Source organism: Emydura macquarii, unplaced genomic scaffold (assembly GCF_026122565.2).
Source record: "Emydura macquarii macquarii isolate MOO-44397 ecotype Brisbane River unplaced genomic scaffold, CSIRO-AGI_Emac_v2 contig_719, whole genome shotgun sequence".
NCBI classification, from domain to species: domain Eukaryota; kingdom Metazoa; phylum Chordata; order Testudines; family Chelidae; genus Emydura; species Emydura macquarii.
This window is the reverse complement of record NW_027130856.1, coordinates 16269777-16328335: the sequence shown is the minus strand read 5'-3', so window position 1 is coordinate 16328335 and position 58559 is coordinate 16269777. Positions and strand designations below refer to the sequence as shown.

The 58559-nt window shown below is 40.7% G+C and overlaps 2 protein-coding genes across 2 annotated transcripts; both read left to right on the top strand.

The window, feature by feature from the left end:
• The first annotated feature begins 9113 nt into the window (after positions 1–9113).
• CUNH9orf152 (chromosome unknown C9orf152 homolog) lies at positions 9114–20476 on the top strand. Its single transcript, XM_067542804.1, has 2 exons — positions 9114–9366; positions 19279–20476. Exons 1-2 carry the CDS (start codon positions 9138–9140, stop codon positions 19854–19856), a joined length of 807 nt encoding a protein of 268 aa, XP_067398905.1. The 5' UTR covers positions 9114–9137; the 3' UTR covers positions 19857–20476.
• Positions 20477–28395: 7919 nt separating this feature from the next.
• NUB1 (negative regulator of ubiquitin like proteins 1) lies at positions 28396–58065 on the top strand. Its single transcript, XM_067542760.1, has 15 exons — positions 28396–28770; positions 34815–34932; positions 35047–35214; positions 37838–37896; positions 39353–39423; positions 40896–41090; positions 43638–43726; positions 47201–47307; positions 48149–48335; positions 49841–49948; positions 50160–50312; positions 51342–51488; positions 53981–54079; positions 54715–54907; positions 57347–58065. The coding sequence occupies exons 2-15, from the start codon at positions 34816–34818 to the stop codon at positions 57508–57510; spliced, it is 1857 nt and encodes a 618-aa protein (XP_067398861.1). The 5' UTR covers positions 28396–28770; position 34815; the 3' UTR covers positions 57511–58065.
• The last annotated feature ends 494 nt before the right edge of the window (positions 58066–58559 follow it).

Genomic DNA, 58559 nt, shown 5'->3' with positions numbered 1-58559 from the left:
TCTATCAAGGTTGCATAGCTTGCTGAATCCAGCCGAGGCTTATCTCCTTCTGCATTCCTAAGAACTTTCCATGATCTGTGCACAGAGTGGAACGGCCTGGCCTTATAAACAAAGAAGATGCAAAAATGGAGTAACTATAGTCAAGCAACTAAAAATCAGCTTACACATCACAGCAAACAGACCTGTAGGAGAGGTGGGCTGCCCATTTGGCACACAAAAATGGGCCCTAGAGATGACCCCAAAGCTTTCTTCGTCACCTTTGACTGGGTGGCCACCATGGCACATTGGCCACCAGAACATTGGGGCACCCTGATAGCCCCATACTTTACTGGCCCTGCACAAGTGGCCTATTAGAGCTTGGATCCTGATGAAGCACTAGACTACACCATGATAAAACAGCCATACTTGATATCAACCCTGCCAGAGTTTTCTCAAAGAAAGTACCTGCCTGGAGCCCAGCCTTGGGTGATGGCCCAATAGTTGAAAGACCAGTGTTGGTGCTGGTTAGACCCAGAAAAACAGACCAGAACACAGGTGGCAGAAATTATCATGCTAGAACAATTTACCCAGATTCTCCCAACAAGGGCAAAGGAGTGGGTGAAGCGCCATTGGCCATCGACCCTAGCAGAGGCCATGACCCTAATGGAGAACTATGTGTCCGCTGAGGGTCCAGCTTCACTAACGCCAAGGGCCGCGGCTCCTGGAAGAAAGTCTCTGACCCCTAGTGGGGACCAGGCAAGGAGGGAAGGTTGAGGACAGCTAAACTGGCTGTCACCCTCAAGAGTGCTCCTAGCCGCAGGGAGCAACCTAACCACAGAGGAGTGGAGGGCAGATCAGGGCCTCTGAAGAGGGGGATATACCCCACTAGGAGGATCCACTGCCCCAGAGGTGGGCCGGACAACAGTGACCCAAAGGCAGTTGTTTTGAGTGTGGACAAGAGGGGCATTTCAGGCAGGAGTGCCCCTTCCTGAACTGCAGTTATGGACAGACATGGACGTCAGGCACCCGAGCCCAGAAATGGGACCTGACTAAGATGCTGCTGCCAGTTTACATGTCAATGGCACCAAAGTGACAGGCCTGCTGGACTCTGGATTTAGCCAGACCATCGTCCGCACAAGCCAAATGGAGTTCTCTGACACGGTGGGGGGCCCTACCTAACTCCAGCACATCCACAGGGACATGTAGTCCTGCCCTATGACAAAAGTGCAATTTGAAGTACGGGACCACACTGAGAATTGCAGAGTTGGCTTAGTGACCACCCTGCCCTTCCCAGTAATATTGGCATGAGACTGGAGATGGTTTGGAAAACATCTGCAGGAGTGAAACAAAGACCCCATAGCAGAAGTCAACCCAAACCCAAGAATTAAGTGGCTTATAGGACAAGACAAGGTGGAAGGTCCTGGCAGGGGCCCCATGGGCCAGCTAGGAACACTGACCCAACAGCCTACCAGTCAGGGGTTACTCAAGGATGTAACCCACAATTGGCTACCTCTTGAGGAAAACTTCATGCAGGAACAAAGGGAGAACCAAACTCTGAGCTGTGCTTTAGAGCAGATAGTTGTCCTCAAGAGGAAAGAGGGTGAAACCCAATGGGCAAAGTAGTGGTCCCACTTCGAGCTCCGCAACAAACAGATATACTGAGTGAGGAGAGACCCCAAATCCAGAAACATGGCACCAACTGCTGGTACCAAAAAAGTTCTGCTGGAAGCTACTACACCTAGCCCACTTGGTGCTCTGTGCCGGACACTTGGGGAAAGAAAAGACTCTGGAGAGGGTAACCCGTAGGTTCTTCTGGCCAGGCATCCACCAAGTGCGTGATTTCTGTGCAGAACACAAAAGGATGTCTAAGGCCTCCCTGATTCCACTTCTGGTGGTGAGTGTACCCTTCAAATGGTTAGGGATGGATTTATTGGGATCCTTGGAGAAGAATTCATTGGGATGCCATTATACACTGGAGATATTAGACTATTCCACACACTACCCCGAAGCCATCCTGCTACACATGCTGTAGCAAACGAACTCATGAAGGTCTTTGTGAGGGTCGGGATACCAAAGGAAATACTAATGGACAGAGAGTCTAACTTCTTGTCCAAGTTGATGCAGGAGTTGTGTAAATTGCTAAGGCTCAAAGCACTCAAGACTTCTATCTGCTACCCACAGATGGGTAGGCTGGTGGAGCAGTTCAATGGGAACCTGAAGTCCATGCTGAAGAAATTCATTGACAGCAATCCATTGCATTGGGACCAGCTACTACCCTCATTGTTATTTGCCATACGCAAGGTCTCCCAAGCCTTTATAGTGTTCTCTCCTTTTGAGCACCTGTACAGTAGACAGTGTAGGGGGATTTTGGACCTCCTTCAGGAGTCCTGGGAAAAACAAGAGTCCCAAGTCATGGGCTCAATGCAGTATGTGCACCAACTGCAAGAAGGACTAAAAGGTGGGCGGTGGGGAGAGAATCGCTAAAAAAAACCTTCTGAAAGCCCAGCAGACACAGGAACACATTTACAATCAGGGGGTACGGCTGCAAACATCTGTACTGAGTGACAGAGTATTACCCTGAAAAATAAATTTTGGGATGCTGCTATAATAACCTGCCTATTGCCCCCTTAGTCTCTTCTTCTGGAGGTAAAAGTTTCTGGGGTTATTAAAGGAAACACTAAAGGACACAGATATAACCTTCCAATACAGTAATAGACACAGGCAGTATTCTTTCCAAAACAAAGTATCTTTTATTGATGTAATCAATAATCCCTACTACAATATGACCTACAAGTCCTAAACAAGGCACAAAGTACCTGAGACACAAATCCCTTATTGCAAGTTAAAGAGTCCTTAAACTACCATAGCATATAGTTTAATGATTCTAAGTGAAGCAGTTTGTTGCAAGTGGCCAGTTTGCTGCAAATTGCTGACAGCAGATAGATCATAAAGTGCTTTAAAGTTTACATAGATATGTGGCAATTAATAACAGAATGTTATGCATTCTTATCAACACACACACACTCTAACTCTATATACTATCCTATACTATATTTATACTGAACTATAATTAAAAGAATATTAAGCTTACTTTATAAGTCCATTGATGTTTCCTTTTAAAAATCACTCCTGCTAGTGTTCAATTCCTGGTCAGTCAGTCAGCTCTACTCCGCTCCAATTTTCTTCTCTCTCTCTGCAGCAGTTTTTCTTTGGCCTGGTCTACACTAGAGAGTTTTATCGACAAAACAATCCTGGTGTACACACTGTAATGACCCTTTTGTCGACAAAATTTCCCTGTTTTGTCAACAAAATAAAACCACCTAGACAAGAGGCGTAGAGCCTTTTTTGGCAAAGTTTTTGAGAAAAAGCATGTATGTAGACACTGCCATTAGGTTATAGGAAAATAGTCTCCTGATTATCCCAGCATGTCATTGTGAGTGCCACTTTGGTAAGTAGTTTGAGTTTGGCTGCCCTGGAGCAGCCATCCGCCTCCATACCTCCCCTTTCAAAGCCCCAGGAAGATTTCAAGTTAACTCACTGTGGAGAGCTCACTCCACATTGCAGCAAACAGCAGTCCTGCCTGCCTGCCCTAAAATACAGGAAAGGAGTGTAATTCCTGATGTGCCGTGCAGAGCCAGGGAGGAAGGTGTGGGCTGTGTCCCTCTCCCTGCCCCCTCGGGTGTACTGGACCCATCTCTGCCGAGGAGGATGGGGGAACAGGGGATGCCAGCTATGAGCTGTCTGTGTAGCAGCCTCTGCTTGGGATTGGTTGCCTGCAGCTGCTACTGTCTGAACTTAAAGAGACAGGATGAGTGCAGGCACACTCACTGTCCCCCAACACATGCTGTCTGTCTGTCTCTCATTGTGTGGGTGTCTCTCTCTCACACATACACACACTCACTCTTTCACTCACTCTCTCCCATCTCCCTGCTTCTGTGGCTGTTCAGCAGCGTCAGCTTGGCTGACAGGGCAGTTTAAAAGCGGCTGTCAAACTAGTAGGATGCCCATGGAACAATGGGATTCAAAAACCTTCATCATGTGATGCAGTGCCTGTCCCGTAAGGCATTGCAAACCCTTCTCAAAGCACCCTGCGTGCAGTTGCACAGTGGGATAACTACTCACAGTGCACTGCTCACTTTGTCGACAAAAGAGCTGATAGTGTGAATGCACTCCACTGACAGGAGACAGTGAAGACGTGCAACAGCAATTTAATTACAGCAGTGGCTGTATGCCAGCAAAACTTTTGTTGACAAAACTTTCTAGTGTAGACAAGGTCTTTGTCGTCTCTTGATGGCCTCCTGGCTCTTTACAAACACCTCTCCCTTTCTCAGACACAGACTCTGGATTGTTCCTGGCATTTGACCTTTTGCTTTTATGCTACATTGTAGCTCTCTTTATATACTTTGCTAGACTTAAAAGCAATTATCTCACTCGCACATGCTCAGTCTTAACCATTACCTCTGAATTCTGATGGACAGCTCTGACCTTTAAAACAAATTGTGACTGGTATGAATGGGTTCTGACCAGCTAGCCGCTCAGCTAACTCACCTTCTGTCACCCCTTACTGCAAATGCGCAGTAGCCAGCAATCTTGCACATACTCAGTTGTCATGTACCTCAAAGCCGTGACTCTGCCGATCCATACACACATAATTGGTTCTTTGCCAGGGCACCATTTTAAGAATGCTAAGTTTTTACTGAGCATGTTCAGGGTCCACAGCATCCATCTCAGGGTGGAGTGATTTTTGTTTATTCAGAATAGAGATCAGAAATACAAAGTAGAAACTGGAGAATTTTTCTAGCAATAAGTGTTTTTGCTGCTCCCAACTTCTGAGTCAAAGCTATTGGTCCAGTGGCAGGGCACACATGAGGTGGTCAGAAGGGTAGGCCTGGTTGAGCATAAGATCCGACAACCCAGGAGGCAGAAGGAGACACAAATCTGTCATGTTAACCTTCTGAAGGCCTGGAAGGCTCAGGAGTGCTTTCTGATAGCCCCGTACTCCTCAGAACCAGAACTGGGGCCTAAAGCATTGACAGCCCCAGACTTGACCCCTGTGCTGATGGGATCAGAGCTTACTCTGAGACAACAGTCCCAAATACTATGGCTGACTTGGACCTTCCCCATGATGTTTTTGGCTCTCCCAGGGAGGACACACTTAGCCTATCACCACATCGCTACAATGCCCAGGCAGAAAATACGAGACAATCATCAATCCTTGCCAAAGAAAATGTGGGAGGTGGTCCATGAGGAGCTCCAGGCTTTGCAGGCCCTGAAGGCCATCAAAGCCTCCAACAGTGAAGGGAGGAATCTATCATATTGGTGCCAAAGCCCAGTGAATCAGTGAGGTTTTGTCTAGTTTTTAGAAAGGTCAACATGATATCATGATTTGATGCTTACCCAATGCCCCAGGGTAGACAAGTTATTAGATTGGGAAGTGCCAAGTATATCTCCACATTGGACCTAACCAAAGGGTATTGGCAAATCCCCTTTCCATGCCAAACAATGATGGATGAAACATGGCAAAATCTCAGAGCACATGCAGGTGCTCACCATGCATTAGCATGATTCCAGGCGTGGCCTAATACCAGCAGCATGGCAAGATCCTCCAACATGTTGTATTCCATGCTGGCAACTGTGCTCATGTGGAACCCTCCAACAGGATTAACAGAGTATGTAGGAGTGGAGCCTGACTCAGTCAGCATTCTTTTCTACTGCAAATTCTAGCATAATTTCTTCCAGTTGGTCAAAGGAACATGCAACATACAATCACCATTCCCAAAATTTGCCCTTCTTGCTGACCATACCATTTAGATCATAGTGCTCTTCAGTTCAATATTTGATGCAGAGACACTAGTGGTAGATGTCTGACTGCATGGCATAAACTGCCTACTTGCGTTCCATCCTAACACACCACCTTCCTAGTCCCAACTGATGAGACCATATGGGTCTATACTATTTGTAACCTGGGAAGTGGGCAGGCGCAAGTTCATGCCTCCAGAGCATTTATAGATAATTGAATTTAATGGAGGACTGTGAATAACCTAATGAGTGATAAAATTAAAAACTTAGCTAGTTAAGCAAACATGAATTACATTGTAACCCTACACTGCATTGATACTCACATTCTAAGATGAAATGGTTCATTTAGGGGTGATCAGTCCCCAAATGAGGAAAATGGGTGTAATACTTTCTTTAATAGTACCTTGATGGTAGATGGGTCCACCTACTCTAAAATTAGCATGCAATAATTCTTATAATCAATTATAATAATACCCCTTAATTAATTAACATTAAATCCACCTTTTTTTACCATAATTAAATATTTTTTACTTTCTCATTGGCTATTCAACATTAAACATCATCTTAATTAGCATCTGTGAAAATACCATATCCAATAACTATCAATATAGATAGCATTTTCCAAAACATTAACAATTTGTCTAAAACACTTATAACAACCACTTAGGACCAAAACATGTTTACAGCATGACCTGAGGTTATGTCCTAACTTAACTTCAACTTGCCTCTGAATTGCCTACTTCATGTCACTCATATTTTATCAGGCCTCGCTTGACTATTGTCAAGCCTATTTTTTAAAAATAGATTTTTGGACCTACTCACATTTCAACATTTCTATATAAACCTCATCTCTTAAACTACATTAATGCCACCTCTCAAAATACATATATAACAAAGAAGACATAACTTACTCTAAGTCTCACAACAGAAATCATAGAATCATAGAAATGTAAGATTGGAAGGGACCTCGGGAAGTCATCAAGTCCAGACCCCTGTGCTGAGGTAGGACCAAGTAAACCTAGACCATCCCTGACTGGTGTTTATCCAACTCAAACTTAAAAACCTCCATGATGGGGATTTCACAACTTCTCTTGGAAGCTTATCCCAGAGCTTAACTACCCTTATAGTTAGAAATATCTAACCTAAATATATCTTCTTGAAGATTAAGCCCATTACTTCTTGACCTATGTTCAGTGGACATAGAGAGCAATTAATCACAGTCCTCTTTATAACAGCCCTTAACATATTTGAAGACTATTATCAGGTCCCCACTCAGTCTTGTTTTCTGAAGACTAAACATGGCCAGTTTTTTTAACCTTTCCTCATAGGTCAGGTTTTCAAAACCTTTTATTATTTTTATTGGTCTTCTCTGGCCTCTCTCCAGTTTGTCCACATCTTTCCTAAAGTGTGTTGCCCAGAACTGGACATAGTACTCCAGCTGAGGCCTAACCAGTGCTGAATAGAGTGGGACAGTTACCTCCCGTATCTTACATACAACACTTCTGTTAATACATTCCAGAATGACATTAGGTTTTTTGCAACTGCATCACATTGCTGTCTCATGTTCAATTTGTAATCCACTATAAACGCTACATACTTTTCAGCAGTACTACCACTCATCAATTTTTCCCCATTTTGTAGTTGTGCATTTGATTTGTCCTTCTTAAGTGAAGCACTTTGCACGTATCTTTATTCAATTTCATTTGTTGTATTCAGACCAATTCTCCAATGTGTCAAGGTCATTTTGAATTTTATCCTGTCCTACAAAGTGCTTGCAACCCCTCCCAACTTGGTGCTATTCACATATTTTATAAGGATCCTCTCCATTCCATTATCCAAGTCATTAATGAAAACAGTACCAGCTCTAGGTATAGTACCAGCCCTAGGAAGGACCCGTGCAGGACCCCACTAGATATATCCTCCCCATTTGACAGCGAACCATTGATAACTACACTTTCAGTATGGTCTTTCAACCAATGTGCATTCACCTAATAGTAATTTCATCTAGATCACATTTCCTAATTTGCTTATAAGAATGTCACATGGGAACCATGTCAAAAGCCTTACTAATACTTCTTCATAGTTCTAACACATTTCATCAATTGACTCATACACTTTAAGGTCAGAAGACACCATCACGATCATCTAGTCGCAGGCAACAGAACCCCACCCACCCACTCCTGTAATGGACCCTTAACCTCTGGCTGAGTTACTGAAGTCCTCAAATCATGATTTAAAGACTTCAAGTTACAGAGAATCCATCATTTACACTAGTTTAAACCTGCAAGTGACCCAGGCCCCATGCTGCAGAGGAAGGTGAAAACCCCCCAGGGTCTCTGCCAATCTGATCCAGGGAAAATTCCTTTCTGATTCCAAATAAGATGATCAGTCAGACCCGGAGTATGTGGGCAAGACCCACCAGCCAGACACGTAGGAAAAAATTCCCTGTAGTAATTCAGAGCCCTCGCCATCTAGAGTCCCAACACCAGCCACTGGAGATATTTGCTTCTAGCAGTTGCAGATCAGCTACATGCCTTTATAGGCAGTGTCATCATACCATCCCCTCCATAAACTTATCAAGCTCAATCTTGAAGCCAGTTAGGTTTTTTGCCCCTACTGCTCCCTTTGGAAGGCTGTTCCATAGATCTCAGCATTTTACAAATGACAGCAGGTAAAATTTCCCACATTTTACACACACTGAAACAGAAAGGAAGGAAATTTAAATGAGGCAGAGGCAGGATTAGATCCCAGAATTTCCATCTGATTCCCAAGCCTATGCCTTATCTACTGGAGCATGCAGCCTTGAGGGTTCATAGTTTAAAAACCCAGTTGCGCACACACCGAAAGAAGAGTGATATACACAGGTTTTTTCATTGTGAATCTTACCCACTTTTAAAAGATATTTGGAGAAGTAGCAGCAATTAGATTGGGAGGGCTGAGTAGAAAATGCATGGAAATAATCCTGAATGTAAGGTCTTGTAGATGGAATTTCACTGTGATGATAATTCAACATGATGGTGTTCCTTTAAAATTTAATTTACTTCATAAACCAATATCATACAGCCCTTTGTGCACCTGGCTGTTTTGTTCAACAATGTTTTGTACTTCACTGTGTTCTTTGGCAAAGATTCATAGGCTCAACCTTAAGTAAACATTAAATTCAATTGAACAGTTCTTGTCATTAAATACGTTTTCTGAAGTTCAGTACACACTGAATGTATCTTAAAACAAGCTGACTGAAATCTACAACTCTGAATGCACCAAGCAGTGAAAGTGGCTGCTATACATATAAAACAGTTATTGCTTCGCTTAGGACCATTTCAGATGTTACAAACTTGATTTTCTTCTTTGCAAACATAATGAAGGAAATGTATTGCTGCTGCCTAACTTCATCTTCCTTGTGGAAACAGATGGTGCAGGCTTACAAATATATCTGTGGTATTTTCTTAGTGACTCATACAGCAGAGCAACAGGCTTCAGACTGTGACAGGCAGCGAACCAAAATGGACGTAAGCCTACTTGAGGAGCAGTATGATTCTATAAAACAGAAGCAAAAGCTGCAAACATGCATTATTGTGTTTAAAACAGGTATGCTTCAGATTCATAGACCAAACCTTACAAATGTAGAGGAGTAAATGGAACTGCTATAAAAGTCTTCATTAACTTATGATACTTTTGTATGCTTATGCACAGCTTGCAAGTTAAGTACAAAGTGTACTGTTTTCATGTTGCTGATGTCTTTGTTTCTTTGTTCTTTCCACTGAAAAGTGGTCTAATGGTTAATAAATACATTAGAAGAGGAGGCAGTAAAACACTTTTTAATGTTTGTTTGAGGTGGTTTCATGTATTTTAAGATAGTGTTATGTAATTTACATGCAATTCTTGATAGCTCAAATGTTCATTTTCATAGGTACCGTTACTTAGTGTTAATTGATTAATGTTTGCAGCATAGAGCTCTTGTCAGATTTCTGCTTCCCTTAATGCTTCCATATGGTTAACCTAACAATATAGTCTTGAACATTTTGTTCTTCCTGTTTTAACCTGTACCATGAAGCATATCCTAAAGACTAACTAAGGCAGCAGCAAAAAAATCAAATGCCTAGAAGAAGTTAGGCTTTAGTTTAAAATGAGCTAAATTATATTGGGAACCAGAGGGGTAACTTTAATGTGCTAGCTTTAGACAGAGAGGTGCTCGGTGGAAGTGGTTTCACAATATTATTTTGAATATGTGCCCACAAGAAAACAAATGGCATGTGACACAGCTGCCACATCAGACTGGTTTTGGTATAACCAATATTAGCACATTTTAAAAAGTTTTTATTAGAATGCTGTTTACAAATATTATGTTGCTTTGCTTGTCTTTTCTTTCTAAGCTGATCTGAAGAGCCATGAAAATAAACAAAGTAATTTTAAGCTTCTTTAGTTAAATAATTGCAACATGAATAGAATTATTGTGTTTTAGAATAGAATTAACAGAGCTTGGTGTTTATTTTAGAGGTGAGTGAGACAAGTCTGATAAATTAAGAACCCCCAAACCTGTGTCCAAACCAAATTTGGTGTGGGGTCAAAATAATGTAGCCTATTTCTTGCTTTACATTTTCATGTGCATTTTTCTGCAGTTCTGGATTCTGGCTGGATGTAGAAGTGCTGAAAAAATAATGTAATTAAATAATAATATGTACTAGATGCAGTTCTATATCTTCTTTCATCTAAAGACCTTGAAACACAAATATTAATTAACTCCATAAAGAGGAAAAGTATATACATACAGATTAACCAGTTTATCCAATACTGAAATGCAGCTACATCTGCTGTGAAATATGTCATGTGTTTAATAGAACACAGCAACAATACAAACAGTTTAGGAGAGGAAGTAAAGTGCACAGTATCCAGATGAAATTCCAGAGAGACTACAGATAAATTGAATGTAATTATGAGTTGAAACTTGTCCAGCACACCAAAACACAATCTTTCAGACATATGAAACTGTTGATGGAATAACTTTTGGGAGGCCAGTAAGTTTATATTACGAGGATGGCTACACAGGTGGCTCTGTTCCTTTTTCTCTGAGAGATCTCAGAGGGTAACACTGGCTAACGTCTGTCAGAAGGCAAGGGATGCATTCTTCTAGGGATGGGGGTTCCACGACCACCATTCCGAAGAGGAAGAGAAGGGTGATGGTGGTCGGGGACTCCCTCCTAAGAGGGACGGAGTCATCCATCTGCCGTCCGGACCGGGAAACTAGAGAAGTGTGCTGCTTGCCTGGAGCTAGGATTACGGATGTGACGGAGAGACTGCCAAAAACTTATCAAGTCCTCAGACCGCTACCCCTTCCTGCTTCTCCACGTGGGCACCAATGACACTGCCAAGAATGATCTCGAGCGGATCACTGCGGACTATGTGGCTCTGGGAAAAGAGATAAAGGAGTTTGAAGCGCAAGTGGTGTTCTCATCCATCCTCCCTGTTCAGGGAAAAGGCCCAGGTAGGGACCGTCGCATTGCGGAAGTAAATGCGTGGTTACGCAGGTGGTGTCGAAGAGAGGGCTTTGGAGTCTTCGATCATGGAATGCTGTTCCAGGAAGAAGGATTACTAGGAAGAGACGGGATTCATCTAACGAAGACAGGGAAGAGTATCTTCGCAGACAGGCTGGCTAACCTAGTGAGGAGGGCTTTAAACTAGTTTCGACGGGGGACGGGGACCTAAGCCCAAAGGTTAGTGGGGAAGAGGGACACCACAAGGAAGCAGAAGGAGGAGGGTGCAGCAGGGGAGGCCTCCCGATTCATACTGCGAAAATAGGCCAGTCGGCTACTTATCTCAAGTGCCTGTACACAAATGCAAGAAGCCTGGGAAACAAGCAGGAAGAACTGGAAGTCCTGGCACAGTCAAGAAACTACGACATGATTGGAATAACTGAGACTTGGTGGAATAACTCTCACGATTGGAGCGCTGTCATGGATGGGTATAAACTGTTCAGGAAGGACAGGCAGGGGCGAAAGGGGGAGGAGTTGCACTGTATGTAAGAGAGCACTATGACTGCTCTGAGCTCCAGTATGAAACTGGAGATAAGCCAGTTGAGAGTCTCTGGGTTAAGCTTAGAAGCAAGAACAATAAGCGTGATGTCGTGGTGGGTGTCTGTCACATACCACCAGACCAGGAGGATGAGGTAGATGAGGCTTTCTTTACTCAACTAGGGAAAGTTTCCAGTTCACAGGACCTGATTCTCATGGGAGACTTCAATCACCCTGATATCTGCTGGAAGAACAATACAGCAGAGCACAAACAATCCAGGAAGTTTTTGGAGAGTGTCGCTGACAATTTCCTGGTGCAAGTGCTGGAGCAACCAACTAGGGGCCGAGCTTCTCTTGATCTCCTGCTCACAAACAGGGAAGATTTGGTAGGGGAAGTAGAAGTGGGTGGCAACCTAGGCAGCAGTGACCATGAGATGGTCGAGTTCAGGATCCTGACGAAAGGAAGAAAGGAGAACAGCAGGATATGGACCATGGACTTCAGAAAAGCGGACTTTGACTCCCTCAGGGAACTGATGGGCAGGATTCCCTGGGAGGCTAATATGAGGGGGAAAGGAACCCAAGAGAGCTGGCTGTATTTTAAAGAGACCTTATTGAGGGCACAAGAGCAAACCATCCCGATGTGCAGAAAGAATAGCAAATGTGGTAGGCGTCCAGCTTGGCTTAACAAAGATGTCCTTGGCGAACTTAAAAGCAAAAAAGAAGCTTACAAGAAGTGGAAACTTGGTCAGATGACTAGGGAGGAGTATATAAACATTGCTCGAACATGCAGGAATGAAATCAGGAAGGCCAAAGCGCAATTGGAGTTGCAGCTAGCAAGCGAAGTGAAGGGGAACAAGAAGGGTTTCTACAGGCATGTTGCCAACAAGAGGAGGTTCGGGAAAGTGTGGGCCCCTTAGAGAATGAGGGAGGCGACCTAGTGACGGAGGATGTGGAGAAAGCTGAGGTACTCAATGCCTTTTTTGCCTCTGTCTTCACAGACAAGATCAGCTCCCAGACTGCCGTACTGGGTGGCACAGAATGGGAAGGAGGCGAACATCCCGCAGTGCTGAAGGAACGGGTTCAAGACTATTTAGAAGGATTGGACATTCACAAGTCCATGGGGCCGGATGCAATGCACCCGAGGGTGCTGAGGGAGTTGGCTGAGGTGATTTCAGAGCCATTGGCTATTATCTTTGAAAGCTTGTGGCAACAGGGGGAGGTCCCTGAGGACTGGAAAAAAGCAAATATAGTGCCCATCTTCAAAAAGGGAGGAAAGAGGATCCAGGGAACTACAGACCGGTCAGCCTCACCTCAATCCCTGGAAAAATCATGGAGCAGGTCCTTAAGGAATCCATTTTAAGGCACTTGGAAGAGAGGAAGGTGATCAGGAACAGTCAACACGGATTCACCAAGGGAAAGTCATGCCTGACCAACCTGATTGCTTTCTATGATGAGGTGACTGGCTCTGTGGATGTAGGGAAGGCGGTGGACGTGATATACCTTGACTTTAGCAAAGCTTTTGATACGGTCTCTCACGGTATTCTTATCGGCAAGTTAAAGAAGTATGGGTTGGATGAATGGACTATAAAATGGATAGAGAACTGGCTAGGGCATAGGACTCAACGAGTAGTGATCAATGGCTCCATGTCTAGCTGGCAACCGGTCACAAGCAGAGTTCCCCAGGAGTCGGTCCTGGGGCCGGTTTTGTTCAACATCTTTATTAATGATCTGGAGGATGGGGTAGATTGCACCCTCAGCAAGTTTGCGGATGACACTAAGCTGGAGGGAGTGGTAGATACCCTGCAAGGTAGGGATAGGATACAGAGTGACCTAAACAAACTGGAGGATTGGTCCAAAAGAAATCTAATGAGGTTCAACAAAGATAAGTGCAGAGTCCTCCACTTAGGAAGGAAGAATCCCATGCACAGCTATAGACTGGGGACCGACAAACTGGGCAGCAGCTCTGCAGAAAGGGACCTCGGGGTAATGGTGGATAAAAAGCTGGATATGAGTCAGCAGTGTGCCCTGGTTGTCAAGAAGGCTAATGGCATATTGGGCTGCATTAGGAGGGGCATTGCCAGCAGGTCACGGGAAGTGATTATTCCCCTCTATTCGGCATTGGTGAGGCCGCATTTAGAATATTGTGTCCTGTTTTGGGCCCCCCACTACAAAAAGGATGTGGACAAGTTGGAGAGAGTGCAGCGGAGGGCAACAAAAATGATTAGGGGGCTGGAACACAGGACTTATGAGGAGAGGCTGAGGGAACTGGGCTTGTTTAGTCTGCAAAAGAGAAGAGTGAGGGGGGATTTGATAGCGGCCTTTAACTACCTGAAAGGGGGTTCCAGGGAGGATGGGGCTAGGCTGTTCTAGGTGGTGGCAGATGACAGAACAAGGAGCAATGGTCTCAAGTTGCAGGGCGGGAGGTCTAGGTTGGACATTAGGAAAAAGTTTTTTACTAGGAGGGTGGTGAAGCACTGGAATAGGTTACCTAGGGAGGTGGTGGAATCTCCATCCTTAGAGGTTTTTAAGCTGAGGCTTGACAAAGCCCTGGTTGGGATGATATAGCTGAGGTTAGTCCTGCTTTGAGCAGGGGGTTGGACTAGATGACCTCCTGAGGTCCCTTCCAACTCTAATATTCTATGATTCTATGATTCTAAAAGCACTGTCCACCAGGGTACTGCACTTTTATTTAATATTTTATATTACAGTAGTTCCCAGATGTCACAATCAGGTAGTAGACACTGTACAGAGGTACGTGCCCTCACTATGTTTCTTGTTTGACATATATATGGGGCCATTAGGAGGGTTAGTGTTACTGCTTGAAGCATCTTTAAGTCCCTTTTGCTGCATGGATTTTGGCAGTGCTGAGGATCTGGTTCCATGTTCCTAAGGTTTACAAATGGGGGAATTTATTGAATACCCAACTGCTTCTGAGTACTCAGGTAGCAGCAATTTCCATCCATGCATTGAAAGATGGCTGCATTCTTTTTTCAAATGTGGACCTTTCCAGATATCCACACCTTTGCCACCTTGAGAATGGGTTCTGCTACTTTCCATAAGATCACATGTTCTAACCATTCAAAACACTGCTGCTAGAGCAAAAGGAGGCAACCCACTTATCAAACAGTGTTTTCACTGACAGCAAATTATTCCTACAGGCAGTGATCTTCATGGCTATCAGATGATTTCCAAGTGAAGTTTAAGGCTGAGATTTTCAAAGGAGCATATAGGAGTTAGGCTCTCAATTCTCATTGTAATTCAGTGGAAGTTGGGAACTTAACTCCCTTCTGACACATTGAAAATCCCAGCCTAAGGTCTTTATGCTGACCAATAAATCCATAAATTGTCTGGATCCTGACTATTTGTCCCACATGACACACTCAAGAAAATTAGGGAAATGTCTAGCTGAGATTACTATCATGTGAGTGTACAACTGGTTGAAAAACCAAACTCAGAGAATAGTTACCAATAGTTTGCTGTCAACCAGGAGGGCATATCTACTGAGGTCCTAGAGTCTGCCTGGATCCAGTGCTATTCAATATTTTCATTAATGACTTTGATAATGGAGTCGATTATAATATTTGCAGATGACACCAACCTGTGAGAAGTTGCTAGCACTTTGGAGGGCAAGATTAAAATTCAAAAGGACTTTGAATAATTGGAGAATTGGTCTGTAATCAACAAAATGAAATTCAATACAGACAAGTATGAAGTACTTCACTAAAGAAGGAAGGACAAATCAAATGCACAACTACAAAATGGAGAATAACTGGCTAGGCTATAGGACTGCTCAAAAGGATCTGGGGTTTATAGTTGATCACAAATTGAATATGAACCAATGCTGTGATGCTGTTGCAAAAAGGCTAACATCATTCTGGAGTGTATTAACAAGAATGTTGTATGTCAGACCTGGGAAACAATTATCTCATAGACTCATAGACTTTAAGGCCAGAAGGGACCATCATGATCACCTACTCTAAGATCTGTACATCAGAGGCCACAGAACCTCACCCACCCAATCCTGTAATAGACCCAATTGTCCCACTCTACTCAGCACTGGGGAGGTTTCAGTTTGACTATTGTGTCCAGTTTTGGGTGACACACTTTAGGAAAGATGTGGACAAACTGGACAGAATCCAGAGAAAAGCAACAAAAATAATAAAAGGTTTAGCAAACCTGACCTATGAGGAAAGATTAAAAAAATTGGGCATGTTTCGTCTTCAAAAAAGAAGATGGAGGGGAGACCTGATAACAGTCTTCAAATATGTTAAAGGCTGTTATAAAGAGGATTGTGATCAATTGTTCTCCATGTTCACTGAAGATAGGTCAAGAAGTAATGGGCTTAATCTGAAGCAAGGGAGATTTAGTAGATATTAAAAAATCTTTCTAACTATAAGGGCAGTTAAGTACTCGAATAGGTTATCAAGGCAGGCTATGGAATCCACGTCATTTAAGGTTTTTGAGAACAAGCTGAACAAACACCTGTCAGGAATGGTCTAGGTTTATTAGGTCCTACCTAAGCATGGGAGATGGGCTAGATGACCTCTTGAAGTCTCTTCCAGCCCTTCATCTCTATTATTCTATTTGGGACTGCCTCTCCTCCCATGATGATAAAGTAATTGTTATCATCCAAAACTTGCCTCGTGGTTTAATCAGGAGGGGACTAGCAGCAAGACATTCTCTGATGGGTCTTGGTGTCACTTCCCACCTCTATTTGCCAGAACCCTGATTCGGTGACCTTTAGAACACTTTCTAGATTTACCTATTCTCCCAGGTTTTCAAATGATGAGTAAGTGAGGGAGTCACCTGAAAATGTAACTTCCTTCTGTCCCTTCCTGTGACACACATAATGACACTTCAATCTCCTGATATTCAGGAACTGGAGATGGCAGGCTTTAAAAATCTTCACCCGGGGAAAAATAGGCCAATTAACTCATTATTTATCATAGACTACGATTACTTACTCTGAGAATCAGACTAGGAGAGGCATCCAAAGTATACAATAGGAGACAGTCACATACAATAACCATAGGGACCATGCCTAAGAATGCTTCTTCAGAGAGTTTCAAAAGCTACTGTGAAATTTGATTAACCTGTGTCACTCAGAAACCGTGAAAAAAGTAAACATCCTGCAATCACAGTTCCTTTATGATGAAAGTGAAAAGGCCTAAACAATAAATATACTTGCAATAAAACCATTGTAAGCACTTGTTAAATAGAAAAAAGAGCCATTCAGTGCAAGAAGAGAAAGATTTAAATAAAGAATTTACCTTGGAATGTTGAAGAGTATGTAATAAACTGCTAATACAACTCACTGCATAAGCTCCACAGTTCTGTTAAAAGGCCACTACTGAATTCTATGGACTATTGCAGATCCTGAATGTGGGAAAGTGGGATGGCATGTTTATCTTTGATTTCAAATCCAGGACTGAAAGGTCTCATTGCGCTATCTAGAGCTATGATCTATTTTAATTGACTGTTTGGATCCCTTTTTGTCAAAATATAATTTACATTCTTCTGTCTCCAATTTTTCCATTTTAATAACCTTCAGACTCCTTACTTCAGCAGACGCATCTACTGCTAATTGTTACCGTAAGATCAGCACCTGCACAACTTCTACTTTAAACAACATTTACACCAACTGAAAATACATTTAATTAAAACTTGTAGTGATGTCAATTGGAGCCAAATGTTTTTAAGGGATCAACTTCTAGTCATTTTAAATGTATAGCATACCATTGGGGTTTTCAATAGTTTGATTGCTGTATGCTAATAATGCCTTTGCTTTTGTAATTCTGTTCCTTATATCTTGTACATTACTAGCATTAGAACTTACATAATGCTTTACAAATATTTATTAATGGATCCTCATAAAACCTATCCATGAGGTTAACTAATAAATATTCTTCCCTATTTTATGGATGAGAAAACTGAGATCCTGATGTTCAATGACTGTTCCATGGCCTCAGTCAGTGGCAGATGTGTGAGAACTCATTCCCAGTCCCTGGGTCAGAAGCTACACCATGTTATTTTGCTTGAAATGAAACTCTGTCAGATTCTACCCTGACTTTGTCCCCTATGCAATCTCATTAAATTTGATGGTGTGCAGAAGTAAAGTCAGGGCAGAAATTGGCTCTAGCTGTCTCATTAACTTGAGGCCACAATATATGACTGCTGCTTTCTTGCCACCTTCCTGATTTAAAACAAACAGTTTCTGTGTTAGGTGACTGTGGAAGGCATTTATTTTTAGCTCCCCGCCTTTAGGTCACAGTACAGCAAAAAAGGAAAGCCATACATGAGAGAAGAAAACAAGATGACAGAGTCTTTCCCCCATTTCAGTCATTTTGTGCCATTCAGATGATACAGAGTGGCCAGAATTTGGCATTAAATGGACAGGTGGGAACGCCCCTGCACGGGTAAACTATTTATCTTGACCAGCTAACACATGTTAAAACGACAACTGCCTTGTCTACACTAGAATTTTACCATTTGATAGTTATGACCTGTCAGCCAACACATGGTCAAAATATATATTTTTTCCTAATGTAGACGAATGTTCTGTTAGTAATATAAAGCCTATGACCCAGTTGTGCAGTTCCAATTCAATCCAGTAGAGGGCAGCGAGACACATACACGCTAGTCTAGACCGTTTGTTATAGTATTTTTTTATTTGTATGAATTGTTACATCAAAATTATCAGAGCTTTTGCATCTTTGTGACTACAGATCTGTCTTCAGCTGAAGAGATCCCATGCTCATCATATGAATTCTTGCTCATTGATGATTAAAAATTGAAGGTCATCTCTTTTATTATTTCCAGAGGGGTAGCCGTGTTAGTCTGTATACAGCAAAAACGTGAGTTCTGTAGAACTTTAAAGACTAAAAATTTAATTTCAGTAGACATAAGCTTTCGTGAGCCTCAGCTCACTTCCTCAGATGCAGTTGGTAGAAATGATACAGCAAAATAGGAAACATATAGAAAACATATAGAAGGCAACATTTACATATCCAAGGGCATAGATAACAATGGGGTAGGTGGATGGAAGCCAGGTACTTGAGGCTTAATGACAACCAATGAGTAAGAGGTGAGAATGGGTCATTAGAGCAAATTACTTCTTGTAATGAGATAGCTATCACGAAAGCTTATGCCTACTGAAATTAAATTTGTTAGTCTTTAAAGTGCTACAGAACTCACATTGTTTTTTCATTTAGTATTAGGTTTTATGTTATAGCTACTATCAATATTTCCTTTATAAGTTCTATTATTATTTGATTGACTGATGGAGCACCATCTATGTACCCAGAACTATGCAGATTTATAAGAAACAATATTTCCCCTTCACATCCACATACTAAAGGAACTCTAATCAGATACAGAAAAAAGTGCATACACATTGACCCTTTAAAACTTCTAAGACTGAGTTTACAACATGGAAGTTTGATCTTTAATTTTTGCCAATGTAATAATGTAGAAATATGCATTTTCTTCACAGATGAGAATCAGCCAGTTCACAAGGAATCAATGGTCAATGCTGTTTTAATTAATAAAAATATAAGGAAACCAAAAGGATTTAAAGAACACATTCCTGTCAGAAACGTCACCCTGGAGTTGACTTCCAATGACAACATACAAGACAGTTCACTATGGCGTACGCACTTGGGAATCCACCGTCTACTACAAGCTGATTGTCAGAAGGCTCCATGTGATCTTGCCCACTGCAGGAACAAACAGATTAGCTTTGACAATGAAAGACTGACCGTGAAGGAAAATATCATGCTGCCATGTGAAAAACCACTAGCAGGAAATGAACAATCCACAATATCACTCAATGAAGTGGGAAATTCAAGTACATTAAGCAGTCCCACTGAAGAGAACAGCAACTCTGTTTCAGGTATCTGCCAGAAGTCTCCTTTGACGTCAGTCTCTTCAGCAATTTGGACACACCAACAGATTTCATCCACAAAATTTATACCCATATCCAGCAAGCTAAGCTATTACCCTTTCCCTCAGAAAAAAACACCCAGGATCTCAGAAGCTGCAAGAAGACTTGGATTATATGTTTCACCATAAAGAAATTTCAGTAATGTGTACAGTTTAGTTAAAATTTAAAATAAAATTTCAGTAAACTAATTTTTCAAAGTAATTTTGATTTACTTGCTAAGGGCTAGTATTTTATATAGCAAGAATCTGAATGGGCCAATCAATGTGTTTTAGAAGTTCATAGAGTGAAAAGTCTGTTAGATAAGTTGCAATGTCATAAAGGTTATTGGACAATAAAGAATTGTTATACCTAGAGCATTGTCAGGATTATCCGTGCTCATTTTTGTACCTTCAAATATAGGAACAACTAATGTTAATTCATTTTCAATGATTTCCTCTTTTTTCCAAATCCAAACTACTGATTTTTGAAGGACAAGAATTCTATCATAGTGAAATTACAAATCATTTGAAAGAGCTGTAGAAAAGATTAGCACTTCCAAAAACTGCTGATAAAGCAACTGGGTTGAATTTCAGTACTGCACAAATCGATTAGCTGTCTGAACAAACAACGAATTAAGCTGGTTTTAGAACAGCAGCAAGGGTGATTAATACCTTCTAGCTAACATTTGATTTTATTATTTATTTACTTCCACAAGTTATTTATGATTGATTTTCCTGTGTGTATTCTAAATCAGTGAATAAAACCATCAGACCACATTTATGTTGCTGTCCTTAATGGTGTTAAATACAGTAAATATACAACTACTTTTCCTATCCATAAATCCCACATACTGTTAATTGTTTCTTACAGCTGTGAATTAGAAACACACTTGTGCCTTTTTTGTTACCATAGTAAGATGAGTTAGTCAAGCTGTGATGTGATTTTCAATCAAAGAATTGGTGCTAGTTAACATAAGCATAGAAGATAAATCAGATATACAACATGTACGTCCAAGGGACATGATGGAGAAACAATGTTTTGGGTCTTTCCAAGATTGAATGAGCAAAGCCCCAGAAAACACTGAACATTGTGGCGAACTATTTTACAGTGGCCAAGGGATAGACTAGAAAACCTATAACATCTTTTCCATTTCTCACTTCTCATTCTTCTATACTCTGTGCTAGTAAAAGCATCCAAAATAAGCTATTCTGTGCTCCAGTATTAGGCTTGCTACTGAGACATAAACTTTCCACTTGACTTGTTACACAGCTAAAGCTCCTAAGACTTATCTAAACAGGAAAATTGATCGACACTTATATAACGGAATACTAACTTCACTATAGCTACGCCAGTTTAAATCCCACATATGGACACCCTATTCTGGAATAAAAGTGACTTTATTCCAAAAGTATTCCAGAATAAAGACACATCGATTCTGGAATAGAGTGTCCACACAGGGACTGGCATAGCTATAGGGGAGTAATTATTCTGCTATAACTGTGCTAGTCAATTTCCCCTGTAGAAAAGACTTGAAATAGGATATAGATAATTGAGGCACCTGCTTTATGAGACAAACTTCAAGGAAATACAGTTTCCAAATAACTACAATAATATGATGATACTTTTATATTAAAACTAGCTTACAAATATTAATGAACACTAAGCAGAATTAATGTTCCGAACTTTTAACAGGACATCTTAACTACACAAGATGTTTTGAAGGTGATTTTTGGCCTACTTCTCCACTCAGTTTACAGCTAGGGATGGTAAACACTGCTAACTGTATGAGGTTTTTGCCCTCTGATTTAAGAACCTGATCCAGCTTCCATTAAATTAAAGTGAAAGGAAGGATACACGACTTCAATGGAAGTTGGACTGGGCACTAACTTAGCCAGCCTCACAAAATGGAAGCCAAGAAATCTGCAATAATGTATTTTTTTTAATGTTTTGATTTTTGATCAATGATCAGTTGAAGTCAATCTACTTTTATTAGGCAATAATTAAAAGGCACAGAAAATATAGACGCAGCATTCTCTAACATAAGGACATAGCTATGCTAACATACATTTTAAGTGTAGAGCAAGACTCGCTCTTCTTAAATTTAAATCATTGCAGACTTTTTTGGAATTTAGGGGGGGGCAAATTACAACTAGAGACTTTAATATAGTACTTAATATCCTTTTGAGAAGAATGGGACAGTTCATGTATCTCAGAGCTTTTATATTAAGTTGTATTAATATCAATAAGGCATTCTTTTTGAGTTGCAAACACTCAACTGAGATAAACTGGCAGCTTATACCTTAGAGCTATTGATGAATCAGGCTGTTGGCAGAAGTCATTGCATGGGCAATACTTGGATTAATTTCTAAGACCTGGTCTACACTTAGAATTTAGGATGACACAGCTACTGCTCTCAGAAGGTTGAAAAATCCACACATCTCTCTGATATAGTTATGCCAATACAATTCCTAATGTAGACGCAACTACGTCAACAGAAGAATGCTTCCATCAACCTAGTTACTGTTGCTCAGGGAGGTGGAGTTCCTACAGCTATGAAAATTGAATACAATTGGTTGGGGAAGAGTATTCATCTATGTGTCTGATAATTCTGTTCTTTACTATAGTTTCAACCAATTTGCCTGGTACTGAAGTTAGGTTTACCAGCCTGTAATTGTCAGCATCTCCTCTGGACCCTTTTTTAAAAATTGGTGTCACATTAGCTATCTTCCAGTCATCTGGTACATAAGCTGATTTAAATGATGGGTTACATACCCCAGTTAGTAGTTCTGCAATTTGACATTTGAGTTCCTTCAGAACTCTTGGGTGGATATCATCTGGTCCTGGTGACTTATTACTGTTTAATTTATCAATTTGTTCCAAAAACCTCTTCTAATGACAGCACAATCTAGGATAGTTCCTCAGATCTGTCACCTAAAAAGAATGGTTCAGGTTTGGGAATCACCTGCACCTCCTTAACCGTGAAGACTGATGCAAAGAATTCATTTAGTTTCTCCACAAGCACATTCAACTGTCATTCTGCACCTGCTGAGTTAGTAGTTGAATCTTTGGCTGGAGCTGTCAAGGTAGCCAGCTTATGGCTTCCTGAGTCAGGCTGGGTCCTCCAGGATCATTATAGGTATTTCAACATCATCAGTGGTAATAAACTGGTCAGGAAAAAATGTCCCGGCTTGCAGTTCCCAGAATCCTATGTTCTTAGTGTGAGTGGTCATGCTTCCTAACCAGCTCACATTGATAATTGTAAAGAGTCCCTGATATTCCACCAATTCCTGCGTAATGTTAGATAAGTAGCCCTTTCTGCTGATGTGTTATCTGGCAAAGTGGGCTGGGGCCAAAATAGGGATGTGTGCGCCTTTATTGCCCCACCACAGTTTGGAAACCCCATAGTTGCAAATCAATCCACGAAGTCCTGCAAATTGCCTGGAGTCACAGTCCTATGTAGCAGGTTACAATTAATGGCCCTACACGCTTGCGTAACAATGGCCTTCACTGTGTATTTTCCAGCTACAAAATGATTTCCCACTGACTGGTAACAATACAGCATTTGCAAGATTCCAGAGTGTGACCACCATTCACTTCTCAACTATCAGTGCACTTCTCACTCTGGAGCCTACATGCTGGAGGTCTGGGGCAAACTCAGCACACTGATCCATAATGTGATCTTGTGCATACAAAAGTTCTGCAACTACTGCTCTTCATCCCAAACCTGCATTATGATGCAATCCCACCAGTTACTGCTCGTTTCTCACGTCCAGAAGAGGTGCTCCATGGTCTGCAACTCCTCCATGAATGTCATTAACAGCTTTTAATTATTTTTCATTATTTCCCTTAGCAATCTGTCCTCAAAGAAATCATCATCTCCCCCATCGTTGCAGTACATCCTGACGCTCTGCCTATATTGGAGGATAGTTGTGTTTGCAACAATCATGACAGCTGTGCAGGCTCCATTCTTCTATCAGAGATGGTGGACAGTGAAAAGTGCTCAGCAGGTTTGTGTGGTTTTAAAAGAAGGTGAGAATATTATGGGAGATGGATGGCATTATGAAATGGAGGAAGTTGCATGATGGGAACTTGATCCCTTCTCGTAACCCTCCCTCCCCCGCATAACTCATGTGTGCCCCACAACACATTGCAAAAATTCTGCAAAAGGTATTTCACCAGAGGGTAGCGTGCAGCACACTGGGATATCTACCTATGGTGCACAGCACTCTGCATCGACACATGCTCTCCTGGGGACTACACGAAGGGCCAATGCAAGCAGCCAAGTGTGCACACACATGAATGATATACTAACTGCAGTGACTTTACACCAATATAACTTCCACTGATTGAAGCTTGTAGCACAGACATGTCCTGAGGTACAAATTACAATGCCTTATCTCTTCTAGGATTTTACATCAAAATAGCTATCTCGATGCACAGAACAAAACTTCCCATTGCAGTGAAGACAAAAACCACTATAAAATTGGTGCAAAAATGGATGACAGACCATGCTCAAAGAGTAGCTATCAATGGTTCACTGCCAAACTGGGAGCTCTGTTCTAGAGGGGTCCCACAGAGGTCAGTCCTGAGTCCAGTGCTATTCAATATTTTCATTAATAACTTGGATAATGGAGTGGAGAGTATGCTTATAAAATTTGGATGACACCATCCTGGGAAGAGTTGTTAGCATGTTGGAGGACAGGATTAGTATTCAAAATGATCTTGACAAATCGGAGAATTAGTCTAAGCAACAAGATGAAATTCAACAAATACACGTGCAAAGTACTACACTTAAGAAGAAAAAATCAAATGCACAACTACAAAATGATGAATAACTGGCTCGGAAGTAGTACTGCTGAAAGGCTCAGTTTTGTTCGTGGACACAGCTATCTTGGGATAGCTATCTTGATGTAAAATCCTAGTAGAGATAAGGCACTGTAGTTTTTACCTCAGTGTAGCTAATGGGTGTAAACCCAAAGCAGAAAGTATAAGATTGACTAATGAGGTGCACTGTGATAAAAAAACTATTGTGCCTTGTCTCCACTACGATTTTACATCAGTAGCTATCTCAATGTAAAAAAGAATACCATTTGTGCAGTGAAGACCTAGTCTTAGGCTTGGTCTACACTTCAAAGTGACTAAAAGAAAACCACATCCCTGAGCAATGGTAGCAAGGTCAATGGAAGAATTATTCCGTCAACCTAGCTGCATCTGCACTGGGAGTTAAGCCAGCATTGCTACAGCACTCAGGGGTGTGGATTTTTCACACTCCTGAGAGCTGTAGCTATGTCAACATCAGTTTTAAGCATAGACCAGGACTAAGCTATATTGTTATAAGACACGTGGTGGTTATAGTGGATCACAAATTGAATGAGTCAGCAATGTGATGCAGTTGCAACAAAGGCTAATACCATTCAGGCATGTATTAACAGAAGTGTTGTATGTAAGACACAGGAGGTAACTGTGCCATTCCACTAGGCACTAGTAAGCTTCAGCTGAAGTACTGTGGTCAGGTCTGGGCACCACACACCTCAAGGAAAATGTGGATAAACTGGAGATAGTTCAGAGCAAAGCAACAAAAATGAAAAGAGGTTTAGAAAACCTGACGTATGAGGAAAGGTTAAAAAACTGGCTATGTGTAGTCTTGAGAAAAGAAGACTGAGAGTGGGCCTGATAACAGCCTTGAAATATGTTAAGGAGTTGTTATAAAGGGGATCAATTGTTCCCTATGTCCACAAAAGGTAGGACAAGAAGTAGTCAGTTTAATCTGCAGCAGTAGAGATTTAGGTCAAATATTAGGAAAAACTTTCTAACTGTAAGGATAATTAAGCACTAGAATAGGCTTTCAAGGGAGGTTGTGGAATCCCTGTCACTGGAAGTTTTTAAAATCAGGTGAGACAAACACCTGTCAGGGATGGTGCAGGTATAGTGATCCTGCCTCAGCACAGGGGGCTGGGACTTGATCACCTCACGATGTCCCTTCCAACCTTGCATTTCTATATATAATATACCTTTAGTATATCTTTATACTGATATAACTGTGTCCACACTAGGGTTTTACCAGCATAGCTAAAGTTATACAACTTCCATGTGTAGACAAAGCCTAAGGTTTTCCTAGAGCACACAGATGTAGCTGCAAACCTGCTGAGGTCTTTGAAAGTGGAAGGTATTCTGAGGCCTGGCCTACACTTGAAAATTAGATTGATATAGCTACATCATTCAGGACTGTGAAAAATTTCATGCCCTGAGCACCATAGGTAAGGGACCTAACTCCTGATGTAGACACGACTAGGACTAAGGATTCTTCTGTTGATCCAGTTAGTGCCTCTTGAAAAGATGGATTAACAACAATGGAAAAACCCCTTTTGATGATGTTGGAAGCATCTACACTACAGTGCTACAGAAGCAGAGCACAGCTATTGTAGCATAGACATACCCTGAGGCTATCTCTACACTACAGAGCCTATACTGCCATAGCTATAATCGCATAGCCCCCTAGTGCAGATGCAGCATACCCCAACAATTTTTCAGTATAGGAACACCACCGCCCCAAAAGACATTAGCTTTGTCAACAGAAGCATTCTTCAGTCAGAATAGCTGTCTTTACTGGAGGTTTTGTCAGCATAGCTATGTTGCTAGGGGGTGTATCATCCGTGAATGAAACAGCTATGCCAATATGTTTTAAGTGTAGACCAGGCCTCAGCCTCTCCTTCCTGCACCTGCAGAGCTTGTGGGGCAAGAGGAGACCCATGCCACTTCCCTCTCCACTTTTCTGCAATCAGGGAAGGGGCTCTGGGATTCTCCGGCATCCACTTCTGGGTGCAAGGAGTATTATGCAGAGCTCCTCCTCCCTCCAATGGGCCTGATATGGGTTAGGGACTCAAAGGCTCTGCTCCCCTCAACACTGCTTCCAGATAGTAGTTGTGCTCCTCACAGCCCTTGACTTCCCCATGGCTGCTCCAACCCTACAAGAGACATAAAGGGAGAAGGGAATGGAGTGCAGTGAAGTGTCCATGAAGCTCTGTCATCCCCCCTTAGGTGATTCCCAATCATTCCTCCCTACCGCATTTTATCAAAAACATAGAAAATTCACATGCAAAAAATGGAAGAGAAGTTAAGTTTGCTTAGCAACAACACAGTCACACTGCCCTAGGGCAGAAAAGGCACACCAAAATCCTTCAAAAACCAAGACATGCAGAATTAACATCCACACTACAGCCCTAATACTGCCCTCATGCAGATGGCATGAAACACTGGGAATATAACAGAACTTTCCATTCTCTCTGTGCCCACCACAACTTCAAATCACTATCCATTCATAAACTCCCACTGACCCTTTCTATAGTTGGCGGAGCAGTGCTGAGTCTGGGAACATTTGCAGCTGGTTGTCAGAATTCATGCTGCCATCTCAGGAGACTCATGGCTGCAGTTATGCACTACAGGATGCTCACGTGCCCAGGAGGATGACAAAAACAGCTAGGAATGTAACAGTACTTTACCCCATCCTAACAACTGCCATTTTCTCTGTGTCCCACCACAATCCCAAATCTGCACTCCTATTTACACACTACCATTGACCGTCACTGTCCTCTGTACTACACCATTGACCTGGACAGGACCTGCAGTAAATTTGCAGACATCGCAGTCTCAGCAAGGGGTAAGGCAATCTCCCTGAGAAACACCTTAGGATAAGGATGAGTTTTAAAACTGTTAAACGTCTTAACGGTTGTCCCCGCACTGCACTTCACCCTCCCTGCTGATCTCCATGTCTATCTGTCAAATGGGGATAATGACGTTTACCTCCTTTGTAAGCACTTTTGAGAACTACTGATGGAAAGCGCTATATAAGAACTAGGTAGTTTTATTAGGGATGGGTATGGTACCGCACTGCAATTTCTGAGGGACTCCTTAGATCTGTGACTTAAGAGGATGAAGTGAAGTCTGTGTGGCTTTGCCAATATAGTTGTGTCCACACAAGGAAAGCTTTGTTAGTATATTATGCCAGTATTCCTACAACAGGAAAGCACTCCTAGTGTATTCATGGCCATAACTCTTATATAGCACTTTTCAGCCAAAGACCTGTTTCTTAAAAACCAGATAAACATCACTAGCCTCATTTTACAGGTGGGGAGACTGAGGTAATTTGCCCAAAGTCACAAGGTAGGTCAATGGCAGAGCCAGAGCTCCTGAATCCCAGGTCAGTGCCCTAGTCACTGAACTGAATGATTCATATTTAATAGGTAGCATCACTATCCTGGGTACATTCAGGTTGCCTAAACGGAGGGTTTGTCTACACAGGGAAATTGACCAGCACTATTCTAGAATAGCTAAATTACACCATGAAAACCTGTCCTGGAATAGCTAATGCTGGTCAACTCCCCCGTGTAAACAAGGCCAGAGAGGATCTGACAAGACTCCTACACACGTGGATGGGGCAGATGAAAAGAAGCTGTATTAGTCCCCCCCATCCCGAGAGGGGGCACGAGCAGCAGGAGGAAACGGTACCACGCAGGGCACATAAGAAAACGCCTGAAATGGCGCTTTTTCAGGGTCTCTCTTTCCTGTCAGCAGCTCCCGCCTCCAGGCCGTCCTTAGACTCCTTAGAACTGAGATCGCTGCGGCTAGATGCCCCCCAAATCCAACCCCAATTGCAGTGACCTGGGGGCGTCGCGTCTGCTTTTCCCCAGACCGGGATACCCCGCCCTCCGCCCCGCCTTTTTCACTCCGGCGGGAGTGGGACCGGGACCGCGGGCGCTGGGCGGCCCCACCAGGAGGGGGCCGGAGCGGAAGGCCCAGCGCTCAGCTGTCACCTGACTGCGGCGGAGCGCTACCGCCCGCGCGGACGGCACCCAATGGAGGCGCGCAAGAATATGAGGCTAAGATGGTGGCGGCGCCGGCCTTCACGTGTCCTGCACACGTGGGACTCGTCGCCGTTCCCTTCGCCTTTTCCGGGCTTCCGTAGGCAGCTGGCTGTCCGCCCGGCCGCCCTTCCCCCCCGCTGATCCAGCGAACGCAACGTAAACAAACGGCGGGGATCCAGCCGAGCCAGGGGCAAGTGCACAGGTGAGCGATAGCGGGCGGGCGGGCGCAGGCGCAGGCGCGGGGCCTTCCTGCATCTGGGAGAGACTCACTCAGCCACGCGCTGGCGCAGCCGGGCCCCAGTCTCGCTCCCCCTCCCCCCCGCCTCTGGGGGACTGACGCAGGTGCTGCGGTGCCTGGTGGTGGTGGGGCTAGTCCCAGGGCGACTCCCCCCCACACACACACGCACACACACTCGGGCCGCGCAGCTACCCCTTCGCGGGGAGGAGCCAGCCCGCGTCTGACCAACGGACCCTACTTGGGGATCGCGGCACCTGCCACTGAGAGGCAGCCGCCGCTGAGGCCAAAGATGGCAGCTGGGCTGGAGTCTTGTCGCCGTTCCCTTCGCCCAGCAGTAACCCGAGCCCTGGTGCTGCCACCCTTTAAGTTGCATGGGGGGTTGCTGCAGGCCTGAAACGTAGTGGGTGCTTGAAAATTAATCGACTTGTTTGGCTCAGGGGCAGGGCTGTGAAAAATGTCTTGCCCTGAGTGCTATGGTTAGACGGATCTAATGTCCAGTGAGTTCTTCCATCTGCGTAGCTACTGCCTCTTGGCCTGGTCTGCACTACCAACTTATGTCCGTATAACTACCTAATTCATGGTGTAGACAGTGCTACATCCATGGGAGAGCGTCCTGTCATCACAGGGCAGTCTACACGGGCGGCTGCAGTCAATGGGAGATTGCCACAGCTACCGCCTCATGTGAAGGCGGAGAACCTATCCGGATGGGAGAAGCTCTCTGGGTAGCGTCTTCACTAAGCCATGACGGCAACGCTGTAAATGTAGACAAGCCGTTGTAGAGATGGATTAACTGCATTAACAGAAACACTTTTCACATCGCTATAGGAAATGCTCAGTAGCGCATTAGTGCAGGCCACAGTTCTAGTGATGCCCCTGTGGTGGCTGTAGTGTAGACATGGCCTGAGCATTTTACTAGTGTACACAGGTTCTGACAGAGCACAGCACAGTGCCCTACTCTTAATATATTACTTTATATTTAAAAATATACCTATTCAAAGTTCTAGAACTGGTAGTACATTTTATCATGATAGCAACATGTCCTAAAGATAATGGCAGTTCCATGTCCTCCGTGCCCCCCTCCTCATCTCTCCCAATAACTGATCTCATATTTCCATTAGGCTTGACTCTTTTTGGCATGGTTAGGTAGAACAGTGCCACGAATACGGAGTTGCATTTGCTTATCTGGAGTTGGTCCTGCTTTGAGCAGGGGAGTGGACTAGATGACTTCCTGAGGTCCCTCCCAACCCTAATCTTCTATGATCTGCATATGGTTGTGAGCAGGATTAGCCACTTTCACAGAAAGGGAAAATGTAGAGCTTCAGTTGTGTTAGCACTTACATACGGTGCTGACAAGCACTCTAGAAATATCTAAGATAGAGCTAAAGTAACCTTGTGGATTTTTAAATGTAATCTGCATTTAAATCTAATCTAATCTGTCTGCATTTATGAAATACCCATCATTTCTGCATCATTCTTTCACTGAAGTGGGGATGCTGGATTTGCAGAAGCAGTGGATATATAGGCCAGGGTTTTCCTGGGATATTTCAGGTCTTCATGCCTGGGAGAGAATCTTCAATCTTTGGGTCTAAGTCCTTCCATGGAACTACTAATATTAACCACCATGACACTGCTGTGGTCTGTATTTCACTTTCCAGGAGTCCACACTACATCAGCTCCCCCTCAAGCTGGTCATGCCTCCTCACCTCTAGCAAAGCCAAAATTATGTGTTTTGCTCAGCAAGTTGCTATCACTTAGCCCCTACTTTCCTCCCTCTATGCAGCTCCCAAATTTCATTTACCCATTTACCTTTCTCTGTGTCATATAGAATAGAGGAGCAACTGATTCTGTGACTACTTTTTATTTATAAACACTTGTTGTTATATTCAAAACATCCATTGGGAAACACCCCCAATCTTTTATGCAACACAGCAGTAGGAAATACCCTAAAGCTTTTAGTGACGCATCACAAAAGTGAAAGTTAAATCATTCCAGGAACATTAATGTCGTCAGCCGATAGAGAGGTAAGTCTAAATAAATGTCTTATATTAAGGATTCTGTTTTGAATACTGCAGTTTGCTTCTCATAAATGAATGTTAATAGTAAGATCAGAAAATAGTTCTAAACTTTCTGTTTAATAAACATGAATGATTTTTATAGGTAAAAAGATAGCTTGCACCTTTGTCCTTATGTAAGTGAAACTACCTTGTTTCTTTTATAAATATTCGTAAGAATATAATTTGTTAGAATGTGAGTAAAATACATTTAATTTATGATTTTTCAGTCCCTATTTTCTTTTACAATCATTTATTAAAGAATCACAAATAAGCTTGATTTACAAAACTATACCATAAAATGTTGATAGTAAAGTCTTTGTATGATCAGTGTTCAGATTCAGTTTGTATTTAAAATTCTGCACATTGATGTTAGTGTGTTCTCCAATGTGACAAATATATTTTGAAGACTTAGGGAAATGGAAGCTGACTGTCACAAAAAGACAGTTTCAGTAAACATCTAAAGGAGGTTTGCATGTAGATACAGTGTGACAATTTGAGATTTTTTATCTGGTCACAACAAATGTCATAGTTAGTCACTATTACTTGAATAATTTATTATTTAATGCAATACATATTAAGTAAAATATCTGCTATAAAATTATTTCCAGAATTCAAAAAAGATAAAAATAGTACATAATAATGGGGTAAATGAATAAAAAATTGTCTAAAAAAGAAGTGTTTGTGTGTGGGTGAAAAATAGGGGGAGGTTGTATTACTAATATCCCTGATGCTTTCGTCTTTTTTGTGGTGGGGGGAGTTCAATACATTTATCCTGTTTCCTCTTCTGTTTGCAGACGATATTCTTCCAAAAAAAGTCTGAAAAGAATCATTGCACTATGTGCAGTGGTATTTATTGTGTGTGTGTTTGTTAAATCTTCAGAGAAGGGCCACTTAATAGAAACAAAAAGGACAAGGCTGCTGGCTAAACCATCAATTTCTACACAATTTACTTTTCTGTTTAAAAACAAAACCGTTTCTTGACCTTGTGGTTTCAAAGAAGCTTCCAAATCTGATCCAAGATTTATTAATCAGATTACAGGTAGACTGTCTCCCGGTAAGGGAAGCCTTTGCCTACAAATTGGATTTTATTTTTAGGAAGGGGGGACTTTTTCAAAATCAAATATTAATTGAAATGTTTCTAATTTTTCCCATTTACATTGAACTGTCTATAGCACTGTCCTAATATACAAAAAGTGAAACGGACTACAAGCGAAAGAGAAACCAATTCATTGATTTTTACCACCCAGTTTTAGAGGAATGAATGTATATATGCCAACATTTAAAAATCTTTCAATGTAAGCTTGGGAATACTTTTTCTAAATAAGCTTGGGTGTCTAGGAGCCAAAAGTCCCTCACCAGAAGCTTTTATGTGCATTCAGGTTTTTCATTGTATTACCTTCACCTTCTCCCTCTTCCCACTGCATCTTGGTTTCCTCTTCGGATGTTCTGATTCACTAGGGGTGACTCCTCTCTTTCGGTAGGCCAAGGTTAGCTCTTCAAGAGTCTGACCTCCCCTCTCTGGGCCCTACTCTCACTTTGTCTATTCTGGCTGAAGCAGAGATGGAGTGTTAGAGTCACAAAGGAATTTATTAACATAAAGTTAAGGTTGCCTGGTGGAATCTCATGCCCTTTCATAACATCAAGTTCAGCAAAACTTAACTCTTTATTTGCAGGTATTCAGAGGCTCAGGTACATACCAGTGCAACCCTTAATTCTGCCCCTCTGAGGTTGGTAATAGCCACTGGGAATTATCGGCATGCACGCCAGCTGTGTTTGCTTTTTTGAGTGTAGCTGGATTGAATGGTGGAGGGATTATAAATTGGACCTGTGATTGTGATATGAGGTGATCTGCAGGACCCTGCCCTTTGGAAGAAGGGTCTCTGAGTGCCTCTGCCTTCCCCTCACCACGAGCATGCACCCTGAGGGGATGCAGTTTGCCTCATTTCAGGGCTGAGTTGTATAAAGTGTCAGTAGTATTGCCCAGGATCATCGTCCCATAAAGATTGTCAGCAGTGAAGTAGGATGTATGAGTGGTATGTGAGTGTTATGGTAGGTGAGTAGAAAGTATAGTGGTAGATGGAATCCTGTGAATAAGGATGAAGGTGATGTGTAAAATGGATTAGGCTCAGTGTTTTGAGTAGCAACATAACCAGCAATCATTCTCACATATCAGCGTAGAGCATGTGTAATTCATTATCTTTCAGAAAATACGTAGAGCTCTTTCTAAATTATCTGTACAAATTAGCAGGACACATTTCCCAAAAGCAGAAAAATCCCTTAACAGAGGCAGTAGCAGCATACCTACAGATCATTCTCAGAGTTCTGCCAAAAGTGGGGTTTAAACTTACAGTGCATGTGTGTAGCTCAGCTTCAATGACTGTATTATGTCCCCTGGAGCCACCAAATTACTGTGACAATGGATTGCCTACACACCGTCATGCATAGGCTTGCTGCACATGTGCATTTCAATCTCTTTGGAGCGTGAGTTTTAGTGTTCTAAACAGCTAAACTCTTCCATTATTAACTTTGTCAGTATTGCTTTGCCAAAGGGGCATTGGGTGCCATGCACCAGCTGAGATAAAATGTCAAGTGAATGAGATCAGTTGGGATACAGTTAGAGCCATAGTTTGAACCCGAGGTGTGTGGGGTGGGGAAAGGAAATAAAAAGAACCTGTTGATTTTCTAAAATGCTGGGTTTTTTTGGAGGGCTGTATCTCAGGAACCCCTTGCTCAAATGACCCCAAATTTCGCCTATTTACACTACTCAGCACCACCATGAGGTGCAGAAAATTTTATGACAAGCTGAATATGCATGCAGATTTTAGAGCACTTAGAGTTGATCTTTAAACAGAAAGTGCAGCTCGAATTTCAGTTTGGCAGAGTCGGCACTCTGATACGAGTGTTTGGATTTGGTTCATGGAGGCCGTAAGCTTAGCTGAGTTACCAGCCTCCAGCTTATCCAACTACTGAGGGAGTAAACTCCAGCAGTGGGCAGGAGTTGAAACTATTCTTTAGTTTCACTGTTGTCGCAAGCTGCCAGCATTCCAAGAATGGTAGCTAGGTAGGTTTGTAAAGACAGAGCAGTCCTCCCGGACTGTTGGCAAATAAGAAAAAGAGGGGGGAAATAGAACATAAATGGTTAAAAAGTTATTTTAAAATTCCTTTCATTTGTATAATCTAAGTTGTCACTGGTAACGTAGGTAAAGACTTTGGGCCCTGATCCTGCAGCTGGCTGTGTGCACACATAGGGGTCAACCTGCATGGAGCCAGCTGCAGAAGCAGGGTCTTTGTTTGGTTTTTTAAATATATTATTTTAACCCGTTAATGTTTCTTGTAAACAGTGAAATTACAATAAAGAGAAATATATAAAAGCAAACTTAAAAAAAATACTGTAGAATTGTCAGAATTTTTCTACCTCCAAGTTTAAATGAAATTTACAGAGAAATGCTTGTTAGTTCATTTATTGGTTTCACATTGTACTTAACCTGTTTGGTTATTTATATTTAAAAACTGCATTACTGATGTTTTGATGGCAGCCATTATTGCTGAAATCAACACTTGCCAACAAATTTCCATCTTGCTGTACAACTGGTGTAATAAGAAAGAAAAATTTAATGTTTAAACAGAAAAGTTTTCCCAATTATTACATAATTATCAGAGCACAATAAAAATTGACTTGGAATCTTTGTAAATTTGCTTTTAGCATATTTTAAAATACTATATTAAATGCAATCTTCCTACAAAACTCTGAATAAAATAATGCATGTTCCCTGAGGCCCAGATCCTCCAAGGTATTTAGGTGATTTAAGTGAAAACAGTGAGAGTTAGATGTTTAAATACCTTGGAGGATTTGGGCCTGAGTTAAACAGGTCTTATGATTCATCAGAGAAACAACTATACAAAAAGATTAGTTAGGTTTTTTTTTCATTTTTCCTATTGTGTTTTGTATTAAAGAATGGCACAAAAGGAACACCTTGCAGCAAAACTTAAACTTTGTTTAAGGGAAGACAAAATTCAACTTTGGAAACCTCCATACACAAATGAAAATAAAGAAGCTGGTCTGGAGTTGAAGGTACATATTCTGCCTGACTGTTCTGTGGTCACTTTTTTCACTTTTATTTCGTACACCTAACAGATTTTACTATTTTATGTTTTACTAATGTATGTTCTGTCACTTTTCTGTTAGGAGCTTGCACAGAAATATTCAGTCAAGCTGAATCACAGTGAAAATGAAACAGAGAGCATACTTGAAGAAATAAGATGTAAAGCAGTTGAGCGTGGAGCAGGAAATGAAGCTTATAAGAAAACAGGGGTTGCAACACTTGAAGTGGTTTTGCCTTTTAAGATCAGAAAAGTAAGTCTGTATACATTAACGTTTTGAAAAGAAGCATAACTAAAATCCATAGTAGAGGCCATAAAACTGTCATTAATTCTGTATTTGATGCAAAATGTTTTATTTGTACAAAATAGCTAATTAGTTGGAGGCAAAGGGAACCATCTAGAAAAAAAAATAAAGAAAACACATTTCAGCCATTCCCTCTTTAGCATTATTCAGAAACAAGTTCTGAATAGAGAAAAATGAACCATATTTAACTGTCTCATTTAATTTGATATAACCATCCAAGTTAAAAATGAACAAACATATGATCCTCACTCAACTTTAGGTGTTTTATACAAGAAATAAAACTGTCAGTATATGGATATTGTTCTTTTTATATATATATTTTGTTTAATCACTGTTTTAATTATAAACAAAATCCTTATTTAGGCTCAGTTAGTAACCCAATAACAACACTATCTTTTGTCAGGTAAAGGACACTTGCCTGACAACTGTATTAATATATATCTATATATTTGGGTAATACTGTAAATTAAAAATGTATCTACTTTATGGTAGATTTATACCATGTGGTAAAACAGTATACCATTGCAGCAAATGGTAGGTGTCCGGCTTTTAATGATGCAGCGTGCACGTATGCTTCCATTGATTAAACTATGGTTCAGCTAACTGTTTTCTCAAATTAGCTATATGGCTATAGTGTTGAGGGAAAATTAGCTTGAAATGGCTAACTAAGTCCAGTGCTTGGAGTTGAACTCGAGTGGAAAAAATGATTTTCTAGTATGTCTTGGACACTTAGCCATGTTACAAAACCACCAGATGACTTAGCATATTTGAGAACTTTTCTTCAAGAAATATCAGGTTTATGACTCTGTAACTGTGTAGATGAAGACACTCATGGACAACATGCTCATGTGCCTGCCTCAAGCCAGATCCATGAGTCCCTGGTTTTCACGGGTCTTGACAAAATGACTAAATTTTCCTCAACACTTAAAATAAAAATCTTCATCCTATTTTAAAGATGCACCTGTTGCAGCACCATAGTTAAGTAGTTCCAGAGAGGTAGCCATGTTAGTCTGTATACAGCAAAAACAACGAGAGTTCTGGGGCACTTTAAAGACTAACATTTAATATTTGTAGACATAAGCATTCGCATCTGAAGAAGAGAGCTGAAATCTCTCGAAAGCTTATGTCTACAAATATTAAATTTGTTAGTCTTTAAAGTGCCCCAGAACTCTCATTGTTTTTACCATAGTTAAGGTTGGTTTGAGTTCCACTCTTTAAAGCAGGGATTCAACCACTTGTTTCATGTTCAAAGAAGAACTGCACCCACTGTTTAAAAGAAAGAAGATTAACTCTGTGTTCTGAATGAATTTACTTTTGCAAGTAAATCTTTTAACGTTTACTTAAAAAGGAGGGTTTTTTAAAAGCATTTAGCACCTGTGTCAAACTTTTTGTTTGTTTTGTTCTAAATTATATCAGCTCATTATTGTATTATCTATACAAAAATTGTATCTTGAATAGATCTAATACAATGGATAGCTTTTTTTATTAAAGAAATTAAACTTTTCAGTCATGATGACTAATCCTGTCATTCATCAGAGGTTGGAGAATAATCTTCATAGAAATTAACAACAAATTCTTTCCAAGTGCCTGCAATTTCCTGTTTTTAATGGCATTGAGGCCACAGGTTGCTCTTGGGGGCTTCCTTGCATGGGGAAATTTACTGATATAATTATGCAGCTATAAAATTATACCACTATCATTATATTAGTATAATTTGTTTTACTAGCTCCCAGACACTTTTATTCTGGAATAACTAGTAATATAATTTCCCAGAAAGGCAGACACTTAGTGAAGATGACCACCATCTCCATTCAGGAACTTCGTTTCCTGACTGCATCTGGGAGTGGGATCACTTCACTCCTGTTGATAACAATAGAAGATGGTTTCCATTACTGCTGAAGGCAGTATATGCTCTTATTCCCATTGACAACAATGGCATCCATTTTGAAAGATGCAGTACTTAGTGTTTTTGAAGTGAGTATTTCTGAAGGAGATTTTATGTGCCAGCTTCCGCTGAAAGATAAACTTTTATGAAGATATTGGGCTGGGGACTTAATGGTAAAGCTTTATTTGAAAAAACTATGCATTGCAGAAGCTCTACTCATTAGGGACTGCGGAGCAGGTGCAGGAGGATGTTAAATTATTGAAAAGCACAGTGAAAGTTCCTAAACAACCTTAACTCTGCTCTGTAGCATCACTATGAAGAAAACAATCTAATATGTCTTTATCTAATTTGGGACCACAAACATTCATAGGCTTTAATTATAATCTGACTATTCTGTGGCATGACAACAAAGCAGTTGAAGTTGAGTGCCTTAATTGTGCATTTCTATAGCTTAACTTGTTTGGATTTGATTTAACCTTAACTCTGACTTTACTGACTTTATCATGATTATTTTGGGATAATTACATCCCTGTAAATTATTACTAATGTGTACTCTTAACCTTAAAACAATCTTAATATAGTTTTTGTCTGGAAATAAAGAGAGAAATTGTGGCTGCTTTAACGTAGTTAATTAAGAAAATACCCTAAGTACCTGGATACCATAACTTTTTAAAATATTTACACTAGACCAGAAAAAACGTGCTGGAGACTAAATTGATCATCACTGGCGAGGCACTAAAATCCCAGTAAGTATAATAATCTTTGTCTTTTTTCCCCCTTTAAATGGTTAATGTCCTCTTTTGGTTTGTGTTACTCTTTTACATAGTGCTTTATTACAGTATGTTCTAGATCAGGGGATCTCAAACTTTTTCATAGGGTGGAGCATCTTGATAGAGCATGTGGCATGGACATATCTTGTTTATGACTGCATATCATCTCTGTAGCTACAGTGGCAATTGCTTACGTGGAAAAGTCTTGTGATTTAACTAGTAGAAACAAGGTGAAGAGTTAGCACCACATGACAAGCGTTTTCCCTTACAATATATGCTATATATGGATGCCATCTAGCTACTTGGTCTATCCTGGCCACTTTCCTGACTGCTCTACTCTCTTCTCAATACCTAGGGCTTCTGTTTTTCTGCGTTTATTGAGTTCATTTTTCAGGGTTTATTTTTAGCAATTCTAGAGTTTTATGTAGATGCCCAAAAATTAGGTTTTTGGAGGACTCTCTTTATATATACTGTACTGAGTAATACATATTATTTACGTTACTCATTACATAATATATACTGTAGTAAGCACTCTCTTTATAATGTTCCCTATTGCACTTTAACACAGTACTGTTTAAAGCACACTATGGAACCTTTAGTGCACACCAGCAGGGTCTACATGAACCAATTAATGTGCATCACATTAGTGCCGTTTAGAAATCACATCCCTGTAGTTTAGAATATTAGAGTTGGAAGGGATCTCAGGAGGTCATCTAGTCCAACCCCTTGCTCAAAGCAGGACTAACCTCAGCTAAATCATCTCAGCTATGGCTTTGTCAAGCTGCAGCTTGAAAACCTCTAAGGATGGAGTTTCCACCACCTCCCTAGATAACCCATTCCAGTGCTTCACCACCCTCCTAGTGAAAAACTTTTTCCTAATATCCAACCTAGACCTCCCCCACTGCAACTTGAGACCATTGCTCCTTGTTCTCTCATTTACTACCATTGAGAACAGCCTAGCTCCATCCTTTCAAAAATAATAGCCAATGGCTCTGAAACCACATCAGCCAACTCCCTGAGCACCCTTGGATGCATTGCATCTGGCCCCATGGACTTGTGTATATTTTCATTATTGCTTCATGTAGAAAAGTCCTTAGATACAAGAAACCATTTCTAGTGTTTTTCCAGTGTTTACTGGATAACCCGTTTTATTTCTTTTTATTGGGCATGTTTTATTGGTGTTCATTGATTAAAACCTAAAATCAGAAACCGTATCAATATCTTATCCTCTCCTCATCTGAGATAGCAAGTGTATTTTGTCCAGTTACTAGTAATGTCATTTTATCTTCAAGCAGCATTATAATAAAAGTTTGAAACCAGTTACAGATATATAACATTTTAATTTTTATTGCAATAGTTTGCCAAAATATTTCATATCAAAATTAGATGAATAGGTATTTATACTTATGGAATGAACTACTTTATTTCACAGGATTGCACAGACCTATGGATTTCAAGAAAAATGTATCAAAATAATTATAAATAAGAAGCAGCTTGATCTTGGTATGTGTCGCCAATTGAATATATTATATTTATTTTGTAATTATGTGTTTCTTAGAAATCATAGTTTCTGTGACTGAGAAAGTTGCAGGAAATATCTTAAGATCAGGGAAATAAGGGTTAGACAATAACAGCAGTCATACTTGTTAGCTTCTAATGTAAAGGAAGTCCAAGATATTGTGATGGTCAAAATCGAAGGAGAGAATTATGGCAGAGGACAACTTTGTGTGTTTTAAAAGCTCAATCTGCCACTCAGATCTACAGCAAGAGGTTTTGGTAAATTATATGATTTAAAGTGACATGTTCTAAACTTTTCTTTAGTACCTTTACCATCTTTCTTGGTTTGCCAGACATTTGTGTGAATAGAAGTTTTATCTTTACAAATTAACTTTCTTCTGTTCTTTATTGAGTCATTCATTGATATCCTACATTCAGTGTCTATGACACATTTAGCTATCTTGGAAAAAATCATGATGTAAATGGAGATAAAGGATGGAATAGTTAGAACACTAGCCTGGGCCATGAGAGACACAGGTTCAGTTTCCTGCTCTCCTCCCCCGACTTCCTGTGTGACCCTGGGCAGGAAGTCTCTCTTAGTCTCTCTCTGCCTTAGTTCCCCATCTGTAAAACAAAGGCAATAGCACTTTCCTACCTAACCAGGGGTATTGTGAAGGTAAATGCATTAATAAAGATTGTCAGGTGCTCAGATGCTACAGTAATAGGGGCCATTTAAGTATCTTAGAAACATAGACAAATAGTGAACTGTCTCATCACTTTGGTTTCAATTTTTTTCTTCTGTTGAAATTATTAACTATCAACTTCATTGGCAGCAGGAATTAGCCCTGCATGTTTCGAGTAAAAGGACGAGGGTATTTTAAAATATGGAAGCTTTGGGGGATAAAGGCCTGATCCTGAAAGATTCCGATTGCCTTTAATTACCACTGAAGATTTTGGTAACTGATGGTACTGAATATCTGTGATTGGGCCCCAAGTTTCACATTGCATTAGTCAGTACTTGAGTCTTTCAGTTTAGTATTTGGACAGTACAGCATGATATATAAGATATTTCTGTGAATAATAAAAATATTCACACTTAGGCTAGCTGGAATAAATGTATAAGGGGAATCAGCCATCACATTAGAGGACATAAATCCACCACTAATTGTTGGGTTAAGAAAAAGTACCAGATCATGTAAGTCTTAATATTGAGGGACTGTATTTGGGGATGAGTAACCCCTGTATGCTTGTGAGAGGAAGGGATCCACTTTGAAGTGCTGGTATATTGGCAAATAGTGCTACATAATGGAGTGGTGGAGGGAGTTTGGGAAAATGCATTGTCTTAGGTGGCTGTTTCTGTTGAAATCTTCCTAGTAGGAATAGCTGTTTTTAAACTAGTTATCTGGCTGTACAATATGAAATGTCCTGTCTTCATAGAAGTAATTTGTTTTTCATATTCATCACGATCTATTTTGCAGGAAAAACACTTGAAGAGCAAGGCATAACACACAATGTAAAGGTCATGGTGCTTGACCTAAAACAGAGTGAGGAGGACACCAGAAAAAAAGTTCAGGAAGAGGAAATGCAACATAAGAATGAGACCATGAAGGAAAAAGAAAAAAATGAAACGATGAAGAGAACTAAGAAGGGTTTAGAAATACTGGCAACGAGAGGTATGGGGTTTTTACTCTTAAGCACAGTAGAAGGTAGCAGTATGAATTAAAGAAAAAAACACTTCTAATGTACCTTGTTTTTTTAATGGAAAGATTAGTATAACTTTGGGTTGTGATCTAATCCAGTGGCTCTCAACCTTTCCAGACTACTGTACCCCATTCAGGAGTCTGCTCTGTCTTGTGTACCCCCGAGTTTCACCTCACTTAAAAACTACTTGTTTACAAAATCAGACATAAAAATACAAAAAGTGTCACAGCACACTATTACTGAAAAAATGGCTTACTTTCTCATTTTTACCATAGAATTATAAAATAAATCAATTGGAATATAAATATTATACTTACATTTCAGTGTTTAGTATATAGAGCAGTTTAAACAAATCATTTGTCTGTTTAAAATTTTAGTTTGTACTGACCTTGCTAGTGCTTTTTATGTAGCCTATTTTAAAACTAGGCAAATATTTAGATGAATTGATGTACCACCTGGAAGACCCCAGGGATATGTGTAGACCTGATTGAGAACCACTGATCTAATCACATCTAAACAAGATTGGGCCTTGTCAGTACTTGGATGGGAAACCTCCAAGAAAAACCCAAGTGCTGCAGGAAGTTGTCTAGACGATTCATTTATGCCTAAATTGATGCTGAACAAATCCATTGTCATGATCCTAGGAAGCACCATGCTACTTAAGAGGTGCCATCTTGCAGATGAAATGTAAAATCAGTATGACCTCTTCTGTTTAATCTTTTTGTGAATGTAAGGGTGTTAAAGCCAATATGCTGGCCAGATTCCAGCTTGTGCAATTGCATTTTGCCCACTTGAAAATTGGTTTCTCCAGTTGTTTATAGAATTTTTTGTCACTTCCAGTCTTAATAGATCTTGTTTGTATATTGCTTGTGATTCCGTAAGAGAGACAAGATGGGTTAGCTGATACCTTTGATTGGATCAACATCTGTTGGTGAGAGAGAGAAACTTTCGAGCTTACACAAAGCTCTTCTTCAGGTCTGGGAAATATGCTCAATGAGTCATAGCTAAATATAAGGTGGAAAAGATTGTTTATCCTGTGTAATTAACACATTCAAGGTGAAGTGATTCCACAGAGCTTTTGAATTTTAAGAAAGATATTGTATGAATCTGTTGTTAATGGGGCACTTGAGAATTAAGATAACTGATAATTCTGGAAACATGCCTTGTATTTATTGCAGAAATACCAAGATCAGAATGATAAATTGTAAATTGTTACCTGCTTCTCTTTAATATTTACCTCTGTTAGGACCATAGGTTTCACTTGTCATTCTGTTCCACTGTGTGGCCATTCTCTTCTCAGTGAGTTTTGATGGAGATTACTGGCAACTATGGACAAAGTGAAGAAATAGTTAATTTGAAAGTAGTCCTTTTCAAAATGTGAGTTGCATAGTTTCAGACACTACACCTGCCCGTGACACCCTGTGAGGTTTTAAATCATTACTATTTCTTAAAATATTCTTATTTCCCTAGTTTCAGTTGAAAGACCCACAGACAGGAAACTGAAATGGACTATTCACTGAAGACCTTTCAAATGTAAAAGTATACAAACAAATGAATTTCCTCTAATCTTCTCTTACAATGGGTAATTTACAACAGTATTAGATTGTAACAAAAATATAATTAGGTAGAAGTGCCCCTTGGTATTGGGCCTGTTAGGCAACTTAGACGTCAGTTCTTCAATAAGCTCTTTGCAGGTAGCTCTCTGCACTCGCATAGACTCCCAGAAACATAGTTCCAAAAATACTAACCTAGCATTGTAGAACAGCAGCAACAAACACTTTCAGTCATTGTACAGAGCAGCACTAGACTATCAAGGATCTGTGGGATGACTTCATTGGGTCCATTGGCAGGCTCAAGGATCAACATACACAGCACATTGCGGGATTGGAGCAAGTCAGTGGACGTGAGAGAATAGGATAGAGTTGAAAATCCAGTTGCCTCTGTTGAAGAAAGTTACAGGATATATACTTTGCACGTCTGGGGATTGCAGAGCTTTCCCCTGTTGGCATTTGTATATTGGCAAAACATTTTTTCATATGAAGTCAACCCACAGCAAATAAGAAACAGACCATTGGGTTGAAAGCACCAAAAAAAAAAAAAAATTCAGTTTTAGTTGATAAAACCATAGTGAATAAAGCTTGTTGTTTTATATTTTGCTGTAACCAGTCTTATCAAGTGAAATGCACCATTGGAAATGCAGATGTTTCCTATCCTGAATAAGTTCTTTATAGCACGCACACTTTAATGAAAAAATTTATGCTTGGACTGGGGAGAGATCCAGATTCTGCAGAGAGCTCCATGAAGGCTGTTCATGGGTCAGATGTTCTCATTGCACGTTTGGTGCCGTAATAGATAACTCTCTCTAGAAGCCACATACACTATTCTTCCACTTCATTTTTTTTTTTTTGCGGTTTTTCTCAATAACATGCTTATTGATACGGTTTTAAGACCATAATCTTACTTTGTTCTTATTGTTGAAGGCTTTGATAATAAATTAGTGGTCACTCTTTTTGTTGCAGATGACTATTTAGATCCAGATACCACTCCATATCTAGATATAGCTAATCAAACTGGAAGATCTATTAGGATTCCACATGAAGCCAAAAAAGTAAGTATAACATTTAAAGATATTATTTAGTGACCATTTAAATCTTCACATGTGGTACTTCAAAAATTGTATTGAAACGGTCAAAAGTGATTCTTAAACAATCTCTGTAAGAGCCAGCAAAAACTGATTGCTTAATAGAAATAACCTTCTGATAAAGGTGAAGCAGAACTGTGCTCCAATACATTTGGGAATACTTTGATGGTCTAAGGACAGGGAGGTGTCTAACTTCAGTGATTTCCTGTACAGTCTCACTGTATTTGCATTTTGTCTTCATACTTGGTGCTATACATTAATTTATGTATTTTACAGAACCTATTGTAGCTTCTGGGTGCCTTAGTTCAAACAGTATACAACTAATTTCTTCATTAGACCTCAGTCAGTTTAAATCACAAGCTATAGGGAATGTTATAATAGTTAACTCAAAGTCTTATTAAACAGATGAGTCTTGTTGTTTTTTTGTCTGGAAAGTCACCAAACCAAGGTTCTGGTAGACCATAGAATGAGAATTATACATTTGGGAGCCTTCAACTGAGAATGCCTTTCTACTGATCCTGGACAATGAAACTCCACGAACTGACAGCAAGGGCAACTCACTAGATCTTGACCACGATTGCAGAACAATAGAGGAAGCGACAGTCTCTTCTATGACTAGCTCATTTGCAGATTTAAGAATCATAACAAACATCTAGAATTGCACCCAGAAGGAAGCAAAGTGGCAGGCACCTAGCACGGAGCACCAGTGTAATGTGTTAATTGTGACGCGATTCCCTCACGAGGTGCATAATGTTGTTCTGCACCAGCTGATGTTCCTGTATACTTTTCAGAGGTAACCTCAGATAGCATGTCTACTGCATGTTCTAATGCAACATTTCAGGAAATGGAAACTCACCTTACGGATTTTATTTAGCTCTGAACACAAGACATTGAAGGTGCATGGAGAAATCTTGTAGAATGTTCAGATAAAAGAATGTTCTTTATGGTGCCATTCATTGTCATACTGCAAGAACTAGAAAGTTTTCAGCAACATTCACTACTGCTGTCATTTATTTTAGTAGAATTGAAAAATTAAGATTAGATTTTTGGCAAGTGACTCATGAGATTTTACCACCTATTTGGAAATAGAATCATAGAATATTAGAGCTCGAAGGGACCTCAGGAGGTCATCTAGTCCAACCCCCTGCTCAAAGCAGGACTAACCTCAGCTAAATCATCCCAGCCAGGGCTTTGTCAAACCGCAGCTTAAAAACCTCTAAAGATGGAGATTCCACCACCTCCCTAGGTAACCCATTCCAGTGCTTTACCACCGTTCTAGTGAAAAACTCTTTCCTAATATCCAACCTAGACCTCCCCCACTGCAACTTGAGACCATTGCTCCTTGTTCTGTCATCTACTACCATTGAGAACAGCCTAGCTCCATCCTCCCTGGAATCTCCTTTCAGGTAGTTAAAGGCTGTTATCAAATCCCCCCTCATTATTCTCTTTTGCAGACTAAACAAACCTAGTTCCCTCAAGCTTTCCTCATAAGTTTTGTGCTCCAGCTCCCTAATCATTTTTGTTGCCCTCCGCTGAACTCTCTCCAACTTGTCGACATCCTTTTTGTAGTGGGGGGCCCAAAACTGGACACAATACTCCGAATGCGGCCTCGCCAATAATGAATAGAAGGGAATAATCACTTCTCTCGATCTGCTGGCAATGCTCCTACTAATGCAGCCTAATATGCTATTAGCCACCTTGGCAACCAGGGCACAGTGCTGACTCATATCCAGCTTATCCACTGTAACCCCCAAGTCCTTTTCTGCAGAACTGCTGCCTAGACCATCGGTCCTCAGTCTGTAGCTCTGCATGGGATTCTTCCGTCCTAAGGGCAGGACTCTGCACTTGTCCTGGTTGAACCTCATCAGATTTCTTTTGGCCCAATCCTCAAATTTGTCTATGTCACCCTGGAAGGTAGAGATAAGATACAGAGTATCTACCATTCCCCCTAGCTTAGTGTCATCTGCAGACTTGCTGATGGTGCAATCTACCCCATCCTCCAGATCATTAATGAAGATGTTGAACAAAACCTGCCCCAGGACCACCTCTGGGGCACTCCGCTTGTGACCGGCTGCCAACTAGACATGGAGCCATTGATCACTCCCCGTTGAGCCTGATGATCTAGCCAGCTCTCTGTCCATTTTATAGTCCATTCATCCAACCCATACTTCTTTAACTTGCTGATAAGAATACTGTGGGAGACTGTATCAGAAGCTTTGCTAAAGTCAAGATACATCATGTCCACTGCTTTCCCCACGTCCACAGAGCCAGTCACCTCTTCATAGAAGGCAATCAGGTTGGCCAGGCATGACTTGCCCTTGGTGAATCCATGTTGACTGTTACCTGATCACCTTCCTCTCTTCCAAGTGCCTTAAAATGGATTCCTTGAGGACCTGCTTCATGATTTTTCCAGGGATTAAGGTGAAGCTGATGGTCTGTAGTTCCCTGGATCCTCTTTCTTCCCTTTTTTGAAGATGGGCACTATATTTGCCTTTTTCCAATCATCAGGGTCCTCCCCCAATTGCCACAAGCTTTCAAAGATAATAGCCAATGGCTCTGAAATCACAGCAGCCAACTCCCTGAGCACTCTCGGATGCATTGCATCTGGCCCCATGGACTTGTGTATGTCCAGTCTTTCTAAATAGTCCTGAACCTGTTCCTTCAGCACTGCGGGATGTTCACCTCCTCCCCATTCTGTGCTTCCCAGTGCAGTAGTCTGGGAGCTGACCTTGTCTGTGAAGACAGGGGCAAAAAAGGCATTGAGTATCTCAGCTTTCTCCACATCCTCTGTCACTAGGGGCCCACACTTTCCCTAATCTTCCTCTTGTTGGTAACATACTTATAGAAACCCTTCTTGTTCCCTTTCACATCCCTTGCTAGCTGCAACTCCAGTTGCGCTTTGGCCTGATTTCATTCCTGCATGTTTGAGCAGTATTTTTATAATCCTCCCCAGTCATCTAACCAAGTTTCCCCCTCTTGTAAACTTCTTTTTTGTGTTTAAGCTCACCAAAGACTTCTTTGTTAAGCCACGCTGGGCGCCTACCATATTTGCTATTCTTTCTGCTAAATAGTAGGGTTTGTTGGTTATTTGTGAACGCTGGCTTGATGCTGTTCAGTACCGTTATGCTCAATAAGATACTTCTCCTGTTTATCAATAAATTCGTCAAAACATGTTCAAGGGTGCATTTTAAAAGTAAATTCACGATGAGTCAGGTGAAATATGTCATTTTTCAGTAGCAATCATTGTTTTTAATAAAACGGACAACACAAATGACACAAACAAGGGTAGATGGGTGGGAAAAAGCATTAAATGATGGGAGATAGTATGGCTTGATGGAATGTTGTTTTTTCATGGACAACAAATGTAAGTTATTCTATGACATTTCTTTTTAATTGTGGAAAATAATAAGAGTTTAATATATTCTTAATTCATTTTCATAGTCTCTTGTATTAGCTATGGGTTTTCATGAAAAGGGCAGAGCATTTATGAAGAAAAAAGAATATGGTATAGCACTGCCACTCTTGCTGGATGCTGACGAACACTTCTGGTAAGAACCTTTTTCAATTGTCATCTGGCTAGAGTACCAACCTGTTATGGGAACACCATAAGTCATACTATGCACCATGTGTTTACATCAGTGGTTTCCAACCTTTTTCATTTGTGGACCCCGAAAATATTTCAAATAGAGGGGTGGACCCATTTGGAAATCTTAGACATAGTCTGCGGACCCCCCAGGAATCCGCAAACCACAGGTTGAAAACCACCATTCTATGGCAGTGACATCCTTTCATGGACCCCTTAGATATAGTCTGCAGACCCCAAGTTTTACATGGTGTTCTTCCACAAGCATGCCATTAGCGGACAATGGCTGATAAAATTGCTTTAGTCTAGTCTAATGCAGCTCCCTTTGGTGTCCAAAAATGTGGTGGTTTCTCCATATGTTTCTGATATGCCTACACATTCTGAGGGACTTGCCAAGGAGCACAGATTGGATCTTTTATATGCCTCCATGAGGATAATTGATTTCTGTATGCTCCCAAAAGGATAAGTGGGGTGCTGTAACTCCACTATGTTTTTAAAGATGCAGTATCATACGTAGAAACAAGATAATTAAAGATAGTGTAGGTTTAAGTCAAATGTAATACACCATAATATGATCATATCAGGGATTCTCATGAGACGAGAGCAGAGGATATTATTTTGATAAATTAAAATGTAATTTTATATGTTCCAGTTATATCAGCATGAAGGTCAGACTGTAGAAATATTTGGAATGCATATGATGCGCGCACACACACATTTTCCTTTTTATATTTTCCTATCCTAATTCTTCTACATAGACGTGAACGAAGAAGCAACTCAGTTAATATTTTATTGCTGTTTTGCAGTAAATGTGGCACAGAGCTTCTGAATACAGTTGATAATTATGCAGTGCTGCAGTTGGATATAGTATGGTGCTACTTCCGCCTGGGACAGCTGAACTGCCTTGATGACGCAGAGAAAAAGCTCACCACAGCCCACAAATGCTTCAAAAAGTGTTATGGGGAAAATCACGAGAGACTTATCACAATAAAAGTATGCTGACATGATTTTACTGAGGGTGGTTTTGTTTTAGCAAATATTCATTCTTTGTTCCAGTATTTCAGAACTTTTTTAGGAATGTAAAGTTCTCATGTGTCCCCTCTAGCCTTTACTTTTCGCTCTTTCCAGATGTGTAATTATCAACGTTGTAAAAGCATTGGCCATGCAGAATGGAACTCAACTGCCTTTTCCACCTCTTTATATTGCAAATGACATTTCCTTCAAACTGCATCACATTTCTGACTTAGGGGGAAATAATATTACCTGGCTAATTCAGTGTATATATCACCTATGTTGGAATTCCTTCATAGATACTATAATCACTGAGTTACGTTTTGAACATGCACATGGACAACTGTCTAGTGGATAGGTTATGGACTGGGATTCAGAAGAACTGGCTTCTATTCCTGGTTCTTCCACTGGCCTACTGTGTGACTTTGGACAAGTCATTTCACCTCCTCGTACCCCAGTTTTCCTATCTAGAAAATGGGGGAAATTATACTTCCCTCCTTTGTAATGGGTTTTGAGATCTATTGACATAAAAGAAAGGTGGTGGTAACATGTTGCCCTGGTTCTTGATCAGAAATTGAAGACAGTGTTCAGATAAATTAGTTAAAGGGTTCTGAAAGTATTTTAAAAATGTAATTGTTGCCCTAATGGTCTCACATTTTGTAGCTTTCTTTTTCTACTCCAGTCTTGAATTTCTTGAGTCCTGCATCATGAGTTTAAGAGTAAAAGGAATGGTCTTTCACTGCAGCACCATGGTTAGCCACACAATTCTTATTCACATGAACAAAGATAACAAGGTTACATCTTCTCTCATAAGCACTAACCCAAATACACAGGCATTTAGCAGTGGGAGAATGTGACTGCAGGCTTCAAGGAGGTTCATGCTGGCATGAAGCAGTGATGACCAGATGAACCAATAGACCTTAAAGATCTGTGAAAGTGAACTCTTCCAGCAGGAGGATAGACCAGGAGAATCTCTCACATAATATTGTGTTATGAGAAGAGACTCCTGTTCGTTTATATTGTGTGTGTATGTGTGTGTGTGTGTGTGTATATAATATATATATAGTAAAAAACCCAAGAGTATTATGCATGTTTGTGTAATGGATCCAAAAGAGAATCAAAATTGAAACTGTTAAAAAAATTTCTTCAGCTTGTATTTAGTTTTATATAAAATGTTTTCTGAAAATCTTTTGCTTAGTCTTCTTTCCATAACACAGTATAATATGTAACAGGATTTACATAACCTTTCAAACCCCAATCCCATAGTTGGTCCCTGCATCTGTGTGGAGTCCCATTGACTTCAGTGGGGCTCTGCCCATGTGGATATCACTGCGAGATTGGGGCCAATGTCTGTAAATTTTACAAGCACAAATCTTTTAGATTGTAAGACTTTTCACCTGCTTGTTGAGTGCCATCATAATTAGCATCTAATGTACTGGTGGTCTATTGTGCACTAATTTTTTTTTCTTTATTGAAAATTTCTTTAGAGAAATTCCGGAAATGAGAAGGTTTTATTTCTAAGGCTTTACCTTCTTCAGGGAATAGGAAACTATCATAATGGCAAAGGAAAAGAGGCTGCTGAACATCTTCAGAAGGTAAGGCATTTCACTAAGCAGCACATCAAATTATAGGAATGTGGAAAAACTCATTTGGAAAAACAGCTCACATGTTTTGCCTATCTTGCATTCCTCCTCTTCTCTACCCCATCTCCTCATCCCCCAATGGACAGGGCATTTTGGAAGGGACCGTTAGTATATATGCCAGGGGTGGTGTTTATTGGATTTTTTTGTTTTTTCTACATGTTAGGCGAATTCTCTATATCAAGAGCTCTCCATAGATCCTGAAAAGATCAATGATTTGTTAAACCTGGGATTCTCTGCTCAGGAAGCTCGTCTTGGTCTACGAGCTTGTTCTGGGGACCTGGAGCATGCTGCCAGCCTTATTACCAACAGAAGAGAGGTACAGTGACGGGAAAGTATTAAATAGGCCCTTGAACAGTATTAAACAGATCGGAGTACTTATGTTCCAAGATTCACTACCTTATGTATGTACAGAGACGTAAGTCAAGTGACTCATATTGGTATTCATGGTGGAACTAAACAGTTTGCCATATGTTGCTGCATGTATGAAACAGAAATTTAAAATTCTAAGGGGCAAATTCTGTCCCACCGGGTGTAAGTGGGCAAGGCCTGAAGAAGTAGAACTGCCATAATATTGAAGAAACACATGAGGATACTGTGCATCAGTTTTTACCACTTAACTGTACTCTTTGGGAGCACAGTTGGAGAATCCAAACTACACAGATTCACCAGCCAAAACTCCCATTTCCAGCATGGCTGGTATGATGCCTGGGAGGCTGCAGTTGTGGCCACATAGTAGCAACTGAGACTGCTGCACATTTTGGCTTTGGATTGGGAATATTGGGGAGAGGAATAGTTGATTTGTGAAGGGAGGATAGGAATTTGGCACAATATGTTTCTAATTTTAGACAATTATTTAAATATTGATAACAGGAGTAATCAAGTGGAAAGTGACTGAGCCGAAGTCCTTGGCTATTTTGCTGGCTCTGACACTGATTGTCCAACATTTGGCAAGTCACTTGACTTACCTATGTACCCATCTGTAAAACTAGTAAAATACCTACTCACGGGGACCTTAGTAGATTTAATAAACTAGGGCCTGATCCTGAGAGAATCCAAAGCATAAAATGAGCACAGTATGGCTACAAAGTGATGAATTAGGTTGACAAAGTTTTCTAGAGTAGATAGAACCATATATTGGGGGAGGATGTCTTTTAAAGATCTTTGAGCAACATACATTTGTGTTTTTTGTTTTTTTTTTAAGTTTCCTTTCTCCCTGAAAAATTTGTAAAGATTAAAAAAATGTACATAAGAAACTATGTATCAAAGAAGTAATGGTCCATCTTCTAATAGAAACTGACAGTATTCTTATACAATACTTAGCTTTATAATGATACTGCTTTTACAGGAAAAGGCACAAATAAGAAGAGAGGAGAGAGCTAAGAGGAGGAGGAGACTGGACGACATAAATACCTTGAAAACTATGGGCTATTCAGAGCGAGCTGCTAAAAAAGCACTTCACCAGGCACAAGGGAACTTGGAACAAGCTTGTAAGGTAAATCACTTTCAAGAACAGTACTCTCATACAGTAGACGTTTTCCACTGGAAGCCTTAGAAATACAGCTGCCAAGCATGCATGTTTTCTAGACACCTTCTCTTTTTCTGTTTGTATTATTGACTTACTACATGATCAAACTTTCACTCTCTAAACTCGTGAATGAGGCTGTCATGCCTGCTGTGACTCATGAGCAAGAATACCACCCTCAAAGCAGTCCGTTAAGAAGCAGGGCATAAATTCCAAATTGGTTTTGAGTTCTATACTTGGATTTCACCAACCAGGTAACAAGTGTAAACTCCTCAGGAATTGTACAGCCTTAACGTGGAATTACAGACAGTCCCTTTGGGTATTCCAGTCTATCTTGCCACCCAGGTAAACTTGACTCTGTGATAGATTGTCAATTTACACGAAAGATCACAAAATATTCATGTTACGCCCAGTCCCAAAGGACCAGTCACTTACCCCAGGTCAGTTTTCACCTAAGATCTCACACTAAAGACAATTCTTGTAGCCAATCCTGTAACAAACTAAGTAAAGGTTTATTAACTAGGAAAAGAAATAAGAGAGTTATTTACAGGGTTAAAGCAGGTAAGCATGCACACACAAATAAGATGCAATCTTAAGTTCAAAAGGTAATAGAGCTTCTATAATAAGCAAACTTTTATGTCCGTTGGGGCCAACCCAAGCCAACCAACTTGGAGATCTCTTGCTTTTGTTTATCTTTGCCCCTCAGAGTCCAAAAAGAGACCCTAATGCTTTCTGGTCAGGAATTTTTATCCTCACCTCCCTAGAGTCACAACTGATGGGACAAGTGCTTCTGCACATAACCTTTTCATGGGTGGTGTGGGGAATAGAGACTTGCGTGGGACTGGTATCCCACAGGATCCACTGCCATAATAGTAGGAGGGGGACAGGAGCAGAATAAAAAATAGTCCCGTGCAAGGCTCTATTGAGGAGGAATCGACAAGGATTTTGTTCCACAATGGCCCATTTGGATTCAGTAGTCTTTCCTGATGGGCAGCAGGTAATACCTTTGTAAGAATTCAACATTTTGCATTAGGTCAAGTTTTTTCCTGTTTGGTGAGTTACATAATTTCAGAACAGGTATTTTACAGTTACAGAGCAAATACTTAAGTATTACCTTATAGCATGAGATACAGATATTATAAGTAGGATTAATACATGCAGCATCCTACAAGCATTCCATAAAGACTAAACACATTCTTATACCACTTCTATCCATTTTAACTATAGTGACTCAGACAAGCCAGACTGGTTTCCAGCTGTGCATTTGTCAGTGTTCAGTGAGGCCTGGGGCCCTAGCATGAGCTGGCACCTTTTCTGCCAATATCACTCAGGCTAATCCTTTTTTTTTTTTTTAAAGTTTCTGTATGTATATACCAAGATAAATACCTGTGCCAACTTCTAGACACTTTGACAAAACTTTTAGAACACAAGGAATACAAAAAAAAATAAATTCAGCAGGCTAGTCTCGCTCAAATATCAAAGATTAACCTGCCAAAAGACTGAAACTTACAAACACACTCCTGACCCCAACATACCATCCAACTTCCCTTCCAAGAAAGCCCTGAAAGCTAACAAATAATGGCTACTCTGGACCAAGGGGAGAATGAAAAACAAAGTCAAAGGCCCTTTAGATGGGGTTTCAGTTTGAGCGTTGCTCTGGTAGTATTATACTAGCAGAGGAAGTTCTAGGAGAGGAAATCCCAGCTAGGTAAGTCCCAAGCTGTTTAGTAAGTCACAACCAACATCTTAAACAACCTAAAAATGTATAGATGGCCAATGCAGATTCATAGATTTTAAAACTAGAAGAGACCAGTTTGATCATCTAATCTGATCACAGTAATGTCTCATCTAATCTGATCACACTAATGTGTCTCTCTAAAAAAAGGATGAATAACAGCATTTATATTTAGACAGAGGCTAATACGTAACCTCTTTTCTACATGAAAATTACTGTAGGACACTAACTTTTAGTTTATAGACATTTCCATATCAGAAAGAGTAGACAAACTTGGACAGAGGTCAGACAAAATCAACAAAAAAAGATGTCAGATTGATTTATGTGGAAAGACTTAAAGAACACAATAAAATACCAAAACTGAGCATATACTGCCCTTAATTTGTTTAGCCAATTGTCTTTTAGTATTTGAAGGGTATAAACTCAATGAGACAGGAATTTAGGGTAATATCAGCAGGCTGGTCCTAGGAATTCAGGCTGATGAGCTGCCTACATGTCTAACAGTGAAATAGATACTGAAGCAATCTTCCAAGGCAAGTGGTGAAAGACCCAAGATACAACATGAGGTATCTCAGTATAGGTAAGATAAATATACTCTAGGGAAAAATGTAGTAAGGTATTAACTACATGATTTAATGAGCCTTTCCAGGTTCTGTAATTGTGTGTGTATCTCTTTTGAGCAATACTACAACATTCTAATTTATACTTACTGCTGTCTCTGCTTTAGATTCTTCTTGATGAACCTCAGTTACTTTTGCTAACTGATGATGATGCTGATCCTATGACCATAAACCAGTTTCAAGTTCCTAAGGAAAGTATTGACCAAGTAAGTTACACGTTTTTTTCTTAAAGATGGAGTGTACATTTGATTTTTTGAAAAAATCTAACCAGTTTAATCCTGAAGGCTTTATTTCATCCCACTAGCTGTTTAAACATACTGCATTAGATCTTCCTTTGCAGAGCCACAAAAGTATTCCACTCCCCCTGCCAGCACTCATCATATCCCCATTAATCTTTATCTACCACTTGGTGCAAAGTGATGCACGCTAGTGAATAATGCTGAGGTGTGAATGCAGATTATAGCGGTTTTGTGGTCTTCTCCTCCAATATGGCATGTTTTGATGTGGAGGTAAAATTCTCTTTATATTCTAGGTTAGGGATAAGACTTGAAAAAAACAAACAAACAAAACATCTTACAGTATTTGGAGTAGTTGGGGAGGAAACACTTATCTTTCTTTTGTAGGCAGCTGCCTTGCTCTAGAGCTGCTCAGCAGTCTGTGACATGTCACCAGCTGTGAGCATGCTGGGGCATCTCAATCAGCACATGCCAGAGAGGAGGACAGCACTTCAAAGAAGAAATAAACAGGCACATTCACACTGCTGATGTGTTGCAGTACTATAGACTGTACAAACAAGTCCGTTCTCAGACTTAGGTTCTTTTGTTTTTGTTTTTTTGTCTAGTTGGTATACATGGGTTTTAATCGTGAGTCAGCGGAGGCAGCTATAAAAGTCTTTCAGGGCAACATTCAGTTAGCTTCACAAACACTTGCTCATTATGGAGGAGTTCTTCCTCCTGAGTTGCAGCTGGCATCAGGACAGACCACTCCATCAGAAGAATCCATTTCATCAAAAGATTCTCCTACAGAGTCTGCAGGTAAGACTTAGGTCTTTTCTACACTTGGGAACTTCCAGTATCGATACAGCTGTGCCGCTGTAAGAGTGCTCTTGTAGCTGCATTATGCCGATGGGAGAGAGCTCTCCCGTCCATATAATAAAACCACCTAAATGAGCGGTGGTAGCTGTGTTGGTGGGAAAGTGCATCCCGCCGACATAGTGCTGTAGACATGAGCTCTTATGCATCAAAACTTACGTTGCTCGGGGGTGGTTTATTTTGCCAACATAAGTGCTAGTGTAGAAAAGGCTTTACTGCATATGAGAAATATGGAGGGAAAAGCTGATTGCTGAATATTGAACATATTGAGTGATTACCTCAAATATCGCAAGAATCGTTCAAGCTTTTAGTAGCATAGATATCAATTAGATAGATGATATTAGGAGCATGTTTTGGGCTGTGACAGTGAGCTATCTGTCCAGCAACAATAAGGAAAATCAGGGGAAAACAACACTTACTAACCAGCTGAGTGAGAAAGAGAGAGGGATGCAGAGCATAACTGCTAGAAATGAAATGACTGCTTTAAGGCTGCAGCTGTTTAGCTCTGCCATATTAAAGAGCCAGTCTTCAGAAAGGCATGCTGGGAAAAGTTTTCCTTTAAAAGGGCCAGCCTACCCTGGAGGGGAATTAGTAAGGACTGGGAAGGTGCTGTTTGGTGTTGTACCTTTATGACTTCAGCACAGGGTATTAGCTTGCTATATGCAAAACATCTGAAAACAAGTCATAGAAATGCTTGTGTGTTTGAATCCCAGTGATAAAGAATCTCGTGCTCCCTACACTCTACCAATAATGCCAGCTTCTGCCATCCATTTGTACCTTCTATATCAAAGGGGGTGTGGAAGAACAGTCTTCCCAGATTGGTTCATAAAGCAATTATCCTTTCCTCCTTCAAATCCTTCCCTGAGACCTTTCTTCAGAGGAGCCTACAGGAAACTGCCAACTGTGAATGGCTAGGTTGATGGCCCATGGGTAGAACCCTGCACAGACACACAAATGTGGATCTGCATCTGATCCCCCAATTAGCTTACCTCTGACCATCATCCGCCGTGTAGTAATCCGCACCTCCAGCTCTGGGACCCCCAATCGGTGTTTGGAAGTCAGGCCAGCTGCAGCCTCCCCTGCTGATCAGCTGTTCGGGAGCCAGCCCCTCCAGGCAGCTGCCCAATGGCTGATCGGCAGCGGACGGGGAGCCCCGCAGAACAGCTGATTGGCGGCCAGCCCCCCACTCCCTTTTCAAAGGCAGGGAAGCAGCCTCAAACATTGAGCTGCAGACAGTTGCTTTCTGGCCTTTGAGATTCGCATCCAATCCACCATCTGCAAAAAAATCATCGACTGATATCCACATCCATATCCGCGGATATAAAGCAGATATCTGTGGATTTCCAGGGCTCTATCCATGGGACTTGCTGATGTCTAGTTATCAAGCTTTTATTTTTGTAAAAAGTCTCAGAACCATCAATCTGAACCCCTAGCTGGCCATTGTAACCCCCTGATACAAATGTTGGCTTTGTCCTCTTCCCCCCCTTCCATTGTAGTGTTTGTTACACCCACCTAATGTGTCTTGTCCTAAATTAGACTGTAAATTCTTCAGAGCAGAAACCATGTAATCTTATGTGTTTGTACAGCATCTAGCACTGTAGGGGCCTCAATCCTGAATGGGGCCTTTGGGGTGGTACTACCATCATAGAAACAATAGTATGCTGTGTACTTAATGTGCAGTTAAGGTCAGACGCATGATGAAAAATGGCACATCCTAATTAAGGACATGTCTACACTTAAAACACTGTAGCGGCACAGCTGTAGTGCTGCAACTGCACCACTGGAGTACTTCAATGTTAACACTCACTACAGCGATGGGAAAGGTTCTTTCATTGCTGTAGTAATGCACCTCCCTGAAAAGTGATAGTTAGGTTGATGGAAGAATTCTTCCAAGTACTGTCTACACTGGGGATTAGGTCAGCATAGCTACAATCTTAGGGATGTGAAAAATCCACATCCCTGAGATATGTAGCTATGCCGATGTAAATTTTCAGTGTAGACCAGCCCTAAGCTGTGCCTTGCTGAGGCCTATCTCAGGGAATACAAAGACTAGAAATGTTACCAGCTCTTGTGCAAAGGAGTGGGGAGATCTTACACCTCTTCCTCTCCTCCTGCATCCCTCTTAGGTAATCACAGTTTAGCCCCAACTTACTACTGTGCTGCCTAATGTACAATTTAGGCTCTTCTTACTGCTTTAAAAATTAATATATCTCGGACCAGACATCCTTTGATGCAAAATAATTTTAAACTAGTTCTCCAGTGAAAGGCTTCTATAAATTAGTGGTGTTGGCAAAAGATAGCTTCATGGGAAGTAGACTTTTTCAGAGAAGAGAGGATTGCCACCTTCTTTGTTTTTTCTTTTCGGTTTGTTTTTTTTTGTAGGTACTTCTAGTTCATCAACGGATGAAGACATGGAAACAGATGTAGTCAATGAAATCTTACAGGATATTCCAGAACATGAAGAAGATTATCTGGATTTAACGCTGGAAGAGGAAGAACAGGTCATTAAAGAATACTTATCCTATGTACCCCTGGAACAACCCTAAAATCTCATTACCTACAGTTCAGTTACATGGAATTACTTTGGCTACATATCACCTTCTGGATTTTTGAGTTTGGATTTAGATACCTATATCCTCAAGCTTATCTTTTGCCAAATTCCATGCATTCAGTTAAATTATGGTGAATGATTTCATTATCAATTAATTATAACAACGCTTAAAATCTGCTTTTATGGTTCATTATAATTTGTCATAATTCAGCATAATGATGAAGCAGAAACAATATTTTTCTGAAAAACACTTTTTAGGGGAGAAGTTGAATATATATTTCTATGAGTGTGAAATTAGCTCATTTAATGAGTATAGCAAATAAAAGCATCTTTACACCATTTTACATAATCAGATTTAAAACAAAATTCAAGTTTGTAAATCAGAAATCTGGCTAATACATTTATAGACCTGTCAGTTTACAAAACCAACTTCCTTCTCTTCGAAATATTGTTTTCCAAAAATCACTTACAGATAAGTTCTGTATGGATTGATGATGCCTTTTCTTGTCAGATCTTGCAACAGCAACTAATAAAAATAAAATATATGTCACATCTTGCTTTTATATACTTTATACATAAAATATTTTTTAAAAAGCAGTTGGAAGTAGCTAGGGAGGCCATGCCCCCATCCTTGCCTCATAGTGATGGTGCTGATTTAAACATTTCTCTGTAAAAGTGCCTGGGCATGATGCAGGGACACATTTGGCAATTCATATCACACAAATTCTCAACACAATCACCCTTGAGAGCCAAAATGGCCCTGGACCATAGATTTGACATTCTTGTCTTTTATCTCACTTTTCATATAAATTAAATGTAAGCAAAAGACTGACCAGCTAATAAAGATAGACATTGGGTGAAGTTCATCCCAACTCTCACTTCGTTGCCTTCAGAAATTTGGCCTATTGTTTTTTGCTAGTGCTTTTTATCTTCCTTTTTATAACACTCAGCCCTCTTGTTTTTGGTGCCTCTCCAAATGCAAGTGCTGAACAGAGATTTTCATTTTTGAGATCTGTGGCGGTGCTGCAGCCGTGTTGGTCACGT

What these genes read in the sequence shown, in the direction of transcription:
- CUNH9orf152 (XM_067542804.1), top strand. Translation starts at nt 9,138, where the DNA reads ATGAAGGAAATGTATTGCTGCTGCCTAACTTCATCTTCCTTGTGGAAA. An exon ending in CATTATTGTGTTTAAAACAG is followed by an intron (nt 9,367 to 19,278) that starts GTATGCTTCAGA and finishes TTTTCTTCACAG; the next exon opens with ATGAGAATCAGCCAGTTCAC.
- NUB1 (XM_067542760.1), top strand. Translation starts at nt 34,816, where the DNA reads ATGGCACAAAAGGAACACCTTGCAGCAAAACTTAAACTTTGTTTAAGG. An exon ending in AAGCTGGTCTGGAGTTGAAG is followed by an intron (nt 34,933 to 35,046) that starts GTACATATTCTG and finishes CTTTTCTGTTAG; the next exon opens with GAGCTTGCACAGAAATATTC. An exon ending in GATGCTGACGAACACTTCTG is followed by an intron (nt 47,308 to 48,148) that starts GTAAGAACCTTT and finishes GCTGTTTTGCAG; the next exon opens with TAAATGTGGCACAGAGCTTC.